At 44.8% G+C, this 72,089-nt stretch overlaps 1 protein-coding gene across 1 annotated transcript; it reads right to left on the reverse strand.

Annotated features, from left to right (window-relative positions):
• Positions 1–2,268: 2,268 nt before the first annotated feature.
• On the reverse strand, positions 2,269–31,613 carry LOC138285088 (fibrinogen-like protein 1-like protein). Its single transcript, XM_069224610.1, has 3 exons — positions 31,591–31,613; positions 31,316–31,505; positions 2,269–3,443 (listed from the first exon to the last, which is right to left on the reverse strand). Exons 2-3 carry the CDS (start codon positions 31,494–31,496, stop codon positions 2,794–2,796), a joined length of 831 nt encoding a protein of 276 aa, XP_069080711.1. The 5' UTR covers positions 31,497–31,505; positions 31,591–31,613; the 3' UTR covers positions 2,269–2,793.
• Positions 31,614–72,089: the final 40,476 nt, after the last annotated feature.

A 72,089-nucleotide genomic window follows, 5' to 3' on the forward strand; every position in this document is an offset into this window, starting at 1 on the left:
CGCTACTCCACCCTATGCCACTCTACAACACTGCACACTACGCCACTGCATTCTACCCCTCCACTCTAAGCCAATCCACTGTGTGCCATTCTAATCTACACTGCACTCTATGCCACTGCACTCTACACCACTTTACTCTGTCACTGCACTGTACCCTGCACTACTCCACGCCATTTCACTCTACTCTGAAACAATCTACTCTACACCACCGCACTCTATGCATCTCTACTCTACACCGTGCCACTCTACACCACTGCAATCTACACTGCACCACTGTACTGTGCCACTCTATGCCACTGGACATAATGCACTTTATGCCACTCTACACCACTGCACCCTGTCACTGTGCAACACTGCACTCTTTGCCACTGAGCTCTATCCTACTTTTCTCCACACAACTGCAATCTATGCCAATGCACTCTGTGCCACTTTACTCTGCATCACTGCACTCTCCACCACTGCACTCTACACCACTGAATTCTATGCCACTCCACGCTGCACCTCTCTATGCCACTGCACTCTCTGCCACTCTAAACCACTTTGCTCTACATCACTGCACTCTACACCACTGTAGTATTTGCCACTCTATTCTGCACCACTCCACTCTGCACCAGTGCACCCTGTTATGCACCACTCTAATCTGCACCACTGCATTCTATGGTGATGCATTTTATGCAGCTGAATTCTATGGTGCTGCACTTTCCACCTCTATACTCTCCAACACTACACACCAATGCATTCTACATCAGTCCACTCTACTCTAGGCCAGCCCATTCCATTCCACCGCACTGTACTCTGCTCTGCAGCACTCCACACTATGCCACTGCACTCTACTCTGTATCACTGAACTCCATGCCACTGCACTCTACACCACTCAAAAGCACTCTGCTCTATGCCACTCTAAACCACTGCACTCTGTGCTTCTCTACTCATTGCAAATCGACTCAACAGCACTCTACTCTACTTCATTGCACTCTAACCCACTGAACTCTACGGCACTCTACTCTGAGGTATTGCATTATGTGCCAGTGCACTGTATGCCACCCTACTCTTTGACTCCTTACCCTGCCACCTCACTCTATGCCACTGCACCTTACTGCACTGCACTCTATGATGCCACACTCTAATTTACACCACTGTGTTCTACAATGCTGCATTGTACGCAACCTAATTCTACGCTGCTGTACTCTGCACACCACTATACTCCGCAACACTACGCATACACATTCTACACCAGTCCACTCTACACTCTCCACTGTATGCCACTCCACTCTATGCCACTCCAATACTCTGCACTCAATGCATCTCTACTCTACAACACTCTACTCTTCGCCATTCCACTCTGTGACCCACCATGCCACTCTCCTCTACGTCTCTAACTTGTAGCCATGCTGAACAGTAGCCACACTGGTGTACAACTTAGCTAAAACACATTGACAAAGCCAATGAAGAGTTCTTGCATAGGCGAGACCTATTTGCTTTGCCAGCTCTTGCTTTATTACATGAGGCTGACAGACTGATAAAAGCTGTCTCTAGGCCGACCTAAAAAACTAAGAAACAAAAAAGTGTCAGATAGTCTCATTAATACAGAATAAGCCCTGGCATTTGCTTAATTTAAGCAGTGGACAAACAACAACCAGGTTTCAAAAAAAGGAATACTTAATTAGGGCAACAGATAGTGGTCTAAGATTGGCTTGCACGCCTAATGTGTATTCACATCTATAGACTGTATAATCTCTCGCACCGTGTATTGAATTTAGGTTATGCTAAGGGTTTCTAGTTTTCTAGCTGCCCTTCCCCACACGAAAATGGTTGTGCCTGGTTTCAACCAGAAACCACTTTTTTTTTTTTTCCTTTTTTCCTGTTTGAGTGTCCATTCTGAGGAGTGTTCCGCCATTACTGCCAAAGTGACGGCAACTTTGGAGTCGGTGCATACAGCCCTATTTCACCTTGTAGCTTGCAGATGTACAGAATCTTACTCCATTCCCACCATCCAACAAATGAGGGACACCTGTGTTTGTATGCTGTAAGAGTAGAAATAGGTGCTGTACAAGGAAGGATTACCAAGAACGTCCCTGTAGGTCCCCTTTGAAGTGCCATTGCAAGTGCTGGGGATCAGTCCTAACCGGGCACACAGGTTTAACCCAGTTATTTCAGAATACTGGTTCTCATTTTTCCACTTCGGATGCTGAAAGGGGATCCATACACTTACAACATATTTCACTCCGGTTCATCTTTTTTAACTTGAAGAAGCAAGCGTAATCTTGATTACATATAGATGTATTTATTGCTTAGTAGAAAAGTACAATCGCCGTGTTATGTTATCCTCTCGGCTTCATAGTGCCCACAGCTAACCTCATCCACGCTTTGCACTCTGGTATCATCACGTTTGCAATGAGGGAGCCATAGAAACAAAGGAAGGACTAAACTCATTAAGCACAACATACCTCACACCTTTGATACCTTTCATGAGTCTTGCGATGATGTTGATGTGAATTACAAAAAAAAGTTAAATGAGTGATTTAATTAATTCACTTTCCGATACGTGAAAATTATTTCAAGAGTCTTCCGTTTACTTTTATATTCAATGCATTTGTTTATTTGACGTTATTTAGTCCCAATGGGCTCGCTAAGGATTGGTAGTTGTACTAGATTTGGATGATTTACATTCTTTGCGTATGTGACTAAGGATTTACAGGATGTAGATTGAAAATGTGACCCTTTATATGATAACAAAAAATTGCAATATAATGATTTTACATTCAGTTGTAGTTTCCGGTGTGGAGGCTGTTCTTAAACTCTGTTACAGTACATATGGATAGGTTTTATTAGCATAAGAGAGCTCCTACAGTTGTGATCACACAAAGTGTGCCAGTGGATGCCACTCTTGCGGTTCAGCTGGGCATCATAGCAGGAATCGTACCACCAGCCACCCCCGTGGAGATCTGCACATTCAGAAGAGGTCGACCTGTCATTATCCCGATCGTGAGTTGAAAATTTCATGTTGTCATGCATGCTCTTTGTACTCGTGTTGGTCAAAGAGTCTCCAGCATCGCCGTGGTATGTTCCCAGTCGCAGCGCGTATCCTTCATTTGCGTCTTTCACAAGGAAGCTGTCATACTCCGCGTATCTGGTTCTGTTGGAGGAGTCGGTCAGCATGATCCTGATCTTGTACCACTTCTGTTGAGTTAGTAGGTGGATGTAGTGGTTGCCCAGCCAATGATTTTGCTCGATAAATCCAAACCCATATTGGTACGTTGACCACGATTCGGCCCAGGTCATGTCTGTATTAAAGGTGTTCTTTTGGATCACAGTCCACCCATCACAGTCGTGCATGAAGCACTGGACAACCAGCTTTGGAGAACCTTCTGGGCGAATGACGTACAGGCCGCTCTCCGTGTGCCCCAGCTTGTAGAGTTCTTCACAGTCCCTGGTGTAGAATACTGTAAAATTAAAAGGAAAAAACACAACAAATAAATTCTTAATTAGTGACGGAAAGTCATCAAATATATTCACTATAAACTTTGAACCACTACGGCCACCCGTGCTCTGAAAGTCAATTTAAACTTTCACTATACTTTTAATCCCAATCTTTACCTGGAAAATAGTTGCATTTAAAGCTATCGTTTACCTTCTCCAAAGACACAACACAGACATCATTAGCAATGAACATTAGCAAAAACCAAGAAATCCGACACTCGAGTAACAATCATGCATTCACAAAGACCATTTTAGCGTTTCACTGATTGTCAGTAGCTAGCCAAAGCAACATTATCTAATTTTAAATGGTGTTTTATTTTTACTTCATAACCTGCAGTTATCTTCATTCATACTCTCTCTATTCACAGGCCCCTGGAAATATTCTGAAAGGCCATTGGTGAAGAGATCACTACACGCCCACTTTCTGCAAGCATAACTTTCCACAAAAGGCACTGGGCATTGCTACTTTCAGGGTGTTTCTCCTTCCCCATCTTATAATGCATTTGTTATATGTTGTCCACGAAATCTGGGAGACCACTATATTAATTAGTACTCTTTGAGATCACATTCAAATATTTTTTCTCCTTTTGTACAGTCTAAAATCTGCTACTTTAAAATTGCCACATCACGGCTTGAGGTTCTTAGAATAGTAATAAGGGACTGATGAATACCTCACACAGTGAAGATACATTGTTTGCTATTTCCTTTGTGAGATAGTATATAAGGCAGAACACCTGCCCTTTAATTCCGTTGTTTTGTGGCCTTAACTAAAGAAGTTTGAGGTCCTTCTCAGCCCAAGAGGATGAGTTCTGGCAACTTCAAACACAGGCATATTTATCAGGTATTATAGGTGTGGCCATTCTCACAGTTAACTGCTGATTGCAGGTATTGACTCTGGTCCTGATCTTGGTTCTTTAATTAAACTTGGGCGCTAAACAGCCTAAACCAGTCCTCACGCTTATTTTAGGATCCGTGTATCTTGAAAGGAAATCCCTAATGGTGCCCATCTCAATGCATAGCCTAAACCAGTCCTCACGCTTATTTTAGGATCCGTGTATCTTGAAAGGAAATTCCTAATGGTGCCCATCTCAATGCATATTAGGTGCCCCCAAAAAGTACATTTTGTGTGTTCCTCTCCCGTTTTTTGATGCAATCTTTCCAGATATACTTCAGAATATGCTAATTATATTGTGGTGTTTCTCCTCCAGCAGGAAAGCACCAAAGGCAAATGTTCATGTGGTAAATATACAGAAACTGATTTGCTGATAATGCTAGTGGTGTGCCTGTTCGTTCATGATCTTCATTTGCAGAGGTGTAGTCTTTCCTACACTCTGATGGAAAATATTACATTTTGTCCACTTTCATTGCAATGAAAAACACTTTGCTGTTGTGCTGCCACATATTATGACCTGTTCATATTTGTAATCGTTATTACTGAAACTCTTCAGAAGTGTTCCTGTAAATCGCTTTCCAAGAGCTTTTCTTGCAGTATAATGTGCTGAAGCCCTCATCAAGTACATATTATCTGATGCCAGGTCCTTCAAGTTCTTTAAGGCAAGGTTTTGCCACCTTTTTAGGGATATAAAGTCACACATTATCATTCACCTTGTCATTCGTGAGTCCACAGTCAAGCTGGGTCAATTTGTAGCCATCCACCAGAAGCGTCCATCAAGGAATTTACAGACTGCTATTGAGAAAGACACCACTTTTACAATGTGGGTGAATATCGGTTTGTAAGAAGAGCCAACATGGTCTTTATCTAGCATCATGGTGTGGTGGGTGAGCAGATGGGGAAAATAGCAGCAAGAGCTGGTTATGGTAATAGTGTAGGCTGTTCCTCGAGAATATGGTTTTTGAACTTTCTTGACATTTCAAGTTATTTTTTATGTACCTTTGTATCAGATTTATAACAGTCACCTAAATGGACAAAAAGGGTTTTCATGTTGGAAAACAACCAACCTCCACCCCTAACCCCAAATGCTGCAATATGTCAAATAAGGCAACAAAAATAATTAAGTTCAGTTGCCTTTTCAATCAAAAATTGAAAATAATTCAACAACACTTCTCGCCATTGTATTGGTACATCAACAAACATGCTCAAGCTTGACCTACATTCTTCCCCAGCTATTACAGCTTTTCAAAATCATCTCCTTCATAAAACCCAATAGGCAATTTCAGCTTGCATTCCTGAAAATGTAATCCATTTATCAGTTTGAACCAGTCTTCTCCTACTTGGTTAAAAATTGAATTGTGTAATCTACAATGAAACAATGTTTTCTCCCAGGTGTCATAAAAACAAGCTAAGCTTTTGTAAAAAAAAAAAAAAAATGATTTAAGAAAACTTTCTTGGACTATATAACTGAAGCAGTTATCATCCCTTCACCAATATCCAAATCATCAATGAAGTTATTTGAAAGTTATTTGCCACTCTGATAAAGAAAAGATCCCTCTTTTTCTAATACAAACATGCCTTTCAAATTGTGCTTCTGAAACGGTCACTTAGAGCACCACTTCGGTGCTCAGTGCACACCATACTCTGAAGGAGCATGCCTCCTGACCTTACAGGAAGCAGTAGAGCACAGAGCTTTAGTAAGCATCTAGCCCACCTGCATTGTATGTGAGGGACCAGCCCTGAACTAGACTTCTTATGTCCTATGAAATTGGTCCACATGCATCCAGTTTAAATCTTCCGAATTCAGTTGATTCACACATCACACAAAAAAAATCTTAAAACCTATTTTTTTTCCAACCCCACCTTTTCAATGTTTGCATCATCACTGGGTTATCTCCTTTAGTGCATGTGTTTCTCTTGTCATCACCATGTTGACATCAACAGATCTACCTGAAAATATCTGCTGACCTTTACATCCCGTTAATTCCCAACACTAAATTAATCTCACCAGCCAGCAAAGGACAGATGTACTGACTTTGCCAACGCTTGTTTCTTCTTGCTTTTAGTTTTGTAATTTGCATATCTTAAGCCTGCTTTCTTTATTACTAAACTCTCGAAATGTCCTGCATTCTTGCTTGCCCCTGCTGCACTTTGTACAAACCGATATACGGGTTTTCCAGGACAGCAGATGGCAGATCATTTAGTAAAAATGAGAATCTGGGTATTCTGAAACCTTGTTTTGAGTGCATTAGCAGCTATTTCGTCCCTCATGTCATTTTGTGTAGTCACATCCACACAGGAATTTGTTACTTGCTGGAGTGGTAGACTATTTGGAAGGTTCACGCATAACTTTTGCCATTTTGTTCAGTGGTGTAATGCAAAAGATAACCCAACGAATGTGCAGAGAGCCCCCCGAGTCTCACTAGCTGATTTATATTCCTTGGTCCTGGGATGAATACCCCTCCCTATCAGGATTGGGGCCCCTCAATGGTTGGGACCTCCCTGTGCCTGGGCTACATGGACCTATTTACACCGCCAGTTTTGTTACTGAAATGTAGGCTCTTTTGAGGGCTTTATGAACTTTTCACCAATATACCTGATAAAAGAGCTAGAATGCTTCAATTTTAATTGGAGCAAAACGGCATTAAGAATTTTTTTTGTTTTTTTTCATTTTATTGGTTTATCATAATTGAGCACCAGATTTTAAGATTACCTGAAATCAAAGAGGGATTTACCAGCCTAGTTTCTCAGAGTTTGCAGTGCGATGGTCCACTGTTGATAACAAAGGTGCATGCTGTTGGCTCGCTTCTGTTCCCTCGTCTGTACAGCCACAGGATAGAGGGTTAGATGGATGTATGAATAAAACATTGAACATCAAGGTGCATAATGGGTAAGTACTGCTTCCTTAACAAGTCATAAGCAATGTCTCTTTATTAGCCCTTTCAAGTCCTGACTTGCATCACGTTTTTAGGTGTGGCTTGAAAATATATGTACCACCAGGACTGAAATTACACTCTCCTCAGATATTGTTGGCTATATGGGATATCTTTCCACCTTCCAGGCAGGGTGTCCATTGGAAGGCACGCAGGACTATTTTACATCTGACCATGCACTCCGATATCGCACTGTTTGTCGCTTTGGCCTTTATGCTCCTCTGTGCATCCTATAAAGAAATGCACCCGTTGTTGTTTGTTTACTTTTCCCAGCATTGGCTTAATCCAGTAGGACAAGCTATAATGTGATAAATAGCATTTATGCATGTAACACACGTGAGCAGCATTTGTGCATACCAGTGTTCATTTGCTTTGGCGCACTGAAGCTGACCTATTGCCTTTTCCAAAGCTAGTTTTATCTTGTCAGCAAGAAAGCACTTAAGAGTCTGATTGGCACTGAATAATGGCGAGAAGAACATGTTCAAATAGATGATATTTAAGAACAGAAGATCAACGTTTTGTTTCTTTCCTTTTTTGACAAAGTAACTTGCCTGGACATTACGCGATATAAGTTCCACTAACCAGGATGCGACTGTCAAACTGCTTGTGGCCTTGGTAATCAATGAGTGATGCTCTGTATTACATCAAGAGCCTGCCTGTTACAAAGGATTGTGCAGATATATTACTTCCAACTGTATGCGCATGTCTTTAGCAGTGCTTAATTTGTAAATAGGAATGTACCGGTGCTCAAAGCTCTCCTCTGAAACACGCGGCTGCTGCAATTAAATGTGCGAGCACGGAATACCGAGGCAGCATAATACTGAAGCCATCTCGGGCCTCTTTCATCTATTTACAGACACTCCCTGCCCCCTCAGCTCACTCTTGCAGATTTCTGCTTTCTAACTTTGTCACGTTTTTTAATTTTTCTCTTCCTCCATCTTTCCCAAACGTGTCTTCTGCTCGCAGCAAATGCTTTAGGCAGAATAATAAGCCCCGGCCCGCAAAAATAAGTGCCGGTGCTCAGCACCGGAAACAACAAGCACAGATTAAGCACTGGTCTTTAGTCTGTGGTGATTCTTAACTCTCTACATGTTTTATCTGGATTATATATTTTGTATTTTATGGTAGAAACTTGTGACCTTCCTGCAATTTTTATACGTAGAAAGCAATATACAGTCAATTTTGCTCACCCTAAACCAAAAACATCATGAACTTGTAGACGCTCTACCGAATTCCTTTAGCTTGATTTATTCAAGTTGCATGACATTCCGCCGTTGTATTATGTGCTTTTGCTTTAAGGCAATACTACGTTCCTTGTTGTTCCCTGTGCATAACATTTGAAAAGCCCAGAACCTGCCACTGTCCCCAGCGCAATACATCATTTGTGTACCTAAGTAACATGCCACAATTATTACTGTGCTCTGTATATATTAGGTACATGTGGTTTGTAGCAACCCATTCTCTACCCTTTGTTTTGAAGTTATGATGATTTCATCCCTGCCCGTACCTCACACTGTTAAAGGAGAGGGGCAGCTCTGGATTCATTTTAATATTTCAAATTTGTATTTACATTTTCTAATTTTTACATGTCTTTTGTGCCTTTTCATTTGATCTTTTGTTTATCTGTGCGGCTGTTTGGATCAGTGTTTTAACAAAATGTTTTTTTAGCTGTGTACAGCGTACACTCTTACTTTGCCTAGCAGTGTTAAGGAGACGGATTTTTGAAGTGTAGGACAGCGTTCTATCTTTGTAGGTTGACCTGAAGTCCAGCATCGGAGCGAAAGTGTATTGGAGCGATCTGTACCCAAGGAAATGGAGCAGCTGCGAGAAGCTTGTGGCTTCTTTTCGTGCTTGCTGCAGGCTAACTCCCAAATTTATCAAGCTGTGGCTTCGCATTTGCACCTTGCAAGGTGAGGCAGGGCGACGCAAAATCTAAAATGAGTTACCATGCAACTGCAGAAGAACGCTGCGTGGCTTGGTAAATCTAGTGTGAGGCAGGTCGCTGCTTGTATTACACTGCACCGAGAAGACATTGTATGAGTGGGGCGTGGGCGTTCCCATGCACCCATCCATGTATTCTGAAGCATTCTCAGACATACCAACACTGGTAGACTTGGGGGTGCATCAGAATTGAATGCCTTCCCCATATCTGCGCAGCAAGGAGAAATATATTTCTCCTCATTGTTTCTTTTTTGTAAGTGTGGCATTCTGCAGAACATTTAGAACGAGGGAAATGCCTCTCAGGGTTGTTTTCGTGCAGGAATGTGTCCCTACCTGCACGAAAATAATCCATTCTCCAGCGCAGGCACCGCTGCATCATGGTGCAAGGCTACCTGCCTTGGCCCTAGGCTGAACTGAGTGCGCCATCGTAAGAAGGTGGTCTAAATGTGCTATATCTTGATACATGTGGCACATTCCTGCCCTCTCCCTTTCACATAGGGCAGCAAGGTGTCTTGCTGCATTGTGTCCACAAAAAAATCATAAATCTGGTTCTAAGTGAATAGTCAAGTCCAGATTCTTCTGACACTGTTTTCTCCTCCCCTTCCACTAAAGCAGGCCTTAACTTGAGGGCATGTGACCACTAGAACTATGGTTTACGTTGACCACAAGTCACCTATTGTATCTAGGTTTCAGGGTTTATATTGGTTTTAGGGCTGTGCTTCTATTGGGTATAGGACCCAGGGCTCCTACTGGTTTTTAGGGCTTAGTGTTTCTATTAGTTCTATGGATAACTCCTGTTTCTATTGGTTTTAGGGTTTAGGGCCGGGGTTTCCTGTGGTTCTAGGGCCGGGGGCTCATTTTTTTCCAGGGTCTACTTCCTCTATTGAGGGCTTGAATATCTATTGATTATGGGGTTTACAGCTCTATTGGCCCGGATCACAAGGGCTTCCCCTCGTATTGAAACATACCTTTTAGGTTGTCCACGTAAACAGGGCCAAGTTAATGGTGCTATTCTTTGGACCTGGATAGAGCTTAGGGCCAGGAGGTCTGCACCTCCAGCTTCAATACTCCAGAGATGTAACCAACCACTCATCAATACAGGCAATATCTACTACTAACTCATAAAGACTATCAGACCTAAGGAAGCACCCACATATACATTAACAGGGTGAAGAAATCTACCACTGAATTACTGGTGACTAATAAACCTAACCACTAGCTATCTGGCTAGCATTAGACATATATCAAGCAATCTGAACTTCAGCTGAGGAGGACCCACATCCAATTCTACCTGGAGAGAAATGGCCCAGACCACTATCTCTCCATTTTAACATCAGCAATAATCACATCTACCCGCTCCACAAGACAGGATTTTGCTCCTCCAGATGTATTACCACCTCACAAGAACAAACACCAGCACCACTCATATAGCTTCATCAACAACAAACCAAACAAACCTAAATCATAAAACATATCTAAAAACAATACACTAACTGAAAAACCTCAACCCATCCAACTGACACACACAATGTATTTTGCCAGGAGGAATAAAAAACAATCAAGGCAGTGGCCAAGTACATGTTCGCTAGGTCCCCTGATTGCACCTTCCGTCCCAGAAGCACTCCACACTCCATTCAAGCCATCATACATAACAGCAGCTATAACACTGCCATCTCACACAAAGAGCCCACACATCCACACTCATTCTTTAACCCAAACTACCCCCCATTTCCACCTTAAAATACAACCAGTCTGCCCCAATCCACCCCCACGTAGATCTACTGTGCCTTTGCTCCTCCTACTATACTAAATCATATTTCCTCAAACCACCATCACATTATTAGGATAGATGCAACAACTAAAATACTTACTCTTGAACACAGAGTTAATGAACAAAAATATGCTTCAACGTATTTGATCTGCTCTCAGAAACCTTATCAGTACTCTCCTTCATTACAAAAACGTAGCTCAGCGAAGATTCCACATACCATGAAGGTGCCCTGCGTTAATATGGCATCATCAACAAAAAATTATACTTGCAAAATTGTCTTGGCAGTCACTGATAAAAACATGTATAAAAAAAACTCCCTTCCAAAGCTTTATTATGAATCCTTACTGGTAGGATGACACCCCACTCCAACTCTCACTTGGTCCTTCCTCTTAAGATGTATACCACCACCCAGCAATGCACAGTTTGAAGGTGTCTTAATATATACCCAAGCCTATGCATTCTAGGACACTTCTGGTTTGACAAGAAGAAAGTAATTATAGCCACCTTATGGCCTTCAACCTCTATCAAATAGTTTCTGCCCCAAGTTACTCTGCCAGGCACATACCAGGCATTACCTTTCCTGCCCTGGGACAAGCCACAGTGATAGGCAACTCTCCAATAATCTGGTGTGACCACAACACCTTTATCTTTTAGATCTACATTTCTATCAAATAAGTGCTTCAGAGACTGCAACAACTACTGACAACAAACGCACAGACAGGCAATGAAAAAAGCTAAAAAAGATAGACTTTAAAAAAACCTCAACCCCCATCTCGAAAGAACCTCAATAAATATGCGACCTTAAGACATACACACCTTCTACAACAGGATCTCGATTGTACTTGGCAACGAAATACAGATTAAACCACAAAAAATAAAACTACATGGGTTAATTACAACACCAGTACAAACAAAGCTTGGGTTACTTACCACCTTTTACATCAGCCTTTCAGTCCCAACACTGTGATGATCCCTCAGTGTCCATCATGTAGCCTCTATTACTCAAAATCTACCAAATTCCCTTATCGGACCCGATTAGATAGCCTAACTTAATGGGTTACAACTATGCAGATAATATGCAAATAATTCTAAAAATAATGTCCATCAAGACCTCTAGAAATTAAAACTTGACGACTTCCTTTGCGCCCTAAATGATTAGAATTATCAAAAGCTCAATACTGCACAGACAGAGATCGTGACTTGTGGACAATGGCAAAAAGCATAATCCTACCAACATATGGGTCTAAGAACTCGAAGCCCCTCGAATAGCATCAAAAGAAGTAAACAAGGGGGAAACCACAGATTTAGACCAGTCCTTGATAAAGCTTGTCAACAAGGTCACAGGTACAACACAATAAAAACACTGCAGCGCATGTTCCCATGCTGTAAATACTAGCAAAAGCTACAAGCTATCCTCACACATGTAATCTCCAAGCTCGACTATGCAGATAGCTTATACTTTTTTACCTCTGGTTTCATCAGCATGGACCGACCCTGCCCACGCTGCTGTTGCGTGTTCTAGGCCCTCCACCATCCGCAGACACCCGCCTGCGCCTCATCCCTGGTGTGTAGTGGGCTGCTCTGGAAAGCGCTCCTAGACTTGTGCTTCTTCTCTGTCCATTTTTCATTTTTCCTTGTTTCTTTTATTGTGCCTTCTTGCTTTCATTGTGCCTTGTTTCTTTTATTGTGCCTTATTGCTTGCATTGTGCCTTATTTCTCTTATTGTGCCTATTTTCCACTGTTTGCCTATTTTATGGGCTATTTTGCCCCTTGTGCGCTCCCTGCCCTCGCGATCTGTTTTCTTGGCTCCCCCGAGCCGTTTTCAGCCTCTAAACCTTCCCGCCGCTGCCTCTCTGTGTCCCTGCCCCCCTGGCACCCCTATACGCTCATCCCTCCTGCCTCCCAGCTGCTCCTCCCTCCCACCTCCTGTTCTTAATGGCGGCTGCTGCGCCTCGATCCCAATTCTGCGATGCCATCGCCGACATCGTTAGTGCCAACGCCCTCGACTCTACCGACTACATCCTCCTCGGCGATCTGAACTTCCACCGAGAAAACGAAACAACACCACCAACCTGCTGGACAACCTCGGCCTCAAACAACTCGTCCTCGGCTACCTACTCTGCAGGCCACACACTCGACCCCATCTTCTCGGACAGCAACCACGTCCTCTTCAACCACACCACCGAACTCAGCTGGACAGACCATTGCTGCATCCACTTCTCGTACCAGAAACCAGTCACTCACCACCACCGCACACAACCCCCCGACCCAACTGGAGCAAAATTTCAACTGAACAACTAATCTCCACCCTCACCCAGCCCCACCCCCTGGAACCCCAGACCCCAACACAGCCGCCACCAAACTGCATCGCTGGATAGAAGACTGCGCCAACACCCTCGCGTCACTCAAAAAAAAAATAACAACACCCTCCACAGAACCAAGGCCAGCTGGTTCACGACAGACCTACTGGACTCCAAACAGTTATGTCGCAGAATGGAGAAAACATGGCACCTTGAACCTACTGACTCCAACCACATCGCACTCAAGGATGCCATACGCAAACATCACCAGCTGATCCGCACCACCAAAAGGACCCACTTCAAAAACCACATTGACACAAACACTCATAACAGTAAAGAGCTTTTCGGCATTATCAAAGAGCTCTCCGTTCCCAGGACCTGCTCCAACGAACCCCCGCCATCACAGGAGGTCTGCAACTCCCTCGCAACCCATTTCCGTAGAAAGATAGAAGAAATCCACAACAGCTTAAAATCTCAGACCCACCAGCTGACTTCAAACACCCACGAACCCATTGCCCCGAGCAGCACCTACCTCCACACCTGGACCCTCGTCAACAAAGAAGACACCGCCAACACCATGGCCTCCATCCACTCCGGTTCACCATCGGACCCCTGCCCACACCATATCTTCAATAAAGCAAGCAACATGATCGCTCCCCACCTCTGCAACACCACCAATAGCTCCTTCGAGTCAGCCACCTTCCCAGAAAACTGGAAACACGCAGAAGTCAACGGCTGCTAAAGAAGCCCAAGGCAAACCCAGACAACCCCAAGAACTACCGGCCGATCTCCTCCTCCCCTTCCCAGCTAAGGTAATCAAAAAAATCATAAACGGACAGTTATCCTGGTTTCTGGAAGACCGCAAGGCGCTCAACACCTCCCAATCCGGGTTCCGCAAAAATCACAACACCTAGACCGCACTCATTTCTGCCACAGACGACATTAGGACCATGCTCGACAAAGGGGAAACAGCAGCACTCATCCTCCTGGACCTCTTCGCAGCCTTTGACATGGTATGTCATCACACTCTCCGCCCACGCCTCCACAACGCCAAAATCCGCGACAAAGCTCTCGACTGGATCTCGTCATTTCTCGCCGGCAGAACCCAGAGAGTCCACCTTCCACCGTTCCTGTCCGAAGCCTCCAAGATCATCTGTGGCGTCCCCCAGGGATCATCTCTTAGCCCTACGCTCTTCAACGTCTACATGGCCCCGCTCGCCAACATCGCACAAACCCACCACATCAACATAATATCCTACGCAGACGACACCCAGCTAATCCTCTCCCTCACGAATGACCCTACAACTGCAAAGAACAACCTCCACAACGGACTCCACGCCATCGCCAATTGGATGGAATCAAGCCACCTCAAGCTAAACACAGACAAGACAGAGATCCTCATCTTTGGCACCAACCCCTCAGCATGGAATGACTCCTGGTGGCCCACCTCCCTAGGAACCGCACCCACGTCCACCACCCATGCTTGCAACCTGGGATTCATCCTGGACTCCACACTCCGCATGACTCAGCAGGTCAACGCCATCTCCTCTTCCTGCGACAACACTCTGCGTACTCTGCAAGATCTTCAAGTGGATTCCCGTTGAAACCAGGAAAACTGTCACTCACGCCCTGGTCAGCAGCCGACTGGACTACGGAAACACTCTATATGCAGGAACTACGTCCAAACTAAACTGGAAAGAATCCAGAACACATCTTCCCACCTCATTCTTGACGTCCCACACCGCAACAACATCTCCCCCCACCTCAGAGACCTACACTGGCTACCAGTATCGAAGAGGATCACCATCAAACTCACCCACGCACACAAAGCCCTCCACAACACAGGCCCAGCCTACCTCAATGACAGACTCACCTTCCACACCCCCACCCGCTATCTCCGCTCCTCCAGCCTCGCCCTCGCCTCCGTACCACGCATCCGCCGCACCACCGCTGGAGGAAGATTCTTTTCTTACTTAGCCGCCAAGACCTGGAACTTCCTACCACTCCACCTTCGTCAGACCCAGGACCACCTGACATTCAGGAAACGCCTCAAGACATGGCTTTTCGATCAGTAGTCCCCCCTCCCCCACAGCGCCTTGAGACCCTAACGGGTGAGTAGCCGAGCTTTATAAATCCTTTGATTGATTGATCATTGGAAAATAGAACCAAACCAAAATGGTGCCACAAGGCATCTTCTCCACCTCTACCCAAGGTAACACATGACCCCAATTCTGCTAAAATTCCACTTGCTAACTGTAGTGTAACAAGTAATGTTCAAGCCATCTCTACATCTCAACAGAACCTGCCAAGGAAAAGGACCAGTACACTTACAAGTTAAATTCAAGCAATGCCCATAAAATAGGATACTGTCTTACTATTCGACATGTATAGGAGATGCCAATTCCTCAGCACAAACTGCTTGTCTTTGGAACTTACTACCAGCCAAGATGCAAAATATTCAGGAGCATTTGCACTTCAAAAGACCAAGTAATGTCAATTTGGATATAACCATCCAGGCACTCAGTAATATTGAAACAATAACACTCCGACCAGGCAGTCAATTTTAGTCTAAACAAACTACATAATAACTCCCTTATACTGCTTGACCCTCTTATGCTCACTTAAAATACAATCCCACAGGTCAGGTCCATTACCCAGTACAATACCAGTACACATCAATAAACCACACATCACCAACTGAACAGGCATGAAAGAACTGAAGAGGTCAGCCACATACCACTGGCAAACAGAGGACTCTAATTTAGTCAAACTGTAGGTTTATCTACATACTATGGTCGCTTCTTGACCTCTCACAATGTTATCATTTATGGGATGATAGTAACAAAGTCTATCCCAGCAGATCTTGCCATCCTTTCTCTCTAACCTACACCTGATCAGGAGAATAAACTTTAAACTAAAAAACTCAAAATATACAACCCAGCACAGTTATCAGCTTAGTATGATAAGATCATAAGATATACCATAAAGGGGCATGCAGAGCTGCACAAAGCTGCCAGCTTACTGAAAATCATAAACTGTGGCCCTATTACTCTCACTTTTGAATCCATCACACCGCTAAGAGTTGTATCCCATAATGTAATGACTGCACCTTGGTGATCATCATGCATGACAAGGAAAGATGTCCACGTATCAGATCAAAATAAAGTCAACACCCTTCCAAATACACACCCTACATGGTGTAGCATGCTACTCACCTAGACAAGTGCTTTAACACCCATATGGAGGTAGTAAGTGCTATATAAATGTTACAATACAATACTACACTCCTGCATTCTCAGTGTTGAAACAGTGTGTGCATTTCCTAAACAATAGAACTAATTGTATATTTTAAAATGGATTAAACATTGCTATTTGGTGCTCAGCTATATCTCATACCTCTTAACCTGGCACGTAGGCAGAAAAAGAAACATGATGCACAGTACCTTATTGTAGGAGGCTGGCCTGGTTTGTAGTGGGTACCAATGGTACTTACACCTTATGCTAGGTCCATTTATTCCTTATTAGTAGAGTGTAGTAGTGTTCTAGCAGCTTAGGCTGACAGAGGTAGCTATAACAGAGCAGCCAAGGCTGAACTAGGAGACATTCAAAGCTCATGCAATACCACTTATATCATATAGGCACTATATCATACGAAAGACAATACTCATAGTTGCTAAAAATATAGGTACTTTATTTTAGTGACAATGTGCCAATGATATCTCAGAGGATATAACATACACAAAATATACACAACTAACAAAATCAGGTTAGTAAAACAGTCAGAAAGTAGTGCAAACACTGTAAACCACAATAGGATGCAATAGGCCTATGGGCAACACAAACCATATACTAGGAAAGTGGAATGCGCACCACGAATGGACCCTTAGGCTAGTGTAGTGTAGTGTGTAGAGGGTCGCTGGGAGTGTAAGAAAACACTAAGGGTGTAAAGGAGACCCCACCCCAAGACCCTGGAAAGTAGGAGTAAAGTACTACTATTTCCCCTGTAACGCACTAAAGTCATGATAAAAGGGTTTTGCAAGGACCACAACAGACTGCAAAGCACTGAAGACAGATTCCTGGACCTGAAGACCTGCAAAGGAAGGGGACCAAGTCCAAGAGTCACTGAAGTGACCAGGGGGGGCAAGAGCCCACTAAACCCCAGATGAATGTGCAAAATGGCTGCTTCCGGTTGGAAGAAGCTGCAGGTTTTGCAACAACGAAAGGAGGTAGGAAGATCTTCGTCTTGCAGAAGATGTCTCACGGCCTGCTGGAGGATGCAGAGTTGTTTCCTTGGCAAAATACTGCAAACCAGCCTTCCTAAATGCAAGAGTTGAGATTGGAGAAAAAGGGTGCTTCCCGGGCCCCGGAAGGACCAGGATGTCACAACTTAAGAGAGGAGACAGAGGGGGCCCTCAGCAATGTAGAGAGCCCATGGACAAGAAGGAAGCACCCGCAGAAGTCCTTGATCACAGGTTCAAGAAGTCTGAACACAGCGGTCGTCTCAACACTGCAAAGAGAGGTCCCACGACACTGGAGATCAACTCAGGGAGCTGAGCATTGCAGGACGGAGTGCTGGGGACCCAGGCTCAGCTGTTCGTGAAGGATTTCTTGGAAATGTGCTGCAGATCACACAGTGCACGAGATTACTGTCTGGGGAGGGAAGGCAAGGACTTACCTCCTCCAAATGTGGACAGTTGGACCACTGGACAGTCTGGGTCACTTGGGTCCACCACCTGTGTTCCAGGAGCCACGCTCGTCAGGATGAGAGGGGACTTAGAGTACCGGTCACGCTGAAGTTTGGTGCCTACTGGAGCAGGGGGAAAATTCCGTCGACCCACTGGAGATTTCTTCGTGGCTTCCAGTGCAGGATGAAGGCAGGCAGGCCCCAGAGCATGCACCTCCAGGAAACAGTTGAGAAAGCCGGCAGGATTAGGCGCTAAAATGTCGCTGGTAGTCTTCTGGCTACTTTTTTGCAGTTTTGCAGGCGTCCTGGAGCAGTCAGCGGTCGATCCTTGGCAGAAGTTGAAGAGAGAAGTGCAGAGGAACCCTGATGAATTCTTCCAAGTCGTAATCTGAGGAAAAGCCCACTGGAGGGACCCTAAATAGCCCTCAGAGGAGGATTGGCCACCTAGTCAGGCAGGCCCCTATCACGAGGAATCTCTGATGTCACCCGCTGGCACTGGCCACTCAGAGGCCTCCAGAGTGCCCCCACACCTCTGGAAACAAGATGGCAGAGGTCTGAGACACACTGGAGGAGCACTGGGCACCACCACTGGGGTGGTGATGGACAGGGGAGTGGGCACTCCCCTTTCCTTTGTCCAGTTTCGCGCCAGAGCAGGGACTGGGGGTTCCCTAAACTGGTGTAGACTGGGTTATGCAAGGAGGGCACCATCTGTGCCCTTCAAAGCATTCCCAGAGGCTGGGAGATGCTATCCCTCCCCAGCCTTTAACACCTATCTCCAAAGGGAGAGGGTGTAACACCCTCTCTCAGATTAAATTATTTGTTCTGCTTTCCTGGGACTGGGCTGCCCAGACCCAAGGAGGGCAGAACCCTGTCTGTGGGGTGGCAGCAGCTGTAGCTGCAGAGAAAACCACAGAGAGCTGGTTTGGCAGTACTGGGGGTCAATAGTGGAGTCCCCAGAATGCATGGAATTGGCTCCCCAATACCATATTTGGAATGGGGGCATAATTCCATGATCTTAGACCTGTTACAATGCCGTTGTGAAGCTACATATAGGTATTGACCTATATGTAGTGTACGCATGTAATGGTGTCCCCGCACTCACAAAGTCCGGGGAAATGGCCCTGAACTCTGTGGGGACACTTTTGCTAGTGCAAGGGTGCCCTCACACTTAGTAAATTTGCTCTTAACCTTCACCAAGTTAAGGTTAGACATATAGGTGACGTATAAATTACTTAAGTGCAGTGAAAATGGCTGTGAAATAACGTGTGGATTATTTCACTCCGGCTGCAATGGCAGTCCTGTGTAAAGGTTTGTCTGAGCTCCCTATGGGTGGCAAAAGAATTGCTGCAGCCCATATGGATCTCCTGGAACCCCAATACCGTGGCTACCTAGGTACCATATACTAGGGAATTATAAGGGTGTTCCAGTATGCCAATTGAAATTGGTAAATGTAGTCACTAGCCTATAGTGACAGATTTAAAGGCAGAGAGAGCATGAGCACTGGGGTTGTGATTAGCAGAGCCTCAGTGACACAGTTAGGCACCACACAGGTATACACATTCAGGCCACAAACTATGAGCACTGGGGTCTTGGCTAGCAGGATCCCAGTGAGACAGGCAAAAACATACTGACATACATGTAAAATTGGGGGTAACATGCCAAGAAAGATGGTACTTTCCTACACTTATACTGACTAATTTTGCAAGTTTCACATGATTCTTAAATTTGTATGAAAAAGTGTTTGAAGGTTTCTACTTTAACAGCATTTCGGTGTCTGTATTACCATGACCATTTTGCTGGGCCTTCTGTTGTTGTTGCTTTCGCAAACGACTGTTGATTGCTCTTCTCTATATTCCACCTACAAGGGGTGATTACTGAGGGGCTAGTGTGCACTTATGTAATCAACAAGACCAAGCAAACAAAATGGTATAATTAAATGAAGGCCCCAAAACATCCAACTCTATTAAATGTACATTCATTAAACTGACGCAAAAGTAGCATAAAGATCCGTTTTCATTAAAGTAAACTAAGCTGGTTATATGTCACAACACAAGTTTATAAAGGTCCTGTCCATTTAGGTTGTATACATTGTTAACTTTGTATTAATCTTTTGCTTGTCCTCTGTGAATATAAGGTATCAGCCAGATTGATGTCTGCTGGACTATCTCAGAGATCACACTCATGATGTATTTTTTTACAGCCTGAAGCGCAGGCTCTGTCAATATTTCTGGTAGTCAACCTTCAACCATTCATAACAGGTCTCTGTGGTTAGACAATTCTGATTGGCTGTTGTGCAGCCATTCAGAATGGTACTGGCCCTGGTTGCCCTGCCTGTCATGGACTCTGCGTGATGCACTTTCATTACAGTTCATGGTCCTTTTCAAGAAACCTCCTTGATTTGTTTCTGTATCCGCAGAAGCAAGTCCTGGAACAGGAAGATGAACCTGCTATTTGCTGCTGATTCTCGTGGACAGAAACAAAAAACACCCTTTCCTACTCGCAGGGTCCCTTGATAAATTTGCATCACTAAGCCTCAGGGCTTAGTGTTGGTATTGTGTGGAATACACGTTAGTTGGACTGTTTGGTGGCCTCCCCCTTGGTACAGCTTAGAATATCACAGATAGAGGTTCCTTTGGTTGACTGGTTAAAGTTACCTGTTACGAACCTACCAATGTCCTCTTAAAATTGATACCAATCGGGCCTTCCAAAGCCAGTTCCCTTTATTCTGCTGCACTAAAATCAAGCTGTGCAGCACACAACAGAAAGAAGTCTGACAAGGACACCCCGTATTGTTGCTTCCTCAGAGCTTAACTGTTTCTGAGTCACTGCGGGAGCCCTGCTGCTGTGTCCCACTGGGAAGATTACATTTATAATGCACTAGAGTGGCGTTTCCTAGACCTAAGAGCAAAGTCAAGCTGACTGGCTGTACATGGAGGATACTTACAGAACTCAGCCTGCCCTGGAGCCAATAGAGATGCTGTCAGCCGGCAGCGACCAACCCTGACATCATCTGCTGTGCCTGTGGATTTGTGGTAGTGTTGGTTTTAGCCACCTGAGCTCAGGCACACTGACCTGATCTCCCATGAACACTGGACCATTGAGACAATGGGATAAAGAATTGTCAGTGCAGAGCCCACTTGATACATTTGTAACAGCTACTCTAGTATAAAACTGAGATTCAAGAATTACGGAAATTGCTGAAGACTTGAAATATCCACCCAGAAGAGAAAGACTGTAGATAACCTTCGCTGGTATTTACAATGCAGCAGCATTTACATAGTGCTCATAAAACTTTCAGTCCTAGTTCCACAATGTGCTGTGACTTTCGTCTTCTGTGTTTATTTTTTACCTGCTATGAATGAAGCCCTTTTCTTTGCAACCTTAATAGCTCTTACTGGGCACTTACTTTACCGAGAGTGATTACTGTGTGTAAGTGAAGCTGATTTGCAAATCTACTGTTGCCACCTTGAGTACGGCTCGGTTGCACGATTAGTGCGCTCTTCTACCTGAGGCCTTAAGGCATGGGTGGAGGAAGGTAGAATCCGCCATCAGCCACTGCCCAGTAAACAATGATTGACCCAGGTACATGCTTCTCAAAAGGCATATTTTTTAATTCTGAAAAAAATATTGAGTTTTGAGAAAGAAAATAATCGGAACAGAAAATACAACATGATACGTTGTGTATTGCATTAGTATTTATGTTGTCATGTACAGAGCTATAACAAGCAACAATTATTTTGTATCATCTATTACTAATACAATCCTTTATGTAAAATTGGCATTGGAATTATATCTTAAATTAGTAGTGCTACTTTAAGAAACAAAATCATACACTCTCAAAAAGAAAAGATAGAGAAGAAACTCCCCATTACACAAGATACGGGAGAAGACATGGGGGAAAATGGATTACGTCCTGCATGCTGCCCTCGGGAGAAGCGCTAGCGCTCCCCCGAGGGCTGCCCCCCAGGTCAGGGCTGAAAGGGGAATCCCTTCCCCTTCAACCCCCGACCTCCCACCCCCACCTACCCTGTGACGTCAGCGTGCGAGTGCGCACTGACAATCACACAACCTCCCCCATCGCGCTGGAAGCAGAGCTTCCAGCGCGATCGAAAGAGAAATGCTCCGCATTTCTCTTTCGATCACGTGGGGGAGGCAAGGAGAGGCTTCAAAGGGAAGGAAATGTATCTCCTTCCCTTTGAAGTCTCTCCCAGGGTTTCAAAAGCCGGATTGCTTGCAATCCGGCTTTTGAAACCCGAATAGACACCAGGGATGTTTTTTTTTGTTGGAAAGTGACAAAAAGGGAGCGACCCCTTGGACAAGGGTCGCTCCCAGGGGGGAATTTTTTTTTAAGGCCTTTTCTGCCCCCACTGGGGGCAGATCGGCCTATTATTAGGCCAATCTGCCCCCAGAGAGGGCAGAAACCTCTAGACACCAGGGATTTTTTTTTTCTTTTCTGTTTTAGGTGTGGGGAGCGACCCCTTAGGCAAGGGTCGCTCCCATAGGGGGCAAATTATATTTAGGCCATTTCTGCCCCCCTTGGGGGCAGATTGGCCTATTTTTATGAGGCCAATAAGAAACCACTAGACACCAGGGAGTTTTTTTTGTTTGTTTGTTTTTCACGTAAGGGGAGCGACCCCTTAGGCAAGGGTCGTTCCCCTGGGGGGCAAATTTATTTTTGCCCCCATGGGGGGGCAGAAACCACTAGGCACCAGGGATTTTTGTTGTTGTTGTGTTTTACAGATAGGGAGCATCCCCTTAGGCAAGGGTCGCTCCCCTGAAAGGGCAAATTGTATTTAGGCCATTTCTGCCCGCTTTGGGGGCAGATCTGCCGATTTAAGGTCAATCTGCCCCCAAGGGGGGCAGAAACCACTAGGCACCAGGGATTTTTTTTTGCGCTGTCATGCAAGGGGAGCGACCTTGTAGGCAAGGGTCGCTCCCCGGGGGGGAGCAAAATTTATTTTAGGCCATTTCTGCAGATCGGCCTATTGGTATTAGGCCGATCTGCCCCCAGGGGGGGCAGAAACCTCTAGGCGCCAGGGCAAATAGTTTTTTGTGTTTTTTTTTTTGTTTGTTTGTTTTTTTAGAGATGGGGAGCGACCCATTAGGCAAGGGTCGCTCCCCTGGGGGGCAAATTGTATTTAGACCATTTCTGCCCCCCTTGTAGGTCAATCTGCCCCCAAGGGGGGCAGAAACAACTAGGCACCAGGGATCTTTTTTTTTGCGCCGTCACGCAAGGGGAGCGACCTTGTAGGAAAGGGTCGCTCCCCGGGGGAGGGTGGGGGGTCAAATTTATTTTAGGCCATTTCTGTCCCCCCTGGGTGCAGATCAGCCTATTGGTATTAGGCCGATCTGCCCCCGGGGGGGGGCAGAAACCTCTAGGCGCCAGGGCAAATAGTTTTTTTGTGGTTTTTTTTTTTTTTTGTTTGTTTTTTTAGAGATTGGGAGCGACCCATTAGGCAAGGGTCGCACCCCTGAGGGGCAAATTGTATTTAGACCATTTCTGCCCCCCTTGGGGGCAGATTGGCCGATTGAAGGTCAATCTGCCCTCAAGGGGGGCAGAAACCACTAGGCACCAGGGAGCTTTTTTCTGCGCCATCACGTAAGGGGAGCGACCTTGTAGGCAAGGGTCGCTCCCCGGGGGGCGGGGAGGTTGGGGGTGGGGGACAAATTTATTTTAGACCATTTCTGCCCTCCCTGGGTCTGGCTGAGCTAGAGGCCAAAATCCACAGGTAGGCACTGTTTTCTATGAAAAAATGTGATGTGTCCACGTTGTGTTTTGGGCCATTTCCTGTCGCGGGCGGTAGGCCTACCCACACAAGTGAGGTATCATTTTTATCTGAAGACTTGGGGGAACGCTAGGTGGAAGGAAATTTGTGGCTCCTCTCAGATTCCAGAACTTTCTGTCACCGAAATGTGAGGAAAATTTGTTTTTTTTAGCCAAATTTTGAGGTTTGCAAAGGATTCTGGGTAACAGAACCTGGTCAGAGCCCCACAAGTCACCCCATCTTGGATTCTCCTAGGTCTCTAGTTTTCAAAAATGCACAGGTTTGGTAGGTTTCCCTAGGTGCCGGCTGAGCTAGAGGCCAAAATCTACAGGTATGCACTTTGCAAAAAACAGCTCTGTTTTCTGTGATGTGTCCACGTTGTGTTTTGGGGCATATCCTGTCGCCGGCGCTAGGCCTACCCACACAAGTGAGGTACCATTTTTATCGTGAGACTTGGGGGAACATAGAACAGCAAACCAACTGTTATTGCCCCTTGTCTTTCTCTACATTTTCCCCTTCCAAATGTAAGACAGTGTGTAAAAAAGACGTCTATTTGAGAAATGCCCTGTAATTCACATGCTAGTATGGGCACCCCGGAATTCAGAGATGTGCAAATAACCACTGCTTCTCAAAACCTTATCTTGTGCCCATTTTGGAAATACAAAGGTTTTCTTGATAGCTATTTTTTACTCTTTATATTTCAGCAAATGAATTGCTGTATACCCGGTACAGAATGAAAACCCATTGCAGGGTGCAGGTCATTTATTGGCTCTGGGTACCTAGAGTTCTTGATGAACCTACAAGCCCTATATATCCCCCCAACCAGAAGAGTCCAGCAGATGTAACGGTATATTGCTTTCGAAAATCTGACATTGCAGGAAAAAGTTACAGAGTAAACGTAGAGAAAAAGTTATGTTTTTTTACCTCAATTTCAATATTTTTCTTTTTCAGTTGTTATTTTCTGTAGGAAACCCTTGTAGGATCTACACAAATTACCCCTTGCTGAATTCAGAATTTTGTCTACTTTCCAGAAATGTTGCGGTTTCTGGGATCCAGCATTGGTTTCATGCCCATTTCTGTCACTGACTGGAAGGAGGCTGAAAGCACAAAAAATCGTAAAAATGGGGTATGTCCCAGTAAAATGCCAAAATTGTGTTGAAAAATTGGGTTTTCTGATTCAAGTCTGCCTGTTCCTGAAAACTGGGAAGCTGGTGATCCTAGCACCGCAAACCCTTTGTTAATGCCCTTTTCAGGGAAAAACCCACAAGCCTTCTTCTGCAGCCCCTTTTCCCCATTTTTTTAAAAAAAATGAAATTTTCACTGTATTTTGGCTAATTTCTTGGTCTCCTTCTGGGGAACCCACAAAGTCTGGGTACCTCTAGAATCCCTAGGATGTTGGAAAAAAAGGATGCAAATTTGGCTTGGCTAGCTTATGTGGACAAAAAGGTATGAGGGCCTAAGTGTGAACTGCCCCAAATAGCCAAAAAAAGGCTTGGCACCTGAGGGGGAAAAGGCCTGGCAGCGAAGGGGTTAAAGCATCCAGCCTCTAGTGTGCCCTCATTCCATCCGAAAAACTGTGTGGCTTCCCTTTATTTTGTTATGTAGGTCTGAAGGTTTTGAAAAGTGCTTTACTGCCATCTAAAAGGCAGCATCATTAGTCTTGCACCCCTCCTCATTGTTCAACTTGCAACCGCCATCTTGTCCTGCGGTGAAGGATCAGGGCAGTGGTGTTTCTGATTGTGCCCCGCAATGCAGTAAGTATTAGAATAGCCTGCCCTCCTGCTGTCTGTGGAGCTCTGGGCTGCATTGTGGGAAGGCTCAGCCGCCAGAACCACAGCCGCTTCAGTGGGAACTGAGTTGTGTTGAAGCCAGCATCATGTCTGTGCTGTGTGGGGCAGGTAAGGAGACATCATGCTACTGTGTTTGTAAACAACACGCTTGGACAGCTTGGAGTGGCAGAGCAGGCACTGCTAGCATTACCTTCACACGTGGAGCCCCCTGCTTGCTCCTCGTTGGTGGATGGAGATCTCAGCGACTCCGACCCAACCCTCCCCCACCCACCCCCACCGCTCACTTGCCTGGGCCTCTGCCTCTCCCGCCCAGTCTTGGCCCGACTGACCTCTGAATCCTTTTTGGGCCTACAGACCCCTTTGTCTCGGGTCCTTTGATCATTTCAGGCTGCTATTTGTGGCCACTCCTCCTTTCCATCCGATTCAAGCTGCTCTGAGTTCCCGCATGTGCAGGACTCTGGGTGTCTGTGGACAGCATCCTCAAGCCATGATAGCAAGGGCACACCCAGTACAGCAGAACGAAGTAAATTAAAGTACATTTCAGAAGGCCACCCCATTAAACTCTGTTAAATTTTGTAAGAAACAAAGTGCTATTTTGCTTTTTTACATTGTTTAATTTAGCTGTCAATCAATGTTTCCAATGCACAGTAGAGTCTAAGAAGAGAATGATTTTGATTGTCTTTTACTGCCATGTATCATCCATGGCCCTTGTTGTACCTTGTCATTGGCTAAGGTCACATGGGCTTTTCCAGCTACTCGCATCGGCTGATGAGTTTTGTAATCTTACCTCTGTCTGTCCTCTCAGAATTGGAAAGGCCAGTGCTGGAGGGCAAGCCGTGATACAGAAGAGCCCGTGCAGGGGACCTGCTGTTGGTCAATGTTTTTGATGCACAGTAGAAGCTGACAAGAGAATGACTTTGATTCGCGTTTACAGTCATGTATGTTCAACAGCCCCTGCCTGACGCAGCCGGCTTTCTGAAGGGGAACATTATAACTCGACAAATATATGTTGCCATTGAATGTTGGGGAACATGATAACAAAGATATGACTGGGCCACTGCGGCAGGACTACACGCTGCATGCACGCTAGCACTTGTAGGATTCCAGATGCTCACACAGTTGTTTCTCTTCCAATTCAGGCACTGGCTCTAGTACAAGGACTTTTGGCTGACAGGGCAAAATGGTATTTTGATGTTTGGCGCTTCCTTTCCCTAGGTTAAAAGGCCTTTTGTTGCAATTCAGCACCAGTTGTAGCACCTTGACTTATCGCCGGGAGAGCACCTTCCCACCTTTTACAGCTTGTTGTTATGCCCCATACTGCTTGCACCCACCCTACTCCCTCCGTTGCTTGGCTCTTTTTTTCATTTTAAAGCTTTAATTGAATTGTTGGGACAAAAACTAAAGTGAAATATGATCTGGGGTCTGAGGAGGGGCACACAGCCCTGTTTGTTTCATCTAGCTGTCAGTCAATCTTTCAAATGCACTGTAGAATCTGAAAATAGAATGATTTTGATTGTCATTCACTGCCATATATCGTCCATGGCCCAAGTTACACCTTCTCCTTGGCTAAGGTGTCATGGGCTTATCCCACTACTCACATCAGATGGTGAGTTTTGTTATTTTACCTCTGCCTGTCCTCTCAGAAGTGGAGACGCTGGTGTTGTAGGGCATGCTGTGACTCAGAAGAGCCCGAGCAGGAGACCTACCAAAGAGCATGTCACTAAATAGATCCTCAAAACTAGTTTGCTTTCCTTTTGACACTCCAGGGACATGGCTGATTTTGTCATTTTAGCTGACCTTCACTGTCTGCCTTCTAGCCGCCCAAGTCGTCACCTTGCGTAGATTGACACTTCTCTGGCGGGCCCTCCATGGTGCCATGATCACCACAATTCAGTTGTGTCAACCATTAGTGAATGGCTCTAGGAGATATTCTCTCATGACTGGCACAGTGGATCTGCTGTTTAAACTATAATCCACTCTAACAATATACTCCGATCAACTGTACGCCCTTCCACTATGCAACAATATACTCCCTACATTACACAACACAACACTACATAACACCAATCCTCTCAACTCAACAATACTCTACTCCACACCACTCCATAACACTACACTGTAATTCACTTTTCAATACTTCAATCAGTGCCCCTTTACACCAGTAGCTTTTACCCATACTAAATAGCAACAACATTAATATACAGCATAACTAAAACATATTGGCAAAGCCATCAGCGAGACCGATTTGCTATGCCAATGCTTTTTAGGAAGGGGGGCTCATCCTCACTCCATTCGTATTTAATAGGCTGTAAACCAAGAAAATTCATAGATATTGACCAGATATTTATTGAAAATTCAAGGCACTGTGGACAATATGCTGTGTTTTGAATTGTATTCTGCATGTCCAAGGATGTATTTGATTGACATAAGGAAACGCGCTTTCTGACACAAGCATTAGCTTGTGTAACTAAAGTCCTGCATTCTGAGGACCCTGCTTTTGAGGCCGGTGATCTCCCCTTGGAATTACAGATAAATGGGTGCGGCTAACTTCTGGTGGGTATTACCAGCCAGTTATGAATGCGACTATGAGGGTCTCTAGAGAAATTAGATACTACTGGAAGAACCAAAATGTGGAGATTATGTTAAATGGACTGGACACTCTATTTTCCTGAGAGACCAGTAATTCCACTAGAGCTCGCAATACCGGTCATTGGCTCCTTCAGAATTAAGTGGCCATTCACAATGAGATCCTAGATTGTGTAATCTGTCCACTGTGTGGATGATAAAATTGCAAAGTATAAACATTCAAAGTCACAAAGCCTTCTTACGCTGACAAACGTCTTAGGAATTGAGGAACTTGTGCATCATACTGGTTTACCATGAATTATTGGTTAGTCCAATAAAATGTATCAAAATGTGGGTTTTCGATTTTTTTTTTTAACTCGCATATTAGCCACGAGTCATCTTTTACATCTGGAATTACATTGTTAGGAAGGCAGAGATTCAGGAAACCTCACTATATATTATGATTTCCTCTGTTGGCCCACTGAAACAACAGAAGAGGAAATTTGAGAAATTCGCTACTATCCGCAAGTGTGTACTGTCCAGCTCTAGAGAAATACTTATTATATAAAATGATGCTTGCAAGTAATATTTAAGTGTAATTTCCCGTTCAGAGATTTTTAGTCATATGTTCATTTCCTGTTTTCCCACTGTCAAACTTTGATTTTTAGTTTTATTACGCCCATCAGTGCAGTATTGACCGAAAGGGCAATCAGGCAGTACCTGAAGGGCTGGTTAGATAAGTTAGTAACGGGGCTGTTTTTTGTATATTTGTAGGTCTGTTTTATAGTCTGGTTTACCAGGTTTTATTTTTGTTGATGTCCCTGATATTTACCTGCAGCAAACACAAGTGCATGCAGTCTCCCATACCCCTCAAAACAATTATAAGGCATGTCTTTACAAGTAGAAAACTGCCCCGATTTACAAACATGGGTCACTTTTTAGGTATCTAATTCACTAAGGAGGAAGGCCCATTTTCTCTTTTTTTTTTTTTTGCTCGAGCCTATTTTCTATCCCAGTCCGACCCTGAGGCAGCAGTGGCTCATCTGTTATGGGGGAGGAGCATCACCCCACTCCTGGAGGCAGCAGATCAAAACATGTGAAATAAAATGATAATAAAGCAATTAATAAAACTGCTTTATTATCGTTTTATTTTACATGATGGAGCCAGAGCTGAGTCTTGAGGGCGGGCCATCCTCTGTCAGCAGCAGGAGGAGTGGTGGGCACAGGGTGCTGCAAGTGCGCATGTCCGTTTAGCCAGCTGTCTTAGGACAGCTAAACCGGCATGCGCACTTAGATTTGTCCAGGCTGTTGCAGGGAGAACAGCAGGCACAGGCTCCGGGTCCCTGTTGGAGCTTAAAACCTGTCCAGTCCGTCCAATCCTTGAGCTTCTCTGATGCTGCCTGATACCACCATGAGAGCAGCATCTGGATTGGCACAGGGGAGTCTGGGAGCCTGTGCACTGGGAGCTGAAGAGCACCAAGGCGGCGAGGCAGCAGGTAATTTTCTTTTTTTTATTTATTTATTATTGTCCTGTGCTCTGCCCCACCACTTGTCCCTGCTAGCAGCTGCCACTGCCCTGCAGTCAATGTTGTTGGATGGAGTCAGACATTTCCACACATCTCGAAGAAGCATAACTTTAATTGAGTTCACTTAAGAACTGTTTTTTCACACTTTGCCAACTCCTAATTTCTCTTCACTGAGATGTTAAACAGCTTTAATCGGGCATTATTCTGATTATACTGCAGGGAAATTGGCTCCCTGCTTTCACCCGTGGGTAGCAGGGAACATATTATCTGCAGCTCATCATCATCAGTAGTCTCTCTCATTCTTCACTGAAAGAAGGCCCATCCCTGGACTTCCGGCACAAAGGGAACTTAACGCAATTGAAAACAAACATTGGCAAAACCAATAGGGTAATTGTTGACAAGCATGCACTTTTTTTTTATTTAATCTTTTTTAAACCTATGCAATATGCAAAAGAAATGGCAAAAAAGTAAACGTAAAAGATGGGCCAAGAAATCTACTCACACGAGCCCTGGCACAAAATATAGTGCACTCTTATCAGGTGGCTGTGCACATGATGACACGTTGCCACCATTCCGTGCAAGACAACCAATTTATGATGTGGGCTAACCGATTGCTCGTAGTGTACGCTTTGGTGAGTGGAAGCAAAATATGAATGGCACTTGACAGACCAATGAATGAAGAGGGCTCAACCAAAATGCCTTGTGTCTGTACCTAGCTATATATGTGTGTTCTATTATGATTATAATAGATGAGCTTTAGTTGATTCTAGACTAGACCGAAAACGAGCAAACGGCTGTCTAGACAAGGAAGCGCTCCCAGCCCTGATATGGGACGTTTCCACTGCAGCAGAGGGTTTCTTTTTGGCTGTGAATGTGTTTTTCACTTAGCATGCTTTGCTGTTCGAGCAGCTCTCGTACTTTAAAGAAAAGCGAACTTGTGATGCCTGTGGCCTTGCAGCTTTGTCCAAACTATACATTGTTTTGGAAATGCATGAACGCTGCGACTCACTTGTACTTTTGTAGAATTGGTAGGTGAGCGTGCTCAAAGCAGTCGTGTATTTTGTTTATATCAGAGATTGATATTTTAATGAGTGTGGGTGAAGAAGTGAATCGAGGGTTTTTTGAGTAAGGAAGTGGATGCATGTTTGGGCATACTGATGGATGGATGGGTGGGTACGATGGGTTTGATCAGAGGTGGGCAATGATTGCACAGAGGAATGAATGAATGTATGAATGTAGTCTCGAGCGAAAGGATCGATGTACAGATAGGTGGATAGATTAATGGACGAGTGTGGGTTGTAGGGTGTATGTATGAAGAATGGCTGGGTCGATGAAAAGATAAATCAACAGACTGATGGACAGACAAGTTTAGTCAGTCGATGGATGTGGACACTGTTTTTATTACACAGGCTCATCGCAGACCTGTTTTTCAGTCACACTTTCTCTACCTAGTAATCATTCACAACCACAGTATATTCAAAGAATTTGACATTATTAGGAATGTAATTTCTCTTACTATGTTGACCCTAAGTTACTTTTTTCCGAGGGCCAGTCATTATAGAAAAACAGAGTTAATCAAGAACTTTACAAATATACTTTAAAGAGACATTGTTGAGTGCTTAGGGTAGGGTGGAAACACATGCGCACACATGGGAAGGTTCCTCGTACCTGATATCCTCGCTTTCAGCTGCCCAGCATTGAGGATGTCTTTCGGGTCGGATACCATACGTATGTTTTCTACATCTGCAAGGTAAGGAGGGATGATGACCTGTGTCTTTTCCGACACCGAGACGGCAACGCAGAGGAGAAGGATGCTGCCCGCCAACCACCCCTGCAAAGAGGATGGCATTTTGGGGATCTGGAAGAGAGTGGACAAGAGCGCCATTAGAGCTTTGAATAGAGTCAGTGGGACATGATACAATCTCTGTAAACTGTCATCTCACATGTGGGCTGCCGCCGGAAAGAGAAGATGGAGTGTTTACCGCCGATTTACTTATATACCGAAAAACGACACCAGGTGACGTTTTTCTTCTGGTCACACATTAACAGGTGTGTGAATTTACGTGCACTGGAAACAAACCTTCTGGCAGGTGTTAAATATACTCAGTTTATTGTCCTGGTATTCTTTAACCCCGCAATCGGTTTTACGAGGCATTAAAGATTTTTTCAGGAGTACAGTAAGCAAATAAATGTTTTATAGGTGAGGCCTTTTAAGATGGAACGTGGAGGTAATCAAAGTCAAACACTGACATCTGTCTTGCACTGCAAGAGGATGCGGGAAATGCGAGGGTAGAAAAGACCAGGATCCTACAGGAATGTAGAAAGTTTTTTTCCACCGCAAACATTTCGTTAGAAAAATATGAAGGAACTCTTGTTGTGTTTCCCGGGGTAGTGGGATAGGCATTACTGAATAGCACATAATACACCACATGAAACGTGCAACTTCTACTCGCAAACTACTTGGAGGGAAATATTTTCGTTAGTCGATAATATTCCTAATGACCCGAAACATGCTCGGGAATGAAAAGAAAATGCTTTTTTAAACAAACGTTGACAATGCCAGTCGTTTTGACTTTTGAACACTGAAAACGTTTTCTGAACGGTAAGTCACAAAACAATACGACGGGTGACATCAGCAGTACAATCTTCCCTGCACACACAGAATAAGTATCACATGGTCATTAGCAGTACAAGCTTCCCTGCACACACAGAATAAGTATCACATGGTCATTAGCAGTACAAGCTTCCCTGCACACACAGAATAAGTATCACATGGTCATTAGCAGTGCAAGCTTCCCTGCACACACAGACTAAGTATCACATGGTCATCAACAGTTCAAGCTTCCCTGCATACACAGAATAAGTATGAAGTGGTCATTAGCAGTGCAAGCTTCCCTGCACACACAGACTAAGTATCACATGGTCATCGGCAGTACTAGCCTTACAAACACCAGCATGACGGCAGCATCGTGATTGGTGTGATCAGCCTTCTGCTTTCACACAGGGAGGGGGACCCTGTGCACTTTCTCCTCCCTTCTGTCCAATAGAGCCGGGAGGAGAAATGCAAAGTGCGCATGTCTGTTGGGTCGGACAAATACACATGCACACTTATGGTGCACTCACCACTTCTCCAGCCCCATCCTAACCTGGCTCAGCTAAAAATAAAATAGCAATGCTCTGTTATTATCATTTTATCTTTCCTTGTGGTGGAAACATTGGGAAGATGCTCCTTTGCTTTAGTGGAGGAGCCAACGCTGTACGAAGGAGCTTCATACAAGCACCAAAAACACAGGCTGAGCAGTAGTAGAGCAGGATTCTCAAACATGCATAAACAAAGACAGGCTCAGTAGGTACAGCACAAGTACCAGTGCAGCCTTCCATTTCTTGGTGGAGATAGAGCTTGTTCAGCAGCAGTGCAAGTTTCCTTCATGCTCACAATATATTTGCATCAAAGGCAGCTGTAATGCACAAGGGTAATGGCCCTCTAGGCAGTGACTCTCGCACCAGCTCAGGACAACAAATCGGGTTCAATGTGGGGGTAAGAGGAGAAGGACACGAATTGCCGATACAGTAGCTCTTAAGGTTGGCCTTAGCCTGGTGCTGGGATAGCACAGATTGAGGCGTTGAGGCACAGAGGTAGACTTAGGGTGTTTGTGAGCATCAGAAGGGAAAGTGAAAGCCACAGTAGGCAATCAGGCATGTGGGGTCTTCACTGGTAGATCACAAAATTCATGTCGGTCAGCAAGGCCTTCCAGTTGCCTTGAGACAGAACTCGCAGAAACAGACAAGACCAGCTACCCAGTACCCAATAGAGATCTCTGTTCATGTCACTTCACCCTGCATGCTGAAAGAAGGTGGAAATGTGAACAACTAAATAGTGTGCAAGGGTCACATGCTCATTCTAGGGCCCCACAGCTAATAAATAAGTGGGAAGCGTTTTGCCTGCCAATCCCATGCCACAGTACTGAGTCCTTTTCTCCCCACAGCCAATGAACAATCAAAAAAGTCTTCCTCAATTAATTCCTATGCCAAGAGGTAGAGCAAATAGTCTAAACCACCACACTTCCCCACCACTAATAAAATAAATCCGACCTTCCTGATTGGTTTCGTGTGGTTACCCATTGCCCTAACTGGGGGACAAACGATGACAGTTCAAGTGGGTTAGGTTCATCCTAATGTGCAACTCCTCATCTCTCTACAAGTTGGTTATTAATTGTTTTATCTCCAGAAAAGGGGCATCCTTTTGGAAGGGGGAGGGAGGGAGCAGGTCTAGCAGTGCTCACCCAGGTGTATTCAATTCAAGAATTAGTGTGCGTTTGCACAAAAACACACCTGTACGTCATTCTGCAATATGATACAACGCAATGAAGGTAACAAAGGGCTATTTTGCAGCACAAGGACAGATTGTGCATGAGGATACAAAGCCAGGAAGCAGGGTACGGTGCTTGGAATCACCTCAGTGCCCCCCGTCTCTTAACAGAAAAGTCACAGCATATGTAGGACAAATCAAGCTTCTTTCACGCTAGGAGAGGAGACTATGTACGGCATGTGAAGGCACAGACCGAAAAAGGTACTGTTTTGGAAGACAGAAATAGAAACACAGTGGGAATAGAGAAGTAGTTTACACTGACTGCTTCATCCTGTAGCAGATAGCAGGTAATTACTCTGATTCCATGACCATGTACTGAATTATAGAATGGGAAATCACAAATTACTTTACCTTGCTTTAGGTTACAGAGGGACAATATTCTCATCAAATATCAAAATTAGACTACTTTGATTACAATAACTTTTATTTGATTGTCGATTAAATTTATTACATTGTGTTTTATTGGATTACAGAAGAAGAAGAATTTGAATGGTGTAAAAAGTAGGTTATTATTTGAGTTGGACTCGCTCATCTCAAGCAATAATAACAGTAACGTCTTCGGGTGAACCCTAAAAGACACTAGATTAACATGAGCAGGCAGGCTTAACTTAGGGCAACATATCAAGTATTTGTGCAGTGCAAAACAGTAATAAAGTTAAAACATCAAATGAAATTTCGAAACCAAATTAAAAAATAAAGTACATTTTACTGAAAAGAATGACATAAAATAGGACAAATCCAAAAAGGGACACAGAATATATAAGTTCTTAAAGTTTCAATTGAAAATAGAAGCAAAAATCAGTAATTGCAAATGCAGCCATTGGTCCCAGTAAACCGACGCCTAGGTGCACTTTGAGGCCAACAATGATGGATCCAGAAGTCGGATACACCAAGCAGGATGGCCCAGTCAAGGATTTTACCTTTGTGTTTAGTCTTCAAAATGGAGGAGGAAAGTCATTCAGCAGGGCAAAGCAGCAGGTTGTATCTGGCAAGGTCAAGGAGAAGTAAGACAGTTATTGGCTAGGTTCAGCTGAAGCTGTTGGTTTAGACAGAAAAGCTCAGAGCAGGAAGAAATTTAATTTTCCTCCTGCACGATCCAGTCTTTGCCTGGATACTTTATGCACTCTCTGCTAGTCAAGGTTTTCTTATTGGGATTTGGTCTCTGAAATTAAAGTCCTTTTTCTTCAACCAGGGCAAGGCAGCAAACCACGTGCTATAAAGGTTTGACAAGGTTAGATACCTTCTTGCCAAGGTTCAGCTGAAATTGATTTTCTGCTGCAGAGACAGTCTAAGTGGAACAATCCTTTTTCTTAAACCCAATGAAAACAGGCCTTTGTCAGATGGGCTCTCGTGGTTGGTTCCGGTGCTCTGGCAGGTGAAAGTAAATCAGGTAAACAGGGGTTCTTCACCATTTTTGTGTCTCTGTAGTCACTGACCCTTGGAGTCCTTGGAGTCCCCATCTTTGTTCTGGATACAAGAGAGGGCAGACGTATTCCTTCAGAGCTCCTCCCAGGTAACAACAATCAGGGTCCAGTCCTCTTCTGGGCGTCTGCAGGTCTAGAAAGTGTTCTAAGGAGGGGTCTTCTGGGTGCCACCTTTCTGTGGCACACTGGCCAGTGAGTGAGAGTGACTTCCAGCTTCACCTTATTCACTGAGGTAAAAGTTCCCAGAGATAGCCATACCTACTCTTCCAGGAGTTCCTGTTTGCCATAGAGCAAACAATTACACAGTGCACCTTACTCTTAAAATATAACATGGGAGACCCTTATGCACAGCCGTTCTATTTACCTAAAGGTATGTCTAGGGAAATGATCAATATCCTCCTCTGTGTCCACTCCAAACTAATTTGCAGACAGCTTCCTTCCCACCTGTTTAGTGTGCACCTGGGGGATAGAGGCTTGCCTTGCTCCACATCTCACTTTACATCTCCTTGTGAAAGAACAGGCCCTACCTTGTCCCTTTCAAATTAATGAAGTTCCTGACCCCACACCAACTATCCTTTCTTCAGAGGGAAGGAAAACACCACACCCATGCTATTGTCTCAGCTGTGTGAGCAGTTTACACACTTTACTGTCAGGGAGGCACTGGAAGTCCAGCTGTCCCAGATCTAATGCTAATTAGCCTTATTTCTGGGGTTCAGGCAGGAAAAGTAAACTTTCTAAAAGTTACTTCCTCAACATATTCAATACAAATCCAACTTCACCAAGGATGACATTTTTAATACATTTAGAAAATAGGCTTTTAAACTGATACGTTATTTTTTAACACAACGTCACCACCCAAGTCAGCACCAGGTACAGCTGCACTGGTCGCTCCCCCCAAAGCCAGAAATGAGTATCTTGGTAAATGGGTCTCTCCCAAATAATCTGAAATGATTAGCTAAACTACAGAGATGAGCTAAATGAACTCCAACAATGTCCAGTAAAAGAAGGAAACTAAAGGCTTTACAACAATGGTTACATCACCCATTTTAAAGTGATAGAACTGATGCAATAGCGTTTTATAATGCAGTCTGTGCTAGTAAACCAAAATAAGATATTTTCCCTGGAAGAAGCATTATCTGCAAATGTATATAGAACACTAAAGGACCTGGAATTGCACCAAGAAAGTTGACCTGACCCAAATTAAAAGAGTGGACACGCCAGGTTCTCTCAGTCTATCATCACATACCCATTATTAAACTTTTAGTACCCTTATATTAAGCAGTAAATGCATTGTCTTTGGCATAGAAATGCTAGAATTATTCAAATATGAACACACCTGATGAAACATGATTTCTTGAGGTTTGTAGGTAAGCACATATCATTTAACAATGACACTACTGCTCAACCTAAGAACGAATAAGAATGTTTGGATAGAAAAATGAATGAATTTGTTCTGGATAACCATTGACAAAAGTTTAATAATGATTCAATGTTTACAACTCAGACTATATTTCTTTAAACTTATTGGTTCAGTAAGGGAGGTTGATAATGAATTAGAAAATAAAATGTGAAATGTTGTTATTTCCAAGAAACGTGTCTCAGTATCACCAACTGATAAATCAGACCAAAAGTGGATCTGCCCGTAACAGTTGGATCCGAGAACTAAAGAAAGAGATATAGGCTGTGAAATGAAACACACTATGGCTAGCTTCATGAAGTGTTCAAGCCAACTAAATGCAAAATAGCAAATTAATTGCCTGAATATGAGAACTGTATAGACCATTTTGGTTTAAGTTCCCCTCTCTGCAAGAAAGCTGGTAAAAAATAGCCAATGTGTTTTTCATGTGCTTTTTCCCGATCAGGTCAAATTTAACTCCACACTGAATTTGCTTAGGGTAGGATGAGGCCTAGAATAAACTCCTTTTTTGTGGTCATCATTGTCCACCAGAAAATAATGATGGCTTGGACCAGTAAGGAACACCATGTGTACCAATAATGGTGGGCTAGGCTGAACCAAATGTTGGATTCTGAAGAGGCAACAGAAACCAGACTAAGCAACCTAGCAGAAAATTAAACTTCCAGGGTTTAGCAACATTACTTTGGAGAGACCTTAAGGAAAGGATTATTTTGAAAATTCGTATCTGTAAAATGAGTCCATTTAAAATAATTCCATAAAGAAACCAACTATTTTTTTTAAACAGCCCAAGATTTAAATATAGAACATCATTTTTTTCTCAGTTTTCTGGGTACCCAATCATTTGAGCTGTCTGGTAAAAGCCTTGACTGGGTACAGGGTCATAGCTGATCTTATATGCTGCCTTATGTGCTGACAGTCGTGGTAAATAGCACCAAAGGTGGGGTAATAAAGAATAAAAAACAGTGTTGTTTGCAGCAACTTATTAAGCCAAATCTTTATGCATGCCTATAGTCAGATGTGAACCGCGTACCCAGTCCTGTTTTCTTATACATTCATGGTCTTTCATTTTTGATGGTCCCTTTATAGAAGTAGGAACTTCAAGCAAATCCAGCACTGGGTGGGGTCCTCCCTGTGATAGAGGAGAACTTTTTCTATGTATAGGAGGCTGGCCTGGCTTATAGTGGGTACCTTGTGGTACTTACACCTTGTGCCAGGTCCAGTTATCCCTTCTTAGTAGAATAGAGGTGTTTCTAGCAGCTTAGTCTGATAGAGGGTAGCTATGGCAAAGCAGCTTAGGCTGAACTAGGAGAGATGCAAAGCTCCTACGATACCACTTATACCATATAGCACAATATCATAAGAAAACACAATACTCAGAGTTACTAAAAATAAAGGTACTTTATTTTTATGACGATATGCCAAAAGTACCTCAGTGAATACCCTCAGTTAGAAGGTAATTAATATACACAAGTCATATGTACACAAACCCAAACAGGTAAGTAATAGTAAGAAAAGTAATGCAAACAGTGTAGAATTACAATACCATGCAACAGGTGAACATAGGTCTAGGGGCAACACAAACCATATACTCCAAAAGTGGAATGCGAATCACGAATGGACCCCAGACCTATGGGAACTTGTAGAGGGTCGCTGGGACTGTAATAAAACAGTCAGGGTGTCCAAGATACCCCACCCCAAGACCCTGAAAAGTAGGAGTAAAGTACCCCTAGTGCCCCAATAGGACACAATAGTCGTGATAGGGGGATTCTGCAAGAACCACAAACACCAGCAAAGCACTGAAGACGGATTCCTGGACCTGAGTACCTGCAAGCCAAGGGGACCAAGTCCAAGAGTCGCGATAGTGTCCGGGGGGGCAGGAACCCAGGAAACCCCGGATGAAGGTGCAAGAAGGCTGCCTCTGGGTGGAAGAAGCCAAGGATTCTGCAACAACAAAAAGGGCTAGGGACTTCTCCTTTGGATAGAAGATGTCCCACGGCGTGCTGGAGGTTGCAGAAGTGTTTCCACGCAGAAATACCACAAGCAAGCCTTGCTAGCTGTAAGGTCCGCGGTAGAGGTTTTTGGATGCTGCTGGGGACCAGGAAGGACCAGGATGTCGCCCCTTGGAGAAGGAGACAGAGGGGGTGCTCTGCAACTTAGAGAGCCCCCAAAGAAGGAAGCACTACCCACAGAAGTACCGGAGCAGGCACTTAGAAGATTTGTGAACTGGAGCTGGCTCAGAGTCACAAAGGAGGATCCCACAACGTCGGAGTCCAACTCAGAGGGCTGAGCATTGCAGGACGGAGTGCTGGGAACCCAGGCTAGGCTGTGCACAGAGGAATCCTTGGAGAAGTGCACAGAAGCCGGAGCAGCTGCAAATTATGCAGTACACAGGTTTGCAGTCTAGCGTGGGGAGGCAAGGACTTACCTCCACCAAACTTGGACTGAAGGATCACTGGACTGTGGGAGTCACTTGGATAGAGTTCCTGTGTTCCAGGGACCATGCTCGTCAGGATGAGAGGGGACCCAGAGGACTGGTGATGCAGTCTTTTGGTGCCTGCGTTAGCAGTTGGAAGATTCCGTCGACCCACTGGAGATTTCTTCTTGGCTTCCAGTGCAGGGTGAAGGCAGACATCCCCCAGAGCATGCACCACCAGGAAACAGGCGAGAAAGCCGGCAGGATGAGGCGCTACAATGTTGCTGGTAGTCGTCTTGCTACTTTGTTGCGGTTTTGCAGGCATCCTGGAGCAGTCAGCGGTCGATCCTTGGCAGAAGTCGAAGAGGGAAGTGCAGAGGAACTCTGGTGAGCTCTTGCATTCGTTATCTGAAGAATACCTCAGAAGAGAGACACTAAATAGCCACAAAAGGAGGTTTGGCTACCAAGAAAGGAGGATTGGCTACCAAGAAAGGTAAGAGCCTATCAGAGGGGGTCTCTGAAGTCACCTGCTGGCACTGGCCACTCAGAGCAGTCCAGTGTGATTCCAACACCTCTGTTTCCAAGATGGCAGAGGTCTGGGACACACTGGAGGAGCTCTGGGCACCTCCCCTGGGAGGTACTGGTCAGGGGAGTGGTCACTCCTCTCTCCTTTGTCAGTTTCGTGCCAGAGCAGGGTTGGGGGATCCCTGAACCGGTGTAGACTGGCTTATGCCTAGATGGGCACCATGGTAGGTTATTCACCCGGTGGCCACACGAGCAGGTTGACTATACAAGCCTGGACCACTGATGCTTATCGCTATCCCAATGGGGCCCATCCTTTAATACTAAGAGTGTTTTTGTGGTACGAAGAAATCCCGTATTGGGTTATAACATGTGGATTAGGTACGTTTTTGATCCTGACGAATCGCACCGATCTTAACAGACATTTTTTGCAAGAAACATATTTACCCCGATGATAGAAGTATAGTTAGTTCTATACTCTAACTCTCAACATTCCCCCAATTCAGGGACTGACATTTTTTTTGTTTCTGAGGGTGTACTAGACATTACTTCTAATCCTTACCCACACTCTTTTTTTAATCATGACAGGGGTCTGGGTTGATTAAATACGATATTTCCAAACCTCTAGCCATTTTTATTTTCATGTACCCATATAACAATCCCACATACTAGCACTCAGCTACCGGTATTCTTTACACTTAAAAGATCCCCGGCAAAGAGCCCCCACGAGGGGCCCGTCAGGCATTGCACTGCCGGCCTGACGAGGAGCAATAGCCTGATGATGAAGCATGTCATCATTTGGTGAGTTAGGGCTGTTGTTCTAATAAGAGCAGACTCATAGACTCTATTACTTACTGTATACATTTGTACTAGTCTATTGGCTGGAACTGTGTACTTTTGTTTTTTTGGAGGCTACTCCGCCCCAGCCCTTCACACCGATTTCCAAAGGGAGAGGGTGTAACACCCTCTCTCAGAGGAAATCCTTTGTTCTGCCTTCCTGGGCCGGGGCTGCCTAGACCCCAGGAGGGCAGAATCCTGTCTGAGGGGTAGGCAGCAGCAGCTGCAGTGGAAACCCCGGAAAGGCAGTTTGGCAGGACCCGGGTTCTGTGCTAGAGACCCGGAGGATCATGGAATTGTCCCCCAATACCAGAATGGTGTTGGGGTGGCAATTCCATGATCTTAGAAATGTTACATGGCCATGTTCGGAGTTACCATTGTGACGCTATACATAGGTAGTGACCTATGTATAGTGCACACGTGTAATGGTGTCCCCTCACTCACAATGTCCGGGGAATTTGCCCTGAATGATGTGGGGGCACCTTGGCTAGTTCCAGGGTGCCCACACACTAAGTAACTTGGCACCCAACCTTCACCAAGTGAGGGTTAGACATATAGGTGACTTATAAGTTACTTATGTGCAGTGACAAATGGCTGTGAAATAGCGTGGACGTTATTTCACTCAGGCTGCAGTAGCAGGCCTGTGTAAGAATTGCCTGAGCTCCCTATGGGTGACAAAAGAAATGCTGCAGCCCACAGGGATCTCCTGGAGCCCCAATACCCAGGGTACCTAAGTACCATATACAAAGGAATTATATGGGTGTACCAGTGTGCCAATGAGAATTGGTAAATATAGTTACTAGCCTGCAGTGACCAATTTAGAAAGCAGAGAGAGCATATACACTGAGGTGCTGGTTAGCAGAGCCTCAGTGATACAGTTAGGCACCACACAGGGAACACATACAGGGCACATACTATGAGCACTGGGGTCCTGCCTAGCAGGATCCCAGTGACACAAGGGATAAAACAAACATACATACTGTGAAATTAGGGGTAACATGCCAGCCAAGATGGTACTTTCCTACACTATGTAACACTGTGAGAAAGTAGCCTCTTCCTAGCATGGTTAGCCCCACTTTTGGCCTGTTGTGAGTGAGTGTCAGTGTGTTTTTACTGTCTCACTGGGATCCTGCTAGCCAGAACCCCAGTGCTCATGGTTAAAACCCTATTTGGCAGTGTGTTTTGCCTGTCTCACGGGGATCCTGCTGACCAGGACCCCAGTGCTCATAGTTTGTGGCCTAATTTGTGTGTTGTCATTAGTGCTTAACTGTGTCACTGAAGTTCTGCTAACCAGAACGTCAGTGCTTATGCTCTCTCTGCTTCCAAATTAGTCACTATAGTTTAGTGACTTCATATCCCAATTCCAATTGGCACACTGGACCCCTCCTATAAGCCCCTAGGATATGGAACCTAGATACCCAGGGCATTGGGGCTCCAGGGGATCCTTATGGGCTGAAGCATTTCTTTTGCCACCCATAAGGAGATCAGACAAACCCTTTCACAGGACTGCCACTGCAGCCTGCGTGAAATAGTGCACACACTATTTCACAGCCATTTTCACTGCACTTAAGTAATTTATAAGTCACCAATATGCCTAACCTTCATTTACTGAAGGTTAGGTGCAATGTTACTAAGTGTGAGGGCACCCTTGCACTAGCAAAGGTGCCCCCACACTGTCCGGGGCCCATTCCCCAGACTTTGTGAGTGTGGGGATACCATTACACATGTGCACTACATATAGGTCAATACCTATATGTAGCTTCACAATGGTAACTCCGAATATGGCCACGTAAGGTGTCTAAGATCATGGAATTGTCCCCCCATTCCAAATCTGGTATTGGGGGGGCAATCCCATGCATCCTGGGGGCTACACCATGGACCCCCAGTACTGCCAAACCAGCTCTATGAGGCTTGCACTGCAGCTACAGCTGCTGCCACTTCACAGACAGGGTTCCGCCCTCCTGGGGTCGGAGCAGCTACCTCTCCCATGACCTACTTAAAGGCAGCCACTGCATGACTGTGCAGCTGGTGTGTATAGCAGGTGTGCACATGTCACTGTCTGCACCTGGACTGCACTCAGCGCTATGGTCCCTGATCCATCCAACTGACACTGTTATACTCTGCGGACATGCTAATGCTCAACACCAAACACTGACATGACTACTGTCCCCATACCACACCGTCTCACATGGTAAGACCCTTCTCATTTGCTTACTGCCGCTTCTCCTGCAGCGTCTCCACCACACCACCCTTTTCACATATCGCCTGCATGCCCCTGAACACCAGATCTCTCTGCAAACATGCCACTGAGGTCAGAGACCTCATCAATACATGCTCCCCAGACATCTTCTTTCTCAACAAAATCTGGCTCAGACCATCTTCCATCCCTGCCATCATAGTGGTCATTGTTCCTGGCTACAAGGTTATCCGCTGCAACAGTCTCCAAAAAAATTGAGGAGGCCTGGCAATCATGCACAAAGACACCATTACCTGCACTACCTCAATGGGCATACCAACCATGTTCATAGAACACTTGCACTGGCAACTGCATCTCAACCACTCCACGACCATCTCAGACACTCTCCTTTATCAAACGACAGGATCCCACACCACCTTCAATAACCTCCTCACTGACTTCATCACTCCCATTTCCATTAGATCCAATAACTTCCTCCTGCTCATCGACCTCAACATTCATCTTGATGACCCATCAGAGCCCAAAGCCACCGACCTCCTAGAGAGTCTCAACAACATTGGACTCACGTAGCTCGTATACAGTCCAACTCATATTGCTGGACACACACTCGACCCAGGCTTTAGAGCTAGTGAAACGATTATCTTCAGCCACCTCACTCTGCTCAAATGGACATACCACTCAATCATACAGTTCTACATCACTGCAACCCACCTCAGCAAACCAACACTAGCCATCGACTTCAGCTGCAACTGGATCAATATAACAGAAGCAGCCTGAACCCACATTCTCAGATCTAACCAGGATACCCTCACCGGTGTCCTGCAGAATGACCTATCCACCCTCAACAATTGGATCACGGACTGCACCAACACCCTGGCCTCTATGAAGAAGCTCAGACATAAAAGAACTTGCGCTCAAACATGCTGGTGCACGGAAGACCTATGAGACTCCAAGCACTATTGCAAATCATTGGAAAGTAAATGAAGAATCAACCAAGCAACAACTTCAGAGACTCCAACAAATGCGCACTCAGAAAGTACCATGCACAGATCAAAAAAGCAAGGAAAGCAGGCCTCCTGTTCCAACTCTGGCAAAGAACTCTTCCAAATTGTCAAAGAATTCACCAACTCAACAGCAGCCTCCAACACCATCATTCCTTCGATGACCCTCAGTGACAACCTGTATGACTTTTTCCACAACAAAATACTAAAGATCTTCAACAACTTTTCACTCCAACCCACCATAGAGGACATCATCAAGCAGCCCCCCACCACCTCCCAACAAACTTGAAGCACCACCAGAATCATGCAGATCATCCACTCAGGATCCCCGACATAGCTCTGCCCTCACCACATATACAACCTGGGAAGTACACCGATCAGCGTTAACCTCACCACCATCATCAACTCCTCCATTCTCAGTGGAATCTATCTTCCCGGAAAGCTGGGCATGCAGAGGTCACAGCTCCCCTGAAGAAATGCTCGGCCAACCTGAAAGATCTCAACAACTACAGGTCCTGCCCTTTGTTGGGCCTGACCCTTTTTGCAGGGTTATCCCCAAACGTTTTGCCTTCTTCCTCCTATTTTTTCTGACCTGTGTTTGTTGGCTTTAGGACTCTGGGCACTTTACCACTGCTAGCCAGTGCTTAAGTGCTCATACTCCCTGTCTAAATTGTATTGGTGATTGGTTTATCCATGATTGACATATTTGATTTACTTGTAAGTCCCTAGTATAGTGCACCAGGTGTGCTCAGAGCCTGTACAATAAATGCTATTGTTGGGCCTGCAGCACTGACTGTGTCACTTACATGAGTAGCTCCGCAACCATTTCTCAGGCCTGCCATTGCAGAGTCTGTGTATGCAGTTATAAACTGCCATCTCGACCTGGGAAGTGCAGCCATTTGCCAGGCCCAAACCTCCCCTTTTACTACACGTTCATCACCCCTAAGGTTGGCCCAAGAAAGCCCCATGGGCAGGGTGCAGTGTATTTAAAATGTAGGACATATACTGGTGTCTTTTATGTCCTTATGGTGAAATACTGCTAAATTCAGTTTTCACTATTGCAAGACCTATAGTCCTGATAGTCAAATACTGCTAAATTCAGTTTTCACTATTGCAAGATCTATCTCTCCCATAGGGTAAGATAGGGATTCCCTTGAAATATATTTTCAGTGTAATTTCCCACTGGGAGCAGGTAGAGATAGAGTTTGGGGTCTCTGAACTCACAATTTAAAAATACATATTTTGGTGAAGTTGGTTTTTGAATTGAAATTTGAAAATGCCACTTTTAGAAAGAAGACATTTTCTTGCTTAACCATTCTGTGCCTCTGCCTGTCTGCTGAATACACGTGTGGCTCAGGATGACAGTTGGACTGTTTGTGTATTCACTCTAGACATTCACACAAAGAGAGCTGAGGTGTGTCCTGCATATTCTGATGGCCCTTCACCAGACTGATGGGTCTTCTTGGGCTAGAGTGGTGGAAGGGGTTGAGTCTTGCACCCGAAGAGGGCTGTGCCTGTCCATACACAAAGCAGTCTCCAACCCCCTGGAGTGTATCTGGGTCCAGGGCAGGGAAAGGCAGGGTCTTGTACACTACAAAGACTTCTCTTTGAAGTTTGCTTACTTCAAAGACAGAAATGGGTATAAGTACTGGACCCCTGTAAAATCCTTCTGGACTGAGGACATTCTGCCTGGAAGAAAAGCTGGATGCTGTAGGAGGGAATGACACTTTGCCTGTTGCTTTGCTGTGTCTGCCTACTGCTTCTGTCCTGGGAGTGAACGGCTTGGCCTTCTACATTCTACTTCCAAAGGTTCTCCAAGGGCCTGGACTGAGCTTGCCTCCTCTTAAGAAGTCTCAGGGACATACATCAAAGACTTCACCTGCCAGCACCTGGGCTCTCTTGCTGAGGGTCCTGACTTGCCAAGTGGTGCCAAATCCATATCCTGAGCTCTTTGGAGTGAATTCTGGTGTATCAAGAAAAAAACAAGCACATCGACTCCAGAGTGACTTCAGAACCAGCGCTGCTGTATGCACCTCAGAGTGCAAGGACCATGGCTGATGCCGCAGGCCTGATGCTGCTGCTCCTCTGAAGTCCCACCACAGCCCAACTCCTGAGCTCCATGCAACCAACGTCTGTGATACCCAACTCCAACTCCACCACAGCAGCTATGGCTCCATGGTGTGATCGCGACACAGTGAAGGCAAAACCTTGTGTCTTGACCTGCTGGATTCATCGACTCTGCCTTGTCGTAAGAAACTAACACCTCACAACTGATGCCGCATCACCTCCCCTGCAACCGTAAGGAACCGACATCTCATCTCCCCTGCCTAGCAGTAAGGAACTGACTCCTCATCTTCCTGGTAGCAGTAAGGAACTGATGCCGCACTGGCTCCTGCGACACCTCACCTCCCCAACTCCGTGCACCGTATTTGTTTCTAGATCATTTTGCAAGGTACTGTGCATGGGGTCTGTGTGAATCCGGGACCAGCCCGCACTCCATCGCAAGTGGAGTCATACTGCTGGAGAAGACTCCGTCAAGACGTCGTGCTACCCCATTTGGAGCTATTGTGTTTCTAAGCGCTTTACTAAGATTTCATCTTTGAAAACTTGTATCTTTGCTTTTGTATGTTGTATTTTTGTTGTTATAGTCTTGTTTTACTCAGATAAATACTGGCTATTTTTCTAATCTGGTGTGGAGGGGACGGGGTGTTGTGTGTGTGTGTGTGTGTGTGTGTGTGCGTGTGCACGCTTATGTGCGCATGTGTGTACACACACAAATACTTTACACATTACCTCTGAGATAAGCCTGACTGCTCGTACCAAGGGGTTGAGGAAGGGTTATCTTAGCTGTGTGACTCCCTTACCCTGACTAGAGTGAGGGTCCCCACCTGGATAGGGTGTAAACCACTGCCAACTAGAGACCCAATTTCTAAGACTAGTCTTGGCCAAAGTCCTGGAGAAAGAGATGAACAAGCAGCTCTGCATCCATCTTGAAAAATACACCTCTTGAACTCTGGCTAGTCAGGGTTCAGCAGCAACCTCAGCATGAAAAACACCTTTCTGGCAGCAATAGACTACATCCAGTCAATCATGTACTAAGGCGAAACTGCCACTCTCGTCCTGCCTGGCCTCTTGGCGGCGTTTAACACCATCTCCCCTAGAACGCTCATCTCCATTCTGCATGACCCAGGTATTCAACAGCCCACCCTGAGCTGGATTGCCTCCTTGCTCTCCAACAAGATACAGTGGGTCAGCCTGTGCACATTCACCTACAAACACAAGGAGCTCATCTGCTGAGTCCCCTAGGGATCCTCTCTCAGCCCAAACCTATTCAACTTGTACATGGCACCTTTTGCCCACATCATAAAAACCCATGGCATCAACATTGTCTCATGCTCCAATGATGCTCAGCTCATCCTCTCCCTCACCAACATGAACAACATCATCAGGATTAATTTCACTGCCTGTTTGTCCAAGATGATGAACTGGATTCAAGAGAACTGTCTCACACTCAACATGGACAAAACGGGAATCCTGATCTTCGGAAGTAAGAGCTCTGCCTGGGACTCCTCATGGTGGCCACCCAACTTGGGTCCCATGCACACCCCCACAGACCAGGCCAGAAACCTTAGCATCATCCTAGACGATAAACTCACAATGAACGAACAGGTCAATGCTATGATCGCATTCTGCTGCCACATCATTAGAATGCTTTGCAACATCTTCAAAACGTTCCCAATTCACGCAAGACACATGATTACTCAGGCCCTCATCACCAGCAGACTCTACTATGGCAATGCACTCTACATTGGGATCTTCAACCAACTCACAAAAAGACTCCAGACCTTCCAAACACTGCCACCAGACTCATCCTATACATCCCCAGAAGCACACACATAACTCCCTACTTCTATGAACTATGCTACAGAAACATTGCAAATTCAAGCTGCTCATCCACACCTAGAAAGCGTCTACAACACAGGACCAGCGTACCTCCATGACTGACTTCAACTCTACGAGTACTCCAGACAACTACACTCCACCTCTCTCTCCCTCACACAAAACCCCTGCATATGCAGAAGCAAGACAGGAGGGCACTCTTTCTCCTTCATCACCGCCACCAAAAACTGGAGCAAACTCCCTCTACACATCAGAACTGCCATTCCACCATCCAGCCACTGCAAGAAATTGAAGGCCTGGATGTTCACCTATTAGCACTGCTGGGCCTATGCTCCTGCTCCATCACTTGAATACCCTCACTGGTGATCAGCTACATAACATAACTGAACAGACTATTTCAGAACTAGCAAGGGTCAAACTAGAGGACATAGCCACAAGTGCAGTGGAGGTCTGCATTGCAATCTTATAACACATCAAAAAAGAGAACTTTCGAAACAAAAGAGAAAAGGGACATTATTTTTTAAGATCCATAGGATGAAGTTTAGATTTAGTCCTAGTCCTTCAGTGAGTTATTACAGGTTCTGGGAGCCTGACAAGAGAAACATTGGTTGGGAGTTTTTGATATTTTGCTCATGGGGATTTCTAACAGAAGACTGGATTTGTCTGTGTTGTTCTATTCTCCCATGGTGTGCATTTTGCTTCTCTCGTAGGTGGCTAAACCAAGGTGGAGCACCATGAGGTGAGACGTCCTATTTTAAGTCAGTTTTGGCCACAACTAGAGCCTATGGAGGTCTGTTATAATAGGGGTAATGAGATCTGATTTTGTTTTTATATTTTTGTCAAGGCACGCAGTAAAATTGCCTTGAAAGGTCAGGGGAGGGGGGAGTTGGAGAGCACAGCTGAGATATAATTGACATCACCCTAGGACTTCTACAACGTAATCAATGTAATTGCCGTCATTGAGGTGCTGATCCTCTCCCTCTTTACTGTTTGGTAAGCAGGAACAATCAGTGATATTCACATAAGAATTGTCTTCTACCGTCCCTTATGCTAAATGTTCTTCAAGAAACACATTTTGGCATTTTATACAAATATCGAAGCTAACTGAACGAGGTATTCTATTTTAGGTCATGAAATAATTGACCACAAAGCTGTGTCCTTTGGGGGTAAAAATACAGGAACGGGGATCTTTATTCCGTGATTGAATGGCACAACGTATAGCATGCAAAAGTGGGTTCAAAGCCAAGCTTCTCAGCTTGACGAATTGTATGATCCTCAGCTAATCACTTTACTTCACTCTGCCTGGTTTTAATTGAGCATCAAATCTGAGACCACCTGGAAAAAAAACAGTTCAGAGTGTGTGCAATCTAAAAACTTTACATATATGTGGTTTGAAAGACAATAATTTAGCTCCACAAACAAGAATATTGGTCCTATGTACAATGCAATTAACATTCTGACATCTATTGGTTCTCTATTGACAGGGCACTAGAGGTTCAGAGAAGTTCATTAAAAAAAGTATCACTTTTAGTAAATGTCAATGCAGTGATTTAATATCATGTATTGAAGACAAACACAGGCTTTCAAGAAATAATCTGGGCGTCTGTGTGTTTTACAAGACTTTCGCTCTTTAGTTTACGTGGCAAAACGTTTGATGGCTGTGCTCGTTGATTTTGTTTTTAAAGCCCGATAGACACTCTGGCTGGGCTCTCACTAAGAATTTCGTAGCTTGCACATCTCACATTAAGATGTTCCACTTTCTTTTTTTTTTTTGTGTATATGTTTATTGAGAAGTACATGTCAATATACAGACTGTGTTAAATAGAGAAACAATACATCAAATTATGGCCATATATGAAAAATATTATGAAATATTAACTTCTCAGATTTCCAAACACAAAAAAACAACAAAAAAACATTATACATATATCAATAAATGCAATATATGAGATTATTTATAAGGCATCCAACTGTGCATTAACTCTTAGAAATAGACCTATAACAGAAAATATGGAAAGAAATAATTATGCAATATGTATTAAACCATATATTATAGGTTGTTAGAAGACAGTTGAGATAGTAATATCATGCAAATCCACATATATAACATTTCAAATGCAGATATTCCTGCCAATTCAACAGTGTTGAATTGGTGAACAGTAAGTCCTACTTAAAATAACAGTGTTAATGGGTGAGATATCAATTGTCTTAATAACAGCATGACTCAAAACAATAATAAAAATGTCTTAATAAAATGGAGACCAAGAATGAGAAAACGTTTACGTGTGAATATTAATAGAATATGTATTAGCTAGAAAGGGTTTCCAAATTTTGATGAAAATCCCAACATTATCTTGCAATCTGTAAATCAGCTTTTCATATGATGCCATGTTATACATTTCAATAAGCCATTCATCATGTGTAGGACGTTGTGGTGTTCTCCAATGTCGTAATATACAAATTTTTGCTACAGTGAGTGCAATAGCAATCAATCTTCTTGTATAGTTTGTTAGATTTGGGAGATCAGTAACATCATGTAATATAACTAATTTTTCTGTTAAAGGAATGGGCACATGTATAGCTCTGTGTATAGAGGAAGTTATAGAAGACCAGTATTCCGTCAAAACTGGACATCGAAATAAAATGTGTAGGATATCACAGTCCTCATGAGGACACCTCCAACAGGTAGAATGGTGTAGTAAACCTGCTGCCTTGAGTTTTTGTGGTGACCAGTACCAATTATGAACAATTTTGAAAAGAGTAAATTTCATTCTTGCCTCTCTGATTCCTTTATCCATGTTCATAACAACATCCGTCCAGTCCTCATTGGAATACGCTACATTAAGTAATCCTTGCCATTTGACGTGGAGTTGTGCTAGTAATGGTGATGAATGTAGTTTATGCACAATGAGATTATAAAATCCAGAGACCGCTCCTTTCAATTTCCCCCAAGTTTTTAAGTATTGTATGACTGGGGAATCCTCAGGTATCCACGGAAATGGTCCTAGTCTACTAAGTAGAGCTTGTTTCAATTGTAAGTATTTCCCCTTTTGAGAGCTAGGGAGTTGAAATTCTATCTCAAGCATCGTAAAGGTTTTAAGCTTGCCTTCTAAAGTGAATAAATGATCCAGCATTAGAATACCTGCTCTCTCCCATGTATCCCAGGAAATTGTCTGTTTCCCTATTCGAATATCAGCGTTATGCCATATGGGAGCCTTATTATGTAGCCTCGGATTACTCTTAAGGAGTTTGTGGGAGTGTATCCAAATCTTAAGCATAGACTGAATAATAGGGTTAGAACTTTGTAAAGCAGGCGATTTATGAGTATAAAACATTTGCAAACCTGAAGATACCTTTAAAGATTGCTTTTCAATAAGAACCCATAGTGGGGGATAATCCTGTATTGGCGAAAGATAAACCAATTGAGATAAATGGAGGGCTGTATAGTAATGTTCAATGCATGGTAAACTAAGGCCACCAGATCGCCTGTGAGTAATCAGTTTGGAGATTTTGAGTCTAGGTCTCAGAGATCCACAAATAAAGGTTTTAATACCTTTGTCAATGTCTCGCAGTATTGATATTTTAACTGTCAAAGGTAACATACCTAAAACATATGTGAAACGAGGCACTATAATCATTTTCACTGCCTGGACTCTACCCCAAAAGGACAGGTTAAGATGGGACCATTTTTCATATTCTGACTTCGTTTTAGCAATGAGTGGATCTAAGTTATCTTGAATCATACGTTCTAAACCAGTGTTGATATAAATACCTAGATACTTCAGGCGATCCGCTTTCCATTGAAAATTGTAGCCTAAGATAGCTGCTTTTGTTGTGCCCCGGGACAATGGGAGAGCTTCACTCTTATTCCAATTGACTTTGTATCCAGAAATGTTTGAGAAGTGAGAAATAGTAGACATGAGTGCCGAGAGTGAAGTAGGTAGATCTGTAAGTGTGAGTAATATGTCATCCGCGTATAGAAGTAGTTTTGAGATGCCTGCTGGTGTAGGAATGCCTGCTATTTGTGAACACTGTCTTATTGCTGCAGCCAGTGGTTCAAGTGCAAGAAGAAATAAGAGGGGCAATAAAGGGCAACCCTGGCGGGTACCTCTTTGCACTAAAAAGGTTTTTGAAAGGAAACCCCCACAATTCACTTGTGCAGATGGTGTCTTGTATAACCATTTAACCTTAGAGATAAACTCATCACCTAATCCCAACCTATGCAATGTACGGAACATATAACTCCATTCAATGCGGTCAAAGGCCTTTTCAGCATCTAAGGATAATGCTACTCTGTCTTCTCCAGCATCCTTAGAAAACCAAAGTATGTGAGCCAAAGTGCGGAGATGGCTACGAGAGTTTCTGCCTGGCATGAATCCAACTTGAGAATTATGTATGAGTTTAGAGATAACTTGTTTGAGTCTTTTGGCAAGAATGGTGGCTAATAGCTATGAATCTGTATTCAGAAGAGATATCGGACGATAGTTACTGCAGTATAATGGATCTTTCTCAGGTTTGGGAATGACAGTTATGATAGCTTTATTTGAGAGTGAGAAGAGACTGCCAGTTTCCTCTGCTTCTTTATAAACCTCATAAAGGGCATCTATTGCTTCTGGTTTTACCCAACGGTAAAATTCCCCAGGAAAACCATCTTCTCCCGGTGCTTTATTGTATGGGAGACTGGAGATTGCTTGCGCAATTTCATCCTTTGTTATTTCGCCAGTCAGAATGAGCCGGTCCTGTTCATTGAGACAGGGTAGTGTTATTTTATCAAAGAATTCCTGTTCTTTGAGGAGTTCATCATCAACTTCTGAACTATATAACTTGGTATAATAATCTGCAAACGTATTAGCTATTGCTTGAGTCTCAGTTATTAGTTTACCCTCAGGGTTATATATAGCTGGAATAGCTTTCATAGCTTCTCGCTGTTTTAATCGTGCCGCTAGTAAACAGCCTGCTTTTTCTCCTTGTTCATAATTGCGAGCCTTAAGTCTATATAGCATATATTCTGCTTTGGAAGTATATAGTGTATTAAGTTCCATCTTCGCTTTTTCCAATCTGCATCTGGAAGCTTCAGTTGGATTACTAAAATGAGTATGTGTCAGTGTTTTGATATCATTTTCCAAAATGGCCTGTTGTTCTATTCTGCGTTTATTTGTTATGGCAGAATCCCTCATAATTTGCCCCCTAATAGTGGCTTTTGCGGCTGCCCATAAGATTTGTGGAGAAGAAACTGATCCCTTGTTATCTTTCATATAAGTAGTCAAATGTGATTGTAATTGTGACTTTTCTGCTTGTAGTTTGTAGCGCGATATGTTTAATCGCCATGGTTTCCTACAAGGGCGTTTCAGACCCCAATCAAGCTGGAGACTGATAGGAGCGTGATCCGACAGTGCAGTTTCTAAAATATCACAATCTAGTACTTGTGGAGTAATAGAATGTGAAATAAGGAAGTAATCTATTCTAGAATGGGAATCATGTACTGTTGAGTGATATGTAAACCCTTTATCTGATGGATGTAGTAAACGCCAGATATCGATCAAACCATGATCTTCTCTGATGTCTCCCAGTATGGCTCTATCTCTACCATGAGTTGTGTCCAGGGGACCTGTCCTGTCTAAGATCACATCTGGCGCAAGATTCCAATCGCCTCCCAAAACTATTTTGGAAATTCCCATTTCTGTTAGAATTCTATTTAGATGACGGAAAAAGGGGGCTTTAGTCCCAACAGGGGCATATATGGAACCCACTCCTAATATATTGTTACCAACTTTAAGCTTCGCTAAAACAAATCTACCATCCTCATCTGACCATGACTGAAGTATTTGGCATTGCAGTGTTTTCCATATTAGAATGGCTACACCACTTTTCCTAGTAGTAGTGTGGGATGTAGCATCTCCTGATATGTGAGAAGGGGATTTGCAGCTGTAAAGTATCTGGCCTACCCAATCTCGTTTTAATTTTTCTGATTCTATATCAGATAGATGAGTCTCCTGGATGAGAGCAATGTCAGTATGTTTGGAGGCTAAATAGGAAAGAATTTTCTTCCTTTTAATGTAATTAGTAAAGCCATTGACATTGAGAGAGACAATTTGCATAGGACTTGTTGTCATGATGATGACTAAAAATGTTAGAGTATATTTGTACTGTGTGAATCAGAGTCAAAATGCTAAAAAAGGGAAAAGGAAGTAGATAAACTATATGGTAATGTGATAATGAGAACTTACTGGAGGAAATAAAAAAAAAAAAAAAAAAAAACTATCTGGAGTATAGTAAACCTGAAACCAATATGTGGAACTATAATCATAAAATATTGTTAACACTAAACTCTAAATAGTGTAAGTACACCGTTCTAAGTGCTAGAATGTAAAAGAACACTGCAGATCAAATAATATGTATCTTTCGTCGGTGGGTCTAAACCTCAATTCGAAACCCAGACTCTGGAGGGGAGGAAAGGAAAACCACTCATGGTAAATCAATTATACAAAAAAACACTCCATGGAGTTATAAAATCTATCCAAGAGAAAATCTGCAAATACAAACACAGTAGGAAATGTACATGGTTATTGAACAGCAATATATGAGGATAGGAAATAAATCATATCCATCAGAATTAATAATTGTAGTAAAACACTAATAACATTATATTAATACATAGCATGTATAAATATACTCATCTAGCTGGAAGAAGTCATAGTGGAAGGTTGAGCATCAGTTACTTTATTAAAAGGCGTGGGTGACTTTAGAGGTGATCTCGATTTGTCTCTGGGATTTTCCTGTGTGAGTGACTTTACGCAGTGGACTGCTTTATCTCTGTCAAACTGTTTCTTAAAGGTACGGACGTGTAATCTACCGGTGCGATGGCTTTGTGGATCTTTCTGTAATTGAAGCGGACTATTCATAGATGTTTTGTCCAGTGGCGTTGAGTCCATATGTTGGTCATCCAAACTGTCCAGGAAGCATACCAGATCCTCAGGCTCCGTGTAGTACCTTGAGTTCCCATCCATTGTGATCCACATTGTGGCAGGTTCTAAAAGACCATATTTGATATCCCATTTGCGAAGTCTTGGCCTAAGTTGCAGGAACGCTTTTTGTTTGGCATTGGTTTCAGTGGAGAAGTCTGCAGCAATAAATACTTTATGGCCTTCCAAGTCATACGGACCATGTTTACAAGCAGCTGTTAATATTTGGCGGACCTGTTCATGGCGTAAGAGGCATGCTATAATCGATCGAGGTCTAGATTCAAGAGTTGAAGTTGAAGTTCTTGATCGAATTCTGTGAGCTCTCTGCAACTCAAGGGGATGCTCAAAAGATATGTTCAGTAGCCGCGGTATTAACGTTAGTAGCAAGTTCTTCACATCATTATTGACTTCCATTTTTTCTGGAATTCCATAAAAACGAATGTAATTTCTTCGGGCCCTGTCTTCCAAATCTATAACTTTTTGTTTTAGGTGCCAGATATCTGGACCCCAATACTCTGCATTATCTAATTTCTCTTCCAAAAAAGTGGTTCTTTGATCTAAAATTTCCACTTTGGTATGAAAACAGTTTAGATCCATCCGTATTGTCTTCATTTCTGTTGCGAGATCTGAAATTTTTACATCCATAGATCCCAATCTTTGCCCCACAGCAGAGATCTCTTTTAAAATAAGGTCCATAGAAGCAATGTCTTGTGGGACAACAGTAGACGTGCCTGGAGGTACAGTGTTCCCTACTACTTGTGTAAACAAAGGCTTTCTATTAGATTTGCCACTGGCCATACTGTTATATTTTAATGTTAGAGAAGACAATAAATAAGTACAGCTTAGTAATCAAATATGATATCTAATTGACTCACAAAGTAGGTAGATATTAACACTGTAAATGGTGACAGACATCTGGGATTTTAAAATTATGGCTATATGTTTTCAAGCAGGTGTCGCTGAGAAACAGTGCATCAGAAATGTTGTACAGTTTTCGTCTGCCTACCCAAATTCACTTTACCCCCTCTGCTGATAGGAATTCCGGCGTTTATGTAATTTCGTAGTAGAGTCTGAATTGTCAGATTTAGAAAAATATCTCTGAAGTGAACGTTTACATGCTTCTCATACAGCTGCCTTTCGACATTCAAGGAAAGGAATTTCACATATCTCTTCAGAAGCAGAATTCCTGATAGAATGACTAATTTTCACAAACTCTGTCAGCTGTAGGAATGGTGTACAACACTCACTTGCCAAACTGTATTTACGCCACACACCTGTAGACAAGAAATTCCTGCGCTTACATAATCACGTAATGGATCCTGAACAGTTAAGTGAAGAGAAATACCTCAGAGTTGAGAGTTGTCAGAGGCTTCTCTTACAGCAGCCTTTTCACTTATCTCACCAGCAGCTGACTGTGTTTCCTGACAGAATTAGTCTTTGCCACAGACTTCTATAATTTTAAAAAATAATGACTGAATGCTTTCAGACAGGTGTCCCTGAGAATCAGTGCATCAGAAATAGCTCACATGTTTTGCCTGCCTATCCAGATTCGCTTTACGCCCTCTGCTGATAGGAATTCCAGCATTTACTTAATTGCGTAGCAGACTCTAAACTGTCAAATGAAGAGAAATACCTCAGAAGTGAAAGTCCATATGTTTCCCCAAACAGCAGCCTTTCAACTTTCAAGAAAGGGAATTCCACTTATCTGTTAAGAAACTGGCTGTATTTCATGACAGAATGAGTAACTTCACAGACTCTCTCAGCTGCAGAAATGGTGTACAACACTCACTTTCCGAACTGCATTTGCTCCACACACTTGGCTGACAAGAAAATCCTGTGCTCACATATTTACATAAGAAGTCTGAACAGTTAATTGAAGAGAAAATACCTCAGAGTTGAGACTTGTCAGAGGCTTCCCTGTGCTGTGTGGAGAGTTCAACCAAAGGTCAACAGTTATTTAATTCCCTAAACACAAGAAAGCCCCTTATCTCTTCAGCAGCTGACTCTGTGTCCTGACAGAAAGTGTTGTTCTTTGCTCAGCTGAGGGGCCATGTTCAGGTGATTTGTAGCCCGGCTTCAGGGCTTCAATTAAGAACTCTGTTTTAACTGGCATTTCTTACTTCAAAAATAACTTCAGAGTTATGTTGCTGTTGCATGTATATTTCCTTTCATTCTGACTCCAAGGAGTCTTTTTGACAGCTGTTTGGGTAATCCTTCTCCCCTCGAGCCTCGGAGCTCTACGTTGAGGCGGCCATTTCAGACGGCAGCCAGACTCCGCCCCCCGTTCCAATTTCTTTTTAAAGAAAGGGTTTTTGAACTATGACTTGAACACATTGCTTTACTTTTACTTTTTTAGACTTACTTCCTGAAATTCCCGCAGCACTACTGTAGACATCTATTGGACCTGACCTTGGATAATAAATATTTACTCTCTGAGATGTCACAATCGCATCCGTTTTAAAGTTAGTCTTATTAAGAAAGATATTTTTACATATATTTTCAATGCTGTTTCTGTACCTTTCCAGACCACCACCACAAACCCGTCTCAAGACGTAAACCTATACACATCATTATGATGAAAGAGTAACTTACATGTGAGTGTATGTTCCTCAGACTTTTGCAAAGCCCTCTCTGCAATAGATCAGCATGACCCCCTTCCCCAAAGTACTTTTATTGTCACAAAATCCTTCGACTTCTGCTTGCATTTTACAAATTACTCGGTTGTCTACTATTTATTCCCATAGATTTCAGGAAATGCTAGGCCTTTCCTATGAATCTGCATGAACTGTGCAATGATAATTGACTCAATGTGCAATCTTAAAATGATAGTTGCCTGCCACACCATGAGCATACCGTAACGATGGTGTGAAAATGGGTGATGTATTTGTTGTTTGATGAGATTGTTTTATCAGTTGCTTTAGCGTTATTTTTAATATTTATCACAACACTGTCGTACATATAACCCCGTCAAAGGGGCTTTTCCCACCATACTACACACATCCTCCTGCCAATTTCCACAGTACTCACAGGCAGTGATTTAAGTAGGAGGAATCAAGTACAGGTCCTCACCCACATGAGCCATGGACTAGGGGTTGAATTTTGGACAGGCTAGGGGATCTCAACTAAGCTAACTTTTAATTAGATAAAAGGTAGACAAATGTAGTGCCTTCAAAATTGGCTATTAGTAACATGTTTTTCAGTACGTAGATGTGGAAGAAGGGTGATATTAGGCGCTATGAATAAAAAAAACAAGAAAAGAATGTGCATCACAAGGACTATGGCTAAAACTGTATCATATAATACCTGCCTGGACATGTGCCATTTATTTTGCTATAGAATAAACGTACTATTGCTGCACAATACATTCCCAAAATATTCCACTATAGGTGACTACGTCCATTACATTAGAATTCATCCAATTTTAAACTGACTTTTGCCAATGGGCAGCAATAACACTCTAGCTCTTGCAGCTCTCCTCTGAGGCTTTTACCTGACTCTTTTCTCTTCCACCACATTTCTCATTCCTAATGTCAACTTTTTGTTTACCGTGTGTCTCTTTCCTTTTTCTCTCTCCCATGACCTTAGTTTTGTCCACCATATTTCACTTGCCTTGTTTCTCCCAGGTTACCAAGTTTCATCCTCCTTCCATGCTCACACTGTCCTCTTCCCTCCTATCTCTTTTCCCATGTCTCGTTTCTTCCCTTGCCAATCCCCCCTTTATCTCTAATACTGCCTCCTATTATACAGCATCCATCATCCTAGCTCCTGCCATCAAGCTTTCGCTCCCTATACTGCCTTTTTTTCTGGTCGCTCTCTTTATCGATGTATGTCATCATGACCAGCTGAATACAATGGAATGCAACCTTCCCCTTTCATGTCTTCTGTCCATCACTCTCCCTGTTCTGTGTCATACAACTCACTTGTTGCCAGCAGCACTTTAGAATAATAAGGTAGGATTTCCTCAGAGACCAATCATTCCCGCCATGACAGAGTTTGTAGACCATGAATATGAACAAAGTAACAGCAGGCAGCACTTGACAGTGTGCCTGCCCGCCCAGAGTGTTGTACGCTTCTTTACTTCAAAAAGTAGATTGTTGACTGTGCTAGCGCGTCAGTCCTTAATAAGTAAAGTTACAAGGGGACGCATTTAGGTCGATGAACCTTTTGACTCGTTTATGATGTTCTTACCAGAGTTCCAGAGCAGAATCACAACAACCAATGCACTATAATCAATAATCATTAGTCATATCAATACCCAATGGAGTCAGTAAAAGTCACACACCATGACTGAAAGGTCATGAATAACCACACCTTTAATTGAAGTTCAGTAAGTTTATTTCCCTTTTCTTTACAATGCTAAAGACATATAGATGAAGCCTCACATCAGATCAAATGCAGATCCTAATAATTGGTAATGAAGAAGACGCAAGAAACATGAACTAATCAAAGCTTGAATCACAATGCATTCTAAAGCATCAGTACAAAACATTAATAAAACCATTTTCAATAAGACTGCAATATCCATAGAGTTCAGCAAAATGGTTCATCAGCCATTTGTCCCCGCAATTTGCCGGTCGTCATGTGAATAGCCTCAACTAACCCAGATTAGCATCAGCATGTAAGGCTTCATGCAAAAACGATTTAGAATACATATGTAGAAAACATCTAGCTAGAAAAATATTAAGATAGCGCAGTTGGTACCTAGAAAGGAAAAGCATAAACTTGCAATTAAGTCACATTGTCATATCTACTAATCCACGGTATGGGTCAGCAAGCAGAATCAGTCTTCGTCCTCAGGTCATCAATCGATCAGCAAAACATCAGGCTCTCCATCAGAGAGTATGAGCCCAGACAGAATCTCAAATTTCTTCTAAGTCTCTTCTTCTTGACAGCTGTCTGCCTAAAAATCTCTTCAAATCTGAATCTGGTCTCCTCTGTCACGTTGTTATATCAAAGTCGCCCATACTATCCCCTAATTTCCAATTGGTCAATTAATCATAAGTTTTTACTCTGTCCAATAGTGTTCATATATCAAATCTATGTATCCTAGTATTTCACACTTCACATGTTGTTGATTGGTCTGCTTTACGATGTTCTCATCATCAGGCTCGTTACGTATCAAATTTGTTGCATCTTCATCCCCAGTCATTGTCTTCATTGTTTGCATCCTGGGAAAGAACCTCTTGCACATATTACACACGTTTTGTTACATTACTAGAGACATCATTTCCTATCTGTCGGTTCCCATAGAAAGCTTCTGCTAAGCATTTTATCAAGACAATGAACATTTCACAGTTAGTTCACTCTGTTAGCATTTTTTCATTAATCACTAAGAAATACAGCTTGTGCATGAGGCCTGACAAAACTAGGCTAAGACACTCACTAAGTTAAGGCCTACAATTAATAAGCAAGTACTTAATTCATAACCCTCAATATGACAGATTACTACATTAATCTAATACATTTTCAATATTTCATACGTATTAATAATTATTTAGTACAATTCGTGAACACTGGTGGCCATTCTCTGAGGTCACAATTTCAAACGTGCACATTATTTTTTCACATTATTCATTTTTCTACTTAAGTAATTATTCAAAATACGTAAACATTCATTAATAATTTCTAATTAAGACATCTGCTTCAGCAATTGCTTTCTACTTTGGCGCACAAATGCACTCACAACCTATTTATGCTCCTAACTGCACCTGCACACCAAAAGCAAAAGTGGTTGGCATACACTAAAGGGAGCGCACCGCTCACTGTAGAACCAACTAGTACTTACTTCACGAAAAAGGATGGAGAGCAGCGCTGGGTGATTGACAGGCTGGTGGAGGCAAAGCAAAGAGAGGTTTGGGGTGACAAAGGGCCACAGGCAAGTTTTGTGTCCTTCAGGCACCCCCCACCAGACCACAAAGCTAAATGTATCTATACCCTTGTCTATTATCTCCCGCACTCACCTCACTTTCCTATTACTTCTCTCTGTCTCATCCATTTCCCTTCTTGGTTTTGCTGTTTATTTTAAAGTTTCAAGTTCATTCACCCAAACTAAGAGCCTTATTTAGAACTTGTCGAACGGGTTACTGCTGAAATCTAAGTCCCATAGAATGTAATGGCATTTAGATTTCGGCAGATGGGATATCCATCACCATTGTGACAGAGTATCTCCTCTGCCAAGTCATAAATCAGGCCCTAAATGGCAAACCTGAACTGCACTGCACCAGCAAAAACTGGTTCCGATGATAATGACTCCAGTGTGATAGGCCTTTGCAGCATGGACCCTCCCCCTTCAGTTGCTGACGACCACCAATCTTCCCTTAACAAGCCCCACAGTTTGCTTACCTTTGCTGGGTGTAGACTACAGAAGCTGATGCAGGACTTTCGAGGCTGGGTGGTGGCTCTGGTAGCATTTGCCAGTGGCGGACACCGCACAGAACAGCACTTGCACACATTCACTTCACTCATGCATACACACACAATGCAGGCTCTCATACACACTAACGGTCATGAATGTACAGCATTTGACACATTTGCATTGTATATATTACTAATAAATACATTTTAGCTAGTGGAGAGTTCTAGCTGATGTCTGTTCTACGGTGCTACCTTTGAGTCACACCTGATTTTACAATCTTCAGCAGTAGTGTCCAGCAATATATGATCGTGGTGGGGTGAGCTAGGTGCCCCACTGCACCAAAAAAGTAAAAACAGTACACAAACATAAAAGCATGCACAATAAAAACACTTGCATGCACTATATTAAAAATAAAATAAATGTACTTACCCGGGCTGCGTTGTCCTCTGTGTCCTTCGCAATCTCTGACCATCATGAGTGGAAGCGGAAACTTCCCTAAGCAATCCTGGCGCTGCTCTCATGCTGGAAACCAGCATGAGAGCAGCACCAGGATTGGGTGGAGCGGGTTGGCCAGACACTCTTTCAGGTCCTTTTGACCTGTACTTGGTCTCCACTCAGCTGTCCAAGGTAGCCGGGTGGAGAGCTTCAAAGTGTGCATGTGGTTTTGGCCGGCGCAAGTCTGCCAGCCAATCTGACATGCGTACTTTACAGTGTCTGCCAGCACTGCTCTAGTCCTCTGTTCAAAGAGGACATGCCCCTTATTTCTCCTGGCTAAGGGCTTGCTGCACTGCTGCAGCACACCTTGTGAAAAATAAAATGGCAATTAAATGATTTCATTGCCATTTTATTGTTCATGTTTATGCTGCTCACAGGAGGCAGGGGGGCGAAGCTCCCCGCTCTCAAGGAGAAACCACCACTGGTCTTCAGTCACAAATATCCCACCTTGGACTGGCTTCCATCACAAACATACAGTGTATTTAACTGGGCAGTGTCTAATTAGACCCAGTACTGTCAATCACGGTGTGATGTATGCCCTTCCCAACCCCTGGCAGCCCTGAGGAAACTCAAATGAGCGCTGCTTGATTCTTCAGTATAGGGCTGCGATAAGGCTCGGTGGACTTAAAAGTTCTTCAGCAGGATTGCAGCACCTGTTATGCACTACTATATGTCTACCCTGGTGGTGCATTCCCATTCCCCCTTATTGTACTGGTACTCTCCTTGACCAAGGAGAAATTCTAGTATTCAAATAGGAAAATTCAGAAGTGCCGGTATTCAGTACAGGTGAGTACAAACCTATTTAAATCGCTGCATACATGATTTTGGAGTTCCTTTTCATACATGCACAGACACACACACACACACACACACACACACACACAAACAAGCAAAAACATACATGCTATCTACTGAATTACTTCTCTGCGAACTGGCATCTGTGAACGCTGAATTTATTACAAATGATTTTTATGTACTTTGGATTATGAATCTGCATAGAATTTGAGTAATATATAAAATATTGTGCAACATGGAAAACATGCCCACTTGATTGGCTGTCATTACAGTATGAAGTATCCTTATTAAATGCTTATTAATATTAATTGAAGTGACTATTTTTAGGTTATTGTGGCAATGTGGTATAGTCATGATTTTGCATTATATATTTGCTTTATTAATTATAGGCTTTAAGTTAGCGAGGTTTGGGCCTAGTTTTGCACAGCCTCATATTAAGTTGTACTGTTCTAAATAATATCTTGGGAATGTATGTCTAGAGAAATCAATTCATGTATTATTTTCACTGAGTTTCCCAACGTTAGCAGGTGTCTTTAACTTTCCGATGAGAACTGCTTGCGAGAAGATCTTGTACGAGTAAACAATACACTGTATAGTTTAATGCGTGAGACAGCAACATTCCCAGGAGTTAACAATGGATGCACTGACTGTAGTAAGGATGGATAAAAAAATGTTACCTGACAAGCATGACAGTGGCAACAGGAGAAGAGGAGCCAATCATTGACATGTGAAAGACAGTTTAGATATATCTTAGATTTGAGAGGGATTCCTTATTGGACTAATTGTAAACGTACGATTCTTTAACCAATGGAAACGTGGGAAGTTCTTTACACAATTTCAACAGCCCGACTGTACAGAAAGAAGTGCGCTCATTCCTATTTCGATTTCCCCCAGAGAGGATCCTTTCTTTAACTTTATTGCTTAGACTTCTGATGCTGAATACTGATCCCTTAGATATTGTTTCTTAAATGGTTTGGATAGCTTAGAGTCCTCATTTCTGAATTATTCCCTATCATGGCCCGTTTCTGATGCTGACCGAACTGATGTCCAACTGATGAAGTGAATCACAGCTTGCTGATCCATATGAGGAGAGGTATAACAAAATGCTATTGTGCTTGTTGTAGACCATGTTTTTTGTTTCTCGGTACCAACCGCTATTTTAATAGAGCCCTAGCTAGATGTTTTCCAAACTTATGTTGACTAAATTGTTTTGCATGAAGTCCAAACATGCTATTCTAATCAGAAGGTTAGTTAGGGAGACCCTCAAAGGTTAACAGGTTGCAATCAATAGATGAGTGATGTTGCTCAGTTGCTGAATCTAGATGTATGCTATTTGTATTACACAGTTATTTATGTTTTTGTTTTGTACTGAGTCTCTCGAATGTTTAGTGATCAATGTGTTAGCTAAACCGAGATTCTTTAGAAGATTTAGGTGGTCATTACAACCCTGGCAGTCGGTGTTAAAGCGGCGGTAAGACCGCCAACAGGCCGGCGGATTTTTTTTTTTAATCATGACTGTGGCGGAAACCGGCAACAAAGACAGCCACTTTAACACTCCGACCGCCACGGCGGTACAAACAAACACCGCGTCAGTAACCGCCAACAGACAGGCGGAACCCAACGTACCGCCCACAGTATTACAACAGGCCAATCCGCCACCTATTCCGAGGCGGTTTCACCGCGAACAAAAATACGGCGGAAACAGGACTTGGAAGGGAAAATGCTCACCTCTACACACCCCACGAGGAACCAGGACGCCATGGAGCCGGAAATCCATATTCTCCCTGCCTTTGTCTTCCTGCTCCTCTACCGGGAGCACGAACGCCGGCTGCGAAGACCACAGTGAGTACTGCACCTACGACACAGGGATAGGGGGAGGGAAAAGAGAGTGACACACACACACAACACCCCCACCCCTACCCCCACCCTCCCCACTACAACACACACATAAATACATGTTGATACATTACAGTTACACCCCCAACCCCCCCAGAAGAATGCAAAGACAAAAGGAAATTATTTGAACAATTGTAATCTATTACAATCCAGTACTCAAAAATATATATACACTATAAACAAATATATACACCAATAATACAAGTCCAGGTATTGCACCATTAAAGTCTGTGGACCACTGGGCCCAAAATGCATGGGCGAGGCCCACACTCGATACCCGATCCAAACGGAGAGAACACTGCTGGGGCATCAGATAGAAATACAACAGGCACCTCAGGGGGAAGGGAGGGCACCTCAGCCGGATGAGTGCACGACGCCAGATCCACGAGGGTGCTCTATGCCCACTTCTGTATCCTGGGGAGTGCAAAGCCACAGTCTCTCAAGTCTCTCCGGTGGGTGGTTTGCCCACTGCTTTATCCTGGGGAGTGCAAAGCCACAGTCTCTCAAGTCTCTCAAGTGGGTGGTTTGCCCACTGCTTTATCCTGGGGAGTTCAAAGCCACAGTCTCTCAAGTGGGTGGTTTGCCCACTGAATGGTCCTGGGGAGTTCAAAGCTGCAGTCTCTCAAGTGAATGCCTTTCTCCACTGGTTCTGGAGGGGGCTTTGTGCCCAGAGTGCTTCATCCTGCCATGGACTGAGGTAGTGGATGTGATATTCCACTGGTTCTGGAGGGGGCTTGGTGCCCAGAGTGCTTCATCCTGCCAAGGACTGAGGTAGTGGATGTGATACTCCACTGGTTCTGGAGGGGGCTTGGTGCCCAGAGTGCTTCATCCTGCCAAGGATCCAGGTAGTGGATGTGATACTCCACTGGTTCTGGAGGGGGCTTGGTGCCCACAGTGCTTCATCCTGCCAATGACTGAGGTAGTGGATGTGATACTCCACTGGTTCTGGAAGGGGCTTGGTGCCCACAGTGCTTCATCCTGCTAGTGGCGGTCTCAGTAGCGGCGGTGCTTGCGGCGCTCATTGGCCTGCGGTGCTGGTGGGTAGCTCAGTGAGCGAGCTGCTGGCGGTGGTGTCCTTGGCTGGAGTACTGTTGGCGGCGGTGTCCTGGGCAGCGGTGCTTGTGGCGGCGGTGTCCTTGGCAGCGGTGCTGGTGGCGGCGGTGTCCTGGGCAGCGGTGCTGGTTGTGGTGGGGTTCTTGGCAGCAGTTCTGGTAGCGGCGGTGTCCTTGGCAGCGGTGCTGGTGGCGGCGGTGTCCTTGGCAGCGGTGATGGTGGCGATAGTGTCCTGGGCAGCGGTGCTGGTGATGGCTGTGTCCTTGGCAGCGGTGCTGGTGGCTTCCTGGGCAGAGGTGCTGGTGGCGGCAGTGTCCTTGGCAGTGGTGTTGGTGGCGGCGGGGTCCTGGGCAGTGGTGCTGGTGGCGGCGGGGTCCGCCGTGCAGGCTGGCAGCGACTTCCTTTTCTTTCTGTGCCCCTTCCCCACCTTGGATGTTTGGTGCAGCTTTCTTCCCACTCCCAACTGTAGTCCTGGGAGGGCCCTTGGTGGCAGGTGTTTGACCCTTCTCCCTCCAGGCAGTGGCCAACTTCTTATGCTTCTGAGGTGGGGGACTGTCCGTGGTCTGGCTCCTTGGCACACTGGCTGCCCTGCTGCTTGGCGCACTCCAGAAGCCGGTTACTGCTGGCACCACTATTCCCGCTGATGTGGTGGCTGAGGTGCTGGGTTGGGACCTGGAAAGGCGGGCCCTAGGGGACTGATGGGGTGGGGAGGTGAGGGGAAGAGGTCAAGGTTAGACAGGGAAAGTGTTTTAGACACACTGGGACGAGTAGATGGAGGGGGTTTGGGAGTGGAGGAAGAGGTGGTGGTTGTAGGAGGTGTACGTTTGCTGACTTTGGGTGAAGGTGCATGGGCTGGAGGCTGTCGTGAAGTGGATGGCTGTTGGGTGGGTGTGTGCCTGCGTTTGTGTACCTTGGGAGGTGGGCTCACAGACACACTGGGAGAGGACATAGGGGATGTGTGAATGGTAGTGGGGTGGTGACTGCACGTGAGTGGTGTGTGGTGATGGGTGTGCTGGTGATGGACGTAGTGGATGAAGATGTAGTGCATGCAGGTGTGAGTGGAGACGTGACTGGAAGGGAGGAGGGAGATGAGGAGGAGGGGGACACAGTTGAGGCAGTGGCTGTTGGTATGTCTGCATGGGTATGATGCTTGTGTGAGTGCCTGTGAGATGTGTGGTGCTTATGTTTGCCAGAGCTTCCCTTGTGTGTTGAGGAGTGTGCATGCTGGTCTGATTGTGTGCTTGGGATAGGCTGAGGTACAGGGGTTTGGTTGGAGGAAGTTGGAGGGGGGAGGCTGGACACAGGGACAATGGCTGCCATCAGTACTGAAGCCAGATTCTGAAAAGCTCGTTATTGGGCTGCCTGACCAGAATGAATGCCCTCCAGGTATGCATTTGTCTGTTGCAACTGCCTCTCTACACCCTGGATGGCATTGAGAATGGTAGACTGCCCAACAGTGAGGGATCTGAGGAGGTCAATGGCCCCCTCACTGACGGCAGCAGGGGTGACAGGGGCAGGGGCTGAGGTGCCTGGGGCGAAGGAGATGCCCACCCTCCTGGGTGAGAGGCCACGGGGCACACGCTGAGGAGCTGCTGGGAGGGCGGTGCTGGTAGGGTGGGTGGTGGCTGTACCTGTAGATGCGGGGGCACAGAGGGGCCCGCCACCGCAAGGGAGCTCCCATCAGAGGAGGTGTCCGTGTCGCTGGTCTCAGCTCCTGTCCCCGCTGTGGAGCTCCCCTCGCCCTCCGTCCCACTGGTGGCTTCAGACTCCGTTGTCTCGCCCTCCAGGGCCACGTGGGATGCAGCTCCCTCCTGCTCCGATGCCACTGCTCCTCCGCCTGATGATGCTATTGCACACAAGAACAGGGAGACCAAAAAAAGGGGGGGAAAGACAGAAGAAAGACATGTTAAGTGCATGCAATACCGCTACCGTTGGCGGACACTACAGACACAAAAGACCTCTGCACTACGCCGTGCACTTAGAGTTCCCTAATTAATCACAGGGACATGGGGTACAAGGCCTATGCCCGATTGATGCACACATGGAAGTCACACGAGCCTGACTAGGTGTAGTTGCCTCTGAACACTGGTGGGGTTGGGTGCCACATGGCCTGCCTTACAAAGGGACCTTGCCAACTAAACTCACCCTGGCCTAGAGGAACCCACAGCCCACCTCCCCCACCCAAACACCTCGTAATGCGTGCTGAATCAGCTTAATGAGAGTGTACTCACCCCCTTGTGGCTGCTGTGATGCCCTCAAGCTCCCATCCAACTCCCGATACGCCACCGCCAGGATCCGGAACATCAGGGGGGTCATAGTGCGATGGGCAACCCTCCCATGTTGGGAGGCCATCCCCAGCTGGGCCTCCGCCGGCAAATGCCCTCCCATCTTTTCCAGCAGTGGGTGCTCCGCCTGTGGTAGACCCCCAGGGTCCGGACTTCCTTGGAGATGGCACGCCAAATATCCTTCTTCTGGTGGGTGCAGACCTAGAGGAATGGTACATGGGAAAAGGAGAAGATGTAACCGTCCGGACCGTCACAGTGATTGGCCTGCGTTCCTATTCTTCCCATGATGCACATGCACTCACCGTCGTTTCATGCACGCCTCATTCTCCCCCCCCATCTTCCATCCACACCACTCCAAACAGGCATTGCTCATAAAGCATGCTCACAGTGTACTCACCTGTTTTTCTGGAGGACCGTAGAGTAGCATGTACTTGGGGAGGACCCCATCCACTAGTTTATCCAACTCCTCCAATGTAAAGGCTGGGGCCCTTTCCCCAGACACATGAGCCATTTTCTCTTCCAGACTGAGGTCACAGCAGCACTTGCAGTGTAGGTCCTCTCCTGTCGAAGATCAGGTAACAAGTGAGTGAACATACAGAAAATGGCGGTCACGTCCGCGGCGGTGCTTACCGTCACCGCCGGCGTACATAGTCATTGGCTCCTGGGACCCATAGGGTCCAATGCTAACCAATGCAGGATTGCGCCGGCGTCTTCGACCGCCTACCGCGACGGTGTACAACGCTGGAGCAGTTACCTCATATCCCCTTGTCCCACATTACAGGTCAGGCAGCCGCCATTTCAGGGGGCCACATGGCATTAATTTTAAATGCGTCACACATATCTAGGCCTTGCATACACATTACGACAGGGACATAGCGGATTGAAAAATTTGTGCAATAAAGTAATATTTTTGTACCTCAGTGTTGGCTGACTCCCTGCTCGCTGTTCTCGTCCATAGGGCACGTCCGCTGGGGCAGGTGAGGAGATGGCGGCATCCTTTGGTGTACAGACCGCTGGTCGACCTGTCGACACTGGAAGAGCGACATGTAATTGTCACCTACAGACTGGACCGTGCCACAATCCTGGAACTGTGTGCCCAGTTGGAGCCGTACCTGATGTCAGCTATCCGCCATCCCACAGGTATCCCCCCTCTAATGCAGGTGCTGTCAGTACTCCATTTCCTGAGAAGTGGGTCTTTTCAGACGACAGAGGCCATAGCATCAGGGATGTCCCAGCCTATGTTTTCCAACGTGTTGTCCAGAGTGTTGCCTGCCCTGCTGAAACACATGTGCAGCTACATCGTTTTCCCTCAGGTGGAGGATTTGCCAACAGTGAAAGGTGACTTCTATGCTCTGGGACATATCCCCAACATCATAGGTGCCATTGATGGGAAACATGTGGCCTTGGTCCCCCCCACAGGAATGAACAGGTGTACAGAAACCGGAAGAGTTACCATTCTATGAATGTGCAGATGCTGTGTTTGTCCGACCAGTACATCTCCCATGTGAACGCCAAGTTTCCTGGCTCAGTGCATGGCGCTTACATTCTTAGGAATAGCAGCATCCCTTATGTGATGGGGCAACTCCAGAGGCACTGTGTGTGGCTATTAGGTGAGGACATGGACCCTATACAGGGCGAATATGTGTCTGGGTCTGGGGTTTGTCCCTAAGGGTTAGTGTGTGTCTAACAGTTGTCCCTCGACATTTGCTGGTGACTCTGGCTACCCCAACCTGTCATGGCTACTGACCCCAGTGAGAAATCCCAGGACAAGGACAGAGGAACGCTACAATGAGGCCGATGGGCGAAATAGGAGGGTTATAGAGAGGGCCTTCGGCCTCCTGAAGGCCAGATTCAGGTGCCTCCATATGACAGGTGGTTCCCTATTTTACTCACCAAAGAAGGTGTGCCAGATCATCGTGGCCTGCTGTATGCTTCACAACTTGGCTTTGCGACAACAGGTGTCTTTTCTGCAGGAGGATGGTCCAGATGGAGGTCTTGTGGCAGCTGTGGAGCGTGTGGACAGTGAAGACGAGGAAGCAGAAGAAGAGGATATCGACCACAGAAACACAGTGATTCATCAGTACATCCAGTGAGACACAGGTGAGAAGACATCACTGCCTGCTACATCTGATACACTTGTTCTACCTCTCATCTGTCTGTCACTTTCACCCAGTGTATGGACCCTGAGTTGTCACTTTCCCTTTCGATTTCACAGGTGTGAGTCCCACTGTGTGACATCTTCTTTGTTTCCTCATGGACTAGAGCTGTGTGACATAGGTATGTTGACAATACAATGGATATATCATTTTTGCTCAGTTATTTCAAATACACATTTTTGAAAGGACAGACTGACTCCAGATAGTTTTGTGATTTAAGGGTGTTTATTTAAGTGCTAAATAGTGGAGGGGGTTGTAAAATGGTCAGGGTAAATGGTGGAGGAATGTCCATGGCAGAGTCCAGTCAATTAGTCTCACAGGGGCATTGTCCAAAGGGGCATAGGAAGTGGAGCAGGGGCAGTTTAAGGATGGACAGGGTGACAAAGTGGGACAGAAGGATGGCAATCAGGGTGGTCTCATTTCTTGGCGGGGGTCTTGACATTGTTCTCTGTCTTTGTCCTGGATCTCAGGGACCGCTTGCGGGGTGGTTCTCCATCTGCAGGGGGAAGGGTGCTGGTGTTGTGGTCCTGTGGCGGTGCCTCCTGTCCACTAGCGCCGGCAGAGGTGGTGGGCAGTTCATCGTCCAGGCCAGTGTCAGGGGCCCCTTGTTGTGTCACAGTGTCCCTCCTGGTGTTGACGAGTTCCTTCAGCACCCCTACAATGGTCCCCAGGGTGGAATTGATGGCTTTGAGTTCCTCCCTGAACCCCAAATACTGTTCCTCCTGCAGCCGCTGGGTCTCCTGAAACTTGACCAGTACCGTTGCCATTGTCTCCTGGGAATGGTGGTAGGCTCCCATGATGTTGGAGAGGGGCTCATGGAGAGTAGGTTCCCTGGGCCTGTCCTCCCCCTGTCGCACAGCAGCCCTCCCAGTTCCTCTGTGTTCCTGTGCCTCTGTCCCCTGAACCGTGTGCCCACTGCCACTGCCCCCAGGTCCCTGCTGTTGTTGGGTAGGTGGGTTAGCCTGGGTTCCCTATAGTGGTGGACACACTGCTGCTTGACGTGTCCTGGGGACAGAGGTATTGGCCCACTGGGTGGGTGCTGTGCTGGTGTTTCTAGAGGGGGGAGGCTCTGTTGTGGCTTGTGCCAGTGTGAGGGGAACCAACTGTCCCGAGGTCCCAGATGGGCCGGGCTGGTTATCTAGATCCAGTTGGACAGAGCTGCTGTCATCACTGTGGGCCTCTTCTGTGGGTGGAGTGGACATGTGTGGACCCTCCTGTCCGGTGACGTTGGTTAAGGGTCCTGCAGGGGTGTAAAGGCATGAATTTTGCATCTGTGTGTGCCATGGTGTCCAATGGGTGGGTGACCCTGTACCCCAGTACTTGCATTCTTGTGTAGGACCTTGTGTGATAATTGTTTAGGGGTGTGTGTGGGTATGTGCATTGGCCATGCATTGGTGATGGGTGTCCATGCTTTGTTGTTGCTTGCAGGGCTTGGTGTTGGGATGGGTGGGTTGTGATAGAGGGACATATGTGAGGAGTTGGAGTGATGGGGGTGAGGGCGAGGGTGGGGGTATGTGATAGCATGCAGGTAGGGTGGGGGATGAAGTAGTGAAAGATTTGACTTACCAGAGTCCATTCCTCCAGCTACTCCTGCGAGGCCCTCAGGATGCAGTATAGCCAAGACCTGCTCCTCCCATGTTGTTAGTTCTGGGGGAGGAGGTGGGGGTCCGACGCCAGTCCTCTGAACTGCAATCTGGTGTCTTGAGACCACGGAACGCACCTTCCCCCGTAGGTCGTTCCACCTCTTCCTGACGTCATCCCTAGTTCTTGGGTGCTGTCCCACTGCGTTGACCCTGTCCACGATTCTGCGCCATAGATCCATCTTCCTAGCTATGGTGGTGTGCTGCACCTGTGATCCGAAAAGCTGTGGCTCTGCCCGGATGATTTCCTCCACCATGACCCTAAGTTCCTCCTCAGAAAACCTGGGGTGTCTTTGCTGTGCCATGGGGTGGTGTGGGTGATGTGTGAGGTGGTGTGTGTTGTGATGGTTGGGGTGATGTTTAGGGGTGTGTGGTGTTTTGTGCGTGGATGTGTATGTGTGATGGTGTTGTGTGCCTCTGTATGGTGGGGTTTTCTTTGCTGTGCAGTATCTCTGGCCTTCGTCTAAATTTCTGGTCATAAGGGTTTGTGGGTGATGTGGGTGTGTGTTTTATATTGTATTGGGTGTGTGTTTTATATTGTATTGGGTGTGTGGGAGTGGTGTGTGTATGTGTATCAGGTGTGTCTATTTCAAATTGTCCAATATGGTTGTGTTTTGTAAATTTGTGTGTATTTTGAGTGCAGTGGTGTGTACCGCCAATGGAATACCGCGGTTATAAGACCGCCGCATGGATTCGTGGGTCGTGATAGTGTGGGCGTATTCCTG

The sequence above is a fragment of the Pleurodeles waltl genome, chromosome 3_1, assembly GCF_031143425.1.
Source record: "Pleurodeles waltl isolate 20211129_DDA chromosome 3_1, aPleWal1.hap1.20221129, whole genome shotgun sequence".
Taxonomy (NCBI): domain Eukaryota; kingdom Metazoa; phylum Chordata; class Amphibia; order Caudata; family Salamandridae; genus Pleurodeles; species Pleurodeles waltl.

Bases quoted from the DNA above. Each gene is read 5' to 3' on its own strand.
- LOC138285088 (XM_069224610.1), bottom strand. From the start codon at position 31,496: ATGCCATCCTCTTTGCAGGGGTGGTTGGCGGGCAGCATCCTTCTCCTC. The intron at 3,444-31,315 runs GTACGAGGAACC...TTAATTTTACAG, and splicing joins GCTGAAAGCGAGGATATCAG to TATTCTACACCAGGGACTGT.